This window comes from Talpa europaea (assembly GCF_964194135.1).
Source record: "Talpa europaea genome assembly, chromosome: 7".
NCBI lineage: Eukaryota > Metazoa > Chordata > Mammalia > Eulipotyphla > Talpidae > Talpa > Talpa europaea.
The window spans coordinates 98,988,661-99,060,749 of NC_140074.1; the positions used below are offsets into that span (position 1 = coordinate 98,988,661).

At 37.5% G+C, this 72,089-nt stretch overlaps 1 protein-coding gene across 2 annotated transcripts; it reads left to right on the top strand.

The window, feature by feature from the left end:
* Positions 1-714: 714 nt before the first annotated feature.
* AKAP10 (A-kinase anchoring protein 10) lies at positions 715-45,384 on the top strand (the record flags this gene model as incomplete). 2 transcript variants are annotated; one of them, XM_084239281.1, is made up of 14 exons in its annotated part: positions 715-802; positions 7,409-7,456; positions 11,734-11,920; positions 15,581-16,131; positions 26,181-26,279; positions 30,742-30,826; positions 31,623-31,746; positions 32,818-32,954; positions 35,042-35,186; positions 36,764-36,937; positions 41,623-41,732; positions 44,160-44,242; positions 44,553-44,605; positions 45,216-45,384. In XM_084239281.1, the coding sequence occupies 14 exons, from the start codon at positions 715-717 to the stop codon at positions 45,336-45,338; spliced, it is 2,007 nt and encodes a 668-aa protein (XP_084095407.1). In that variant the 3' UTR covers positions 45,339-45,384. The 2 variants fall into 2 exon arrangements, with proteins under 2 accessions (XP_084095407.1, XP_084095408.1); XM_084239282.1 differs by lacking the exon at positions 36,764-36,937.
* Between the last annotated feature and the right edge of the window lie 26,705 nt (positions 45,385-72,089).

Below are 72,089 nucleotides of genomic sequence, written 5' to 3' on the forward strand. Positions count from 1 at the left end.
TTCATTGCTGAGGTCACTATGACTGAGAGGAGCAAAAGAGCCGCATAAAGCAGGTTATGCGTTATTTCCCATCTGCAGAATTCTACCTCTCTCCCACAAGCCTGGGATCTGCTTCCCTGGGAAAACGCTGGTCACAAAGTAGGGTGAAGCTGCTTTTGCAAGGGAACACCTTTTAGTCAAACTCGAACGGAGAAACGGTGGGGCTACACCAGAGAGAGGTGGCAATGGCCCTGCCCGTGACACGGGCACGCTCTGGAGGTATCCCATGGCCCGGTGCCCAGCACCCGAGGCGCCAGCCCATGGCGGCTCCAGAGCACCTCCCGCCCCGGCAGAACTCGCTTTGCACGGACGTGGGCTGCACCGCTCCGCCGAAGGTCAGCGCCCCAAGTCAGAAACCCGCATCGGAAACGGAGTCTCGGGCAAGGGGCGCAGGCCGCACGCGCGCAGGGTCATGTGGGCGGCGCGGGCGCCGTGGGCGCGTGCCCCAGCACCCACGAGAGGAGGCGGGGAGGGGGCGGGGCCGGCGGCGCGACCTCCCGTGAAGCCTCGCGCGGGGAAGGACCGGAACTCCGGGCGGGCGGCTTGTTGATAATATGGCGGCAGGCGCTGCCTGGGCTTCTGGAGGAGGCGGTGTGGCCCACACCCGGAAGAAGGGTCTCTTTTCAGGCTAGTGCGGCAGTCGCTGCGGACCCGGAAGTCCGGGCCAGTTGCTGAATGAGGGGAGCCGGTCCCTCCCCGCGACAGTCCCCCCGCGCCCTCCGCCCCGACCCGGGCCCCGCCATGTCCTTCTTCCGGCGGAAAGGTAGCAGAGGGGGCGCCGGCGGGGAGCCAGGCCGGGCTCTGGGGCGGCGGTGGGGCTGGTGGGCCTCCTAGGGCTTCCTCCTGGCGGTGGCGAGGCCCATGGTCTCCGCGCAGTCGCCCCCTGCGTGCCTCGCTCTGCTCTGGGACTCTGCAGGGAGGGAACGGTGGCCTCGTGCGAGGTCAGAAGGGCATGGTCTCGCTGATCCCAAAGTGTTTGTTGAAACCCATACAGAGTAATGCCTGTTTGAGTAAAAACAGCATTTTGGGGGTGTGTGTGTGGGGGTGTGTGTACACGTTCGTTGTACAGTAGGTCAAGAAAAAGAATTCTTTTAGTGCCTTGTTACGGAAGTCTGGCTTTTCAGAATATTGAAGGCTTTATGTTTAAAAGCAACACGTGAAAAAATTGTTTTCTTCTATTAGGGCGCTTTTCCAAGCTCCACTGTTTGGGGGGTTGGATAGGTAGGAGGAAGGATTCTGTTCCTAAAATAACACTACTTGTTTTAAAGTTCCCTGATGAAGACTACTTCTTTTGATGACTTAGCAAGTTTACTATCTACTAGAATCTTAACTTTAAAAACAAACTACTTAAATTTCTGATTTTCACTTGTAATAACTGCCCACTTTTTAAGTAGAGGCAGCTTGATTTTGATTCTGGATAAAGTTATTAGCTTTCATTACCAGTACCTATCCAAAGTGATTAAGTATGTGTCTTTTTGGGTAATGGGTTGGATATTAGAGAAAGACCATAGTAGGTAGCTCTCAGATCTATACTTACTGCTTCAGAGAAAATATTCTGAACATAAACAGGTTTTGAATAAAGCACTAGTTTAAAACAGGGGCTTGGGTTCCCATGACAGTTCTGCTCCTGACTGTATTTAACTTGGGATAGAAAGTTGTTAACTTACTTTCCTCTCTCACTTGAAAATTAGATGATTTCTAAAGCCCCCATTCAACTCTATGAATTAAAAAATTCTTTTTAACTACATAGAAACTAATGCTATGTGGTGAATGAATGAAAACAGTACTGATGGTACCGGGTAAGATGGTACCGGGAAGCTTTATTGGTTAAGTGTTTTCATGGTGTTAATAACTGTTAAATGGTGTTAAAGTGTTAGGTTTTCAGGGGGAAAAAAGCATTCTGTGTATGAGGCACATTGCATGTTACAAAACATACTATTGTCTTTATTCAACCAATACTTTTGACTCTTTGCTGTTTGCCAAACACTGTAGTGAACCCCCACTACAGAGCACTGAACAAGACAGAGTCCCTGCACTGATGGAGCTTATTGCCTTTTGGATGAGACAACCAATGAATAAACAAATCTGTGTGTGTGTGTGTGTGTGTGTGTGTGTACACACTTGTAGAAATTAAGTAAAGTGTTACAAAAGACATTACCCAAGTGAAGAAACATTTAGGTTGAGTATAAGAGAAAGACCATAGTTGGTGACCTTAAAACTTAGAACTGAAGGATTAATAGAAGGTAACATAGAGGCCAGGAAAGATCATCCTAGAAAACAGGGAATAGAATGTTTGTAGCTTGTGAGGCAAGAGTTTAGTGACCTTCAAGAAAGGAAAGAAGACCTGTGATTTGTTTGTAAAGAGGTAGAAGGATTCATAGTTTAATAAGCCAAGATTAGGTTTTATTCTAAGTGTAGATAGTATTTAAATTTTTTAAAGAGTGATCTTATTTTATGTTTTAAAAAAATCATTTTAGATATTTTTTTGGAGGGACTCCCTGTTGGTGCAGCAGTTAGCCTCAGCGCTATCAAGCTATATCACCAGCCACTGCAGCACGAGTTCCATCCCCTGCCAGGGAGCTTACCCTCATGGCCCAGCAGACCTCTCCTGTCTCATCCCCATGCTCCCCTCAGCAGTCTATTTTAGTTGATCCGCCTATTCTGTTTCCCACTCTGTCTCTGGTGAATCCTCTCACCCCCCACACTTCTGGCCTGTACCCCAGTTCTTTTATGCATAAATAAATATAGGCCAGAGGTGGGGAGAGGGTGAGAGGATTCATCAGAGACAGAGTGGGAAACAGAACAGGCGGATCTACTGAAATACTCTGCTGAGGGGAGCAGCGGGCAAAACGAGAGGTCTGCTGCACCTTGTGTGTCAGTTCCCTCGAAGTGAATGGAACTTCTGCTGCAGTGGCATTGGATAGCTTCATAGTGCTGAGACTTAACCCCCTTGTGCCACCAGGGAGGCCTTAGATGTTTTTTGGAGACTGAATGTGACAAGTAGAAGCTGGAAATTGTCCTATTTAGGGATCCCATTCACTCTTTCAATACCACTTTAAAATGCCAACTGTATGCTCATCACTTCCATACTAATATCTCCCATTTGGAGTCCAGACTAGTATATCCAACTGTTGCTCTACTTTACTTTGTACCTCTATCTAATAGATATTTAATAGATAGACTACAAATTATTCTATTTGTAGATACAATAGACTAGCAGATAAATCTTTAACTTACTATATGTACAGCTCAGATTTAGTGCTCCTAAAACTGTTCCTACAGATTTTCTCAGTAAATTGCATTTCTGGCCTGTTAATTGCTCAAGCTAAAACTTTGGTACATTCTTGAGCCTCTCTCTCCTATTTTATGTTTTATCAATCAGCAAATCTGTTAGGTTTTTCCCAAAACATATCCCAATCCAACCAATTCTCATCATGCCTAGCCATTTTACATCCTGCTGTATTTACGCTGGATGGTTAAGAAAGTCTTCTGAGAAGTTGTCATTCACATCTCAGATTAAATGTCAAGAAGAAGCTGGTTTTTGAAGATTGAAGAAGCAGAATTATTTTGCTACAGCCTCAATTTGGCTTCCCTTCTTCCATCCTTGACCTCTATGGCATATTTACAAAATGCATTGTGCCACACCTCTGTTCAAATTCCTTCAGTGACTTCCAGCACTTGGCCCCCCATAATCTAGGTTCCATTTTCTTTCTGTTTGTCTCCTGTTGTCCTTCTCCATCATTTCAATTATTTTATCTTCCTTATTAAGTACATTCCCACCTCTGGACCTTTTATACTTCTTTCTACATGGAAACCTCTTCCCACAAATACCCGCCTCTTTGCTTCCTTACCTCTTTTAGGTTTTTGGTCAATTGGCATCTTAGTGAAACTTTCTCTGACCATCCTACTTCAGATTGCAGCCCCTGGTCCCAGTGGTCCCTTCCCCTTGTCCTACTTAATTTTTCTTTATGGCATTTATCACTATGTAGTTTATTGGGATAGATTCTGATTTTTGTTCATAACTGCATCCCATGACTAAGTGCCTGGAATATAATTAAGAATTTAGTAAATATTTCTTAAAAGAGTAAATAAAAATAAGGAAAAATTCAGCTAGCGATAAGTACTGTTCAGGGAATTTAAACGATGACATGGGAGTAGGTCACCTGATGACAGTTGGTGTCATTATAACAATTCATATAGTAAGGAAGGCTTGTCTGAGAAAATAGTGTTTAGACTTAGGTCTGACTGCGGGCAACCAGCCTTGTAAAGCCAGAGAGAATTGGGAGTACAAATGTCATGAGTCAAGGATGAGCTGGGTCTGAAATAATATAGCTTGAATAAATGATGGGAATAAAAAAATAAGTGGAAGACTTTGGGCTCAGAACTTGGGATAAGAGGAATCAAAATGACCTTTCCCCTAGGGTATGGTCTCATTTATAAAAGCCAGGTCATAGCCCCTTCTGTCTGTCCTCAGTCTTCTGACCTATGGTAAGGGTAAAGTATTGTGGAAAAAGAAGCATTGACCAGAAAGTCAGATGTTCCATTTCTATTCATTCTGTTGATGAGAATCTACTTATATGGTCATAACTAATTGCAAAGGAAGTGTAGAAAAGTTAACTGGTTATAAAACAGGCTATAACCCCTTCCCTGAGAAGGGGTGAATGAGTGACCATTCCCTGCCAAACCATAGGCAAGAACGCTTTCTTGCCTGAAAGAGAACTTGGATTAATCTAGGTTTTTGAAGTCAAGGAAAATGAGCCATTAGCAAAGGAGAATCGAAAATAAAATGCCATGCATATAGGAGTACAATCTCATGGAAACGAAGAGATGGTAACATTTGGAAAAGTAGGTAGTATTGTTTTGAATGTCACTTGCAAAGGTCACGATAAATGGAAGTAGCTTCCTAGTTAGATAATGTTGAAATAATTGATGAGTTGTATGAGTAGTGTGTGTAATGGGTTGAGGGGAGATGAAGTGAGGAAAACATAGTAACGAAAGACAGCGTTTCCAAGAAATTTTGCAGTGAAAAGGGACAATTGGGGGCTATTGGGTTAAAGGATTTTTTTTTTTTTTTTTTTTTGGAGACAACTGAAGCTAAGGCACATTGTATGCTGATAGGAATGATCAGTAGAGGGAGAAAGGTGTTTACCTGCAGGAAGTTCTTGAGAAAGCCTGAAGGGTAGGGATGACTGACTGTACCAAGATTTGGTTTGGTTAGGGTATTCTGCTGGGGATAATTGGTAGAGTGTTTTGTATAAAGTTTAAAAAACCTTCAGTCAGTGCTATATATTGTTTATGAATACATAGTTATAGTAAAGGGTAAAAAGGTGGAGACAATAAACATTCAGTTTATGAAGTTACTTGTGTAGGAAGAAGAGGAGTGAGATGAGAGGGAAATTGCAGTTGGACCTGCTGTTTTATTTTAAATTTTTTTGAGCATATGTGGCATAATGTTAAGATTTGCTAGCTCTAAGTGTTCCTCATGTTAAGGTGAACTCTTTGTTTTAAATGTTTCGTAATCGAAATAGGCAAACAAAAAGCGTGGCTAGTAGTACAAAATATGGTGGCAGAAATCTTAATAGATCAGTAATTATAATAAATACAAATAAATTAAAATCTGTATGGCTGAAAATCTAGCAGAAGCCAAAATTCAGCCATAGTTACTTTCCAGAGCAACTATGGAAAAAAATTCAGTCATAATTACTTTTTAGAGTATACAACCAAAGCATTAAGGACATAGAGAAATTGAAAATAAATGGGTGGAAAAGATATACCAGACAGTGTTAATCAGAAAAAGGCTTGTGTAGCAAATGAAATACTTTAAAGCACAAAACATTATTAGGGATAAAAAAGCCTCCACATTATGATGAAATGACCAGATGACTAGTCAGATAAAATTCTGATCTGGTTTGCACCTGATATTGGTCTCAAAATATATCAAGCAAAATAGATAGACTTTCGAAGAGAAATCAAGAAATTCATATTATATTTAGTTTTAAGAATGTTCTTTCTTAGAAATAAAGAGTGTTATTACAGTAAACAGAAATAGTTAGAAATAGGCTAATCCAGACAGTAGAAACACAGTAATCTTCAGATTGGATTCCTATTATGTACTGTTTATGAGGATCATGGGAAGGTTAAAAGTAAAAGCATGGAAAATATATTCAGGACCTACCAGCAACAAAAAGCTAATAGAGTCTTCATAATAGCACATACACAAAAAAAGAAAAGTTAAGCTTTGGGAGAGGAGGGGAACAAAAAGAGTCATTGTTTCCAGATAAGTATGACTGTGTACTAGAAAACTCAAGAAAATCTGCACTTGTACCATGAAAAGTCATTAAAGTTTGATTGGGTTCTTATAAAATGTACGTGTTCATATATGTGTTTAAATTTCAGTTGTATTTCTGTATGCCAATAAAAACGAGACTGAAATCTTTATGGAATTTATAAAACATAATTAAGGGATATAAAAGAAGACCCAAATAAATGGAGAGGTATACTGTGTTCCTCAATAGATTTAATACAAAAAAAGATAGGAGCTCTTCTCCCAAATTAAGTAATTAACAAGTCAGTGCTGTTTTTAAATTGTCTGTGAAGATTTTAGGATCAGGACAAGTTGATCTGTTGGGGAAAGAGGGTCTGTGTTGAGATTTTTCATGGTGAGGCTATAGAAAGTCTATAATGTTGGAAAAACACAGGAAAAGAGGATTAAAATAAGAGTTCACATTGGCTTAAACTGCCTTGCTCCTTCTTTTCTTGGATATTACATAGTTAGCATATCTATAATAATATTTCTACTGTTTTGTTTAATAGAGGAGAGATTGTATAATTATTCAGGGAAGTTGTTAAACTTTTGAGCATTAGAAGTTTAGAAAGTTTGCAGCTGATACTGTGGGTGGACTACACAGAAGGAGTAAGATGTGATATACAAAGAACTCTTTTTATTCAGGATGTGTTTTAGTATCCCCTTCAGTGGGTGACACATTATTTTTTCATGTGCAGCCCTCTAAAGTAGGTGCTAAAGTTATAAGTAATTTTATAAATCAAGGACTTGAAACTCAGAGAAAGTGGGATGTTGTCCAGTTCACATAGGTGGTAATAAGTAGCAGAGCCAGAACTCTGGTATTCTTACATTGTCTCTCCTTAAGCACTCTAAGTCTTTTTGACTGAATGTTGTTCAAAGGTCACTTCCCTAGAGAAACTTCCCCTAACAGCTGCCCTGCCCCCCCCTTTAAGGAAATTAGTCCATTATTATAGAACTTGAATACTCCTTTGTTAAAATAAGACTTGTCTAAGTTTTACAATGTATTGATATAAAATATATCTTTTTGACTGCAAAAGGTGGTTATGATAGTCTTTCATCTTACAGTGAAAGGCAAAGAACAAGAGAAAACTGCAGATGTGAAGTCAATTAAAGGTGAGTTCAGTAGCTTTCATTGTACTCAAAAGTGATGTGCTTTGCTTTTATGAATCCTTTAATTCTGTTATTGTCTCCCTTTTGGCATTAATCCTTGCTGCCCTGTTTTACAATTTTTGATTGTGACTTACTTTCCTTTTTTAGCTTATGTACTCTTTGGCACCTAACATATAATAGAATTTTACTATTCATTTGTTGACTGTACTAGTGATAACAATGAACTAATACTCTTTATTGTCCCCTAAAAGTAATTAGCTGACTTTATTTAAAAGAAATAAAAAGCAAAACATGTAGTCTGTAGTTGTCTTAACTGTAGTCTGACAACTGTGTGAAAGCATAGACACTTAAAAGGCTTGGTTTTCTGCTGCTTATCCAGAAGTGTGGTTGATTACAGTTTTTATTTCTTTATTACTTTGGATGAATGACCTTAATTTAAAATTTATTGGGTAGTTTATTGCAATCTATATATTGTCCTTAATTATAGGTCAGAGCATGCTATTTTTGGATTGTAATCTGGACTGTAGTTTTGACTATGTACAAAGATTGGAATGAGAAAATTATAATAGAAATTATTTCCATAGCCATTCCATATAGATTTCATCAGTGCAATTATTACATGAAATTTGTGGATTGCTACTTTTTTAGATTTTTCTTTCAAATGTTTGTGTTTTGTGACTAGCAGTGGGTATTAACTATATGTTCAATTTGCTTACTTATAATGTAGAGACTTACAGAATTAGTGAAGAAATAGGGTACCTTTCAGACTATTTTCTGTTTACTTCTGATAATGTTGAAGTCAAGTGGATTTCACATTAGTTCATACTCCTTTTTTTTTTTTTTTTTTGTATTTTTAATGACAAACAGAACAAACCTAAAATTGCAGCTTCTGGAAGAACCATTTGTTCTTGCCAGTCTTGTACCTCTCCTTGAACTTGACCTGGTCCTCTTGTTAGTCCTTGCATTTAAGAGCAGATCTCTAGAGACATCCTTATTGACAACAGTTTTGTCCAAGGGGATATCCACAGAGTACCTTGTTATAAATTTGCACAAAAGACTTAATCTTTGATCTTTGTGGTGATTTTCTTCCCGTCCATAGCAGCTGTCACTTTGCATTAAGGATAGCATCTGACCAAGAGCAGTACCACCTTCCTGAGTTTCATGAACTTGCCCATTAAGACAGCAACCACTTAGGCCTATAGCAAAAAGGAGGGACTGGCACTTTTGCTAACCTTTCATCCTAGGGAGAGTTCCATACTGCTTTCTTGAAGCAAAATTTGATTGGCATTGATAAGGACTAAAAGCCTGTAGCAAGCAGAGGCATGTGAAGATTAGATACGATTGTAATAGAGAAAAGGAATTTTGATGTGTCTCACACACAGCAGTCTTGTATTCTAAATTCTGCCATTTTAACTGTGAGCTTGGGAAGTCTAGTAACTTTCTTCAGATTCTTCATTTGTAAAATGAAAAGATTGGACTACCTAACTTCTGAATCTGTACTAGGCTAAAATACCCCATGCCTGTGCTTTACTTATGATTGTAATCTGTGCTTGACATTAACTGACTTAACCTTAGAATAATACAGAAGCAGTACAGGAAATAGACCCTCAAGAAGTTTGCTCTCTGGTTAGAAGGACAAACTTACTCATGGAATAGTTGCAGATAGACCAAATAGTAGCTATCATTTATTGAACATCTATTCTGTTCTAGACATTAGATAAAATTATGGCTGTAACAATGAGCAAAAAAGATTGGATCCTTTCATCACTAAACTTACAGATCAATAGGGGAGATGAACATTAAACAAATAATTCTAGGTGGCTTGTGCAATATTGGTGGTGATAGAGATCTAGACAGTTCAATTTAGCAGGTAAAATGGACAGAATTTTGTCATTGATTAAATATGAGGTATTGGAGCCTCCCTGGTGGCACAGGTGGTTGAACGCAGTGCTGTGGAGATGTCCGCAGCCTCTGCAGTGCTGTTTCAATCACCACCGGCAGCGGAGCAACCCACATGGTGTGGCAGACCTCTCCTGTCTCTCCCGTGGCTCCCCTCAGCAGTGTATTTCGGCCATTCTGCCTGTTCTGTTCCCCACTCTGTCTCTGGTGAATCCTCTCACCCCCCACACCTTTGGCCTGTGCCCCAGTTCTTGTATGCATAAATAAATAAATCTTAAAAAAAAAAAATGAGATATAAGGGAGAGAGAGGTTTAAGGTTGACACCTTTTTGACTTGCCTAAACACTGTTAACTAGTAGAAAAGGGAGTTTACAGCTAAAAAAGATTGTTCTAGTAACAATTGAAGGTTTGAGAATAAATGTGTCTTCTAGCAGAAAGAAAAAAAGAACAGAAAAAGAAAGAGGTTGTATCTAATTAATAAATGTGTACTGAAAGAATAGGAGGATGAACAGATAGAGTAAATTAAAAAGAGTGGAATACCATGGAAACCAAAAAAAGATAAGATTAAGAGGAAGGAACTTGCAAAATGAGTTGTGAGTTTCTGCTAGAGATGTTAAGAAAGTGGAAGAAAAAGTCCAATTAGTAGATTTTATAAAATGTAAACATCTAACTAGAAAACAATTGGAAAATCTCATTCTTACAGAATGTTATTTGTAACTTGTACATAAAAAAATTAGCTACTACTATTTATAAATTTGCTGAAATTATTTTCTATCTTCAATTTATCATGAAAAAATAAAAATGAAAGAGTTTCTTCTCAAGTTGAAAAAATTATTTGAAAAAAACTCCATTGCATGATTCTCCTAACTCTTGTTGAATGACAGATAAATAGATACCTGGAAAACAGGTATGGACATTCATGTTCTTATCTGTTTTATTCTATCAGTCATCTCAAAGAGTAAAAGATTAAATGAATTATGGTATTTATTTTTAAGAAATATTAGCAGTGGGGCCTCCCCGGTGGCGCAGCGGTTGAGCGCTGGTTTGCGAAGCTGCCCGCAGCCTCTGCAGCGCCAGTTCGATCCCCGGCTGCTCCCCGGCCACCGGAGGAGGGTCCCACATGGCACGCAGACCTCTCCTGCCTCCCGCTGCTCCCCTCAGCAGTGTACTTCGGTCCTTCAGCCTGCTCTGCTCCCCGCTCTGGCTCTGGTGAATTCTCTCACCCTCCCACGCCTCTGACTGTACCCAGTGCCTGTATAAATAAATAAATAAAATCTTTAAAAAAAAAATATTAGCAGTATTAGATTCTGTGTCTGCGAACTGTTAGCTAAGATTGAGAGCCCTTGTTGACTGCTCAGTAAAATCAGTGGTGCTAGTAGATACATGTTTAGTTATCTGAGAGTATTTGAGGGTATGGAATGCTAAGTGACCTGTATCGTTTCTGTCCTTGCTATGGCAGTGTACTAAACCAAAATGTTTTAAAAACCTTTGAGAAGAATCATTGATATTTGTATGAAATAAATAGGATACATACAATTTTAATTTAGCTGTAGCTACAAATTTATAGGATTGCTTTGACAATGTTTTAATACTGGAAACTAACCTTTTGAAGTCAAAGTTAATGATATTAGTATTTCTTCAGACTATTTTGTAAAGTTTTAAGTATGCTTTACCTTTAATCACAAATGCTTTTTATTAAATGGAAAAATTCTGTTAATTAAAAAGTAAAATAAGTATTCTGAAGAGCATTTTTCTGATTACCCCCCATCCCCAAGCTTTTATTCTGCAATTTTAGGTTTGTCCCTTAGGCAAGCAAGAATTAAGGAATTGAAAAGGTTCATATTTCAGAACGCTACCTGGCTTTGGCACTTTATATCCTCAATAGAAATTCTCGAAGATTTCTTTCAATTCACTTTTTTGGCATAATATTTTGAGTTATAAATACTAATAGGGCATTAGTAAATTTTGTCATGTGAGAACTTAAGAGTTATATTATAGGGCCTCCCCGGTGGCGCAGCAGATGAGTGCTGGGCAGCAAAGCTGCCCGCAGCCTCTGCAGCGCCGGTTAGATCCCTGGCCACCGGTTAGATCCCCGGCCGCTGGCGCGGGTCCTACATGGCGCGCAGGCCTCTCCTGCCGTGCCCGCTGCTCCCCTCAGCAGTGTACTTCATCATTCTGCCTGTTTTGTTCCCCACTCTGGCTCTGGTGAATCCTCTCACCCTCCGGTGCTTCTGACTGTACACAGTGCTTGTATAAATAAATAAATAAATCTTTAAAAAAAAGTTATAAAATTTTTAAAGTTATCCTAAAGCCCTCTTTTGAAACAGTGTTTAGATTATCAAATTGTGTGTAATTTTTTAACAATTTTTTGAAAAATTATAGCTTCAATATCCGTACATTCCCCACAAAAAAGCACTAAAAATCATGCCTTGCTGGAGGCTGCAGGACCAAGTCATGTTGCAATCAATGCCATTTCTGCCAACATGGACTCCTTTTCAAGTAGCAGGACAGCAACACTTAAAAAGCAGCCAAGCCACATGGAGGCCGCTCATTTTGGTGACCTGGGTAAGTAACTGTCACTTTTTGATAACTTCTAATGGGAAGAAGGGTTTGAGAATAACATGTGAAGCTTCTGGTAAAGGATATTAACCTTGTAATTGGAAGGGGCTTTAAAATAAGTATTTAAACTAGAATAACAGCTATAAGTGTAATTGATGGCATTATGTTGTTCTCTATATAAAATATGAAGTAGAAAAAGGAACCATTTCCTAAAGAAGAAACACATTTGACTACTAAATATATGAAAAAGATGTCTCACTTTACTAATGCATGGGGAAATGCAAGTTGAAACAAATAGTTATTCCTCCCTAACATATTAACAAACATTTAAAGATTGATACTTTTAATTTTAATGTACATGCAGGAAAGTAACCATTCCTATTAAGTTGAAGTGCAAATTGGTGAATAACTTTGAATGTCAATTTTGAAGTATTTATCAAAACATAAGCCCTCACATATGCTCACATAACACACACAAAAATGAACATACAAGTGTGTAAAAGACTATTCATTGCATTTTTTTTGTGATAATAAAAAATTAGGAACAGCATATAAATATCTTTATTAGATAAGTAGTCAAATTGTAGTATACCCATACTCTAGAATATCCATACTATGTAGCCTTTTTAAAGTCTGAAGAGGACCTGGAAAAATGTCTGAGAAATGTTATATGTATAGTAGGATCTCCATTATGTTAAAATAACTCGTCTTTACCCACCCCAAATAAAAGATATGCAAGAAAAGATCCTTGTTTTCTGAATAGTTATTACCCAAAGTTTTTTGCTTATAAAAAGTTGTATGTCCACCATGGAATATTACTCAGCATTCAAAAAAGATAAACAAAAAAGATAAACACATGCAATTTGCAGCAACATGGATGGAGCTGGATGGGATCATGCTCTGCGAAATAAGCCAGAAAGAAAAAGAAAAATACCAGATGGTCTCACTCATAGCAGGAATCTAGAAAACTTAAATAAGGGACCAGGAAAAAAAATAACTATAAGAAAGAAAATATCAAAATCAACAAACAACTATGAACCAGAGACACTCTGGGGGGGGGGGAGCGGGGAAAGGAGGGTTGGGGTCAAAATAAGGGTGTTGTAATTGTATGGGGAATATAAAAATAAATTTTAAATAAATAAAAATAAAATAAAAAGTTGTATGTCATGTTACCAAAAGCTAAAAAGAAAAAAAAATGAATAAATCAACTCCTAATAAAATTAATGTCTCTTTTGGTATCCCTCTCTGCTTATTAACATTTTGTATATTCAAAGCCAAGATGTTAAAGTCATCGTGGGTTATTCTCAGCAGTACACTGCCAACACTCATATGGATCATAAAGTTAAATGTACATTTTACTGGATTACTCATACATTGTGGATGGGGGTGTAAAATGGTAATCACTGTGAAAAACAGTTTTGTAGTTTCCTATGAAGCTAAACACGCAATTACCATGTGACCCAGCATTTGCACGCTGAGGCACTTATCCCGGAGAACTGGAAACTTACATTCACACACAAGTGTTTATACCAATCTTTATAGCAGCTTAAAAGCCAAAAACTTAATGTCCTTCAACAGGTAATTAAACAAACAGGTACAGTCGTACCATAGACTGTACCTCAACAATAAAAGGGAACAGACTGTGATATACATAACAGCTTAGATGAGTGTCAAGGAAATTTTGCTAAGACACAAAAGCCAACCCCAAGAGGTTATATACAGTATGGTTCCATTTCTATAATCTTGAAATGACACAATTATAGAAACGAAGAACACGTTAGTGTTAGGCAAAGATTACGGATGGTGGAGGTTAGAGAAGACCATGTGAGGGATCCTTTTGGTATTAGAACTGTATCTTGGGGGGCCTCCTTGGTGTTGCAGGGGGTTAAGGTGCAGCACTATGAAGCTGTCTGTAGCTGCTGCAGCATGAGTTGAATCCCCAACCTCGCCTGTCTCACCTGCTCCCCTCAGCAGTATATTTCAGTTAATCCACCTGTTCTGTTCCCCACTCTGTCTGGTGAATCCTCTCACACCCTGCACCTCTGGCCTATACCCCAGTTCTTAGATACATAAATAAATAAATATTTTAAAAAAAATATCTTGGAGGTGATTACATAAATCTACACAGGTGATAAAATGGAGTGGAACTAAATACAGGCACAAATGAGTACTAGTAAGCCTGGAGAAATCTGAATAGTATTGATAGAGTATATCAATGTCAATATCTTGATGTAACTGTAGGGGAAAACTGAGTAGCAGATGGGATCTCTTATTTCTTAGAACTGTTTGTGAATCTACCATTATGTCAAAATTAAATGTTTAATTAAAAAGAATTCTTAGTCTTAGCAAAGGATCAGGATTTCTTGAAGTTCATCAGAGTGATAATGACAAAGATGGACTAGTTAACATTGATAATAACAGTCAGCAAAGATAATGACCCCTGAAGTGCTTCAAAAGAAAATTATTTAAATCAAAGGAGTAAGAAGACCCTTTTAAAAAATTAGTGAAGCCCTCAGTTAATTTTATGAAAATGGGCCTCTTTATAGCATACTGTGAAAGTAAAAAATTTTTTCTTAAAAATTTTAATAATTTACTTGTGCTTATAATTATGACCTAAATTTAGTTAAATACAAAATAAACATATTTTTATTAAGCTTAGTTTTATTCTCCAAGATAAAATCCCAGAGTTACTCTTAATTCTGTTATAAATAATGCTGGGAGTTCATAATACTTTTCTAGCTATATCCACACATCTACAGTTTTTCAGAACAAGTTCTTAGAAGGGGAGTTAGTTATTAGATTGAAAATCATACAGATTGCTATGGCTTCGTTGTATTTTGTTAGGTACTTCTCCAAAGAGGTTTGGCCAATTTACAGTCTTATCAGTGACTAACAGAGTTGCCTATTTTGCTGTTCTCTTGTTAGTGTTTATTACTTAAAAAAAAATCTAACAGGCAAAAATGTTATCTTGTATTAATTTGCTTTGGTGAGATTTCTTAATGTGGTTGAATTTTTTATAGGCTTTTTTTTTTGATGCTTGATACTATGGGACTTCTATAATAAAAAATTTTTTTAAGAAAAATATCAGATGGTTTCACTCATAGGAGGAAGATAGTGGAACCAAACAAAAGATCGGGGAAAAAAACAACCCAAAAACAAATCTAGTAGGCAAAAGATAAATCAGAGTAAATCAGAGACATTCGCTGGGGGAAGTGGCAGGGGGGTTAGGGAGAGAGGGAGCAGAACAGAGGAGGGAAGAACATAAGAGACTATGGTGATGGTTCACGGGTGACTTTGTGGTGGGAATTCTATGGGGATTACACCTGAGAGGAGAAATCAAACATTGTACAAAAATGAGCACTGATGTAAAAAATACATATGTAAATTAAAAAAAGATTTTTAGAAATATAATTTAGCTGAATTCCATGAAAAGAGATTAAGGATTGAATGACAATGAATTTTTTAAAAATTTAAGTAATTATTGGACAGTTGTGTTTTTGCTTGGTTAGAAACCAAAACTATGGCATTTTAAGTTCTTTATTCATTTAAATTGCTAGGAAGTAAACTTTATTCAAGACATTTTGATACCACTGATGCTAAAAGTGGCTGACTAATCAATTGATCTTAAATTTGTTATTGAACTGTTAATTTTTTTGCTTATTTTAGGTAGATCTTGTCTCGACTACCAGACTCAAGAGACCAAATCAAGTCTTTCAAAGACTCTTGAACAAGTCTTACATGACACTATTGTCCTCCCGTATTTCATTCAATTCATGGAACTTCGGAGAATGGAGCATTTGGTTAAATTTTGGCTAGAGGCTGAAAGCTTTCACTCTACAACTTGGTCCCGAATAAGAGCACACAGTCTGAACACAGTAAAGCAAAGCTCTTTGGCTGAGCCTGTCTCTCCATCTAAAAAGCATGAAACTACATCTTTTGTAACCGAGTCTCTTGACAAGAGATTGGAGGATTCTAGTTCAGCCCAGTTGCTTATGACTCGGTCAGAAGGATTGGACCTGAATAACAGAACTAGCAACACTCAGAATCACTTGCTGCTTTCCCAGGAATGTGATAGTGCCCATCCTCTCCATCTTGAGATGGCTAGAACAGGAACTTACCAAGTTTCCATGGAAACCCAAGAATCTTCCTCCAGACTTATTGTAACTAGTAGAAATAGTCCCTCTTCTCCGCTAAAGGAATTATCAGGAAAACTAATGAAAAGTAAGTATGTGATTTTCTTTTCTCTTTATCCTGTTGGTTTTGTGTTTTTTTAATCACTTTACAAAGTGAAACTTGACATGGGGAATAACAGAATTGTGATAGTTTTCATGGACCTATTTGCAAATTTGGAAGGATTTGGAGAACACCCTGAAGTGAGTAGGATCAGTGTATGAAAAAGAAACAGGAGGAATACCTATAGTAATTGGATCCTCTGAGAAGTAAGATAGCAGAATTAGCAAATGAAGAATTGTATAGTTTACTTTTCCATAGATTTTGAAATCCTGATAGGCTGATTTCATCCTTGTCTCAGTCTTAATTTTACTTCACAAATAAGCCTTTTTTCATCGCCAATAGGTGACATTTATTGAGTTCTAAGTGCTAAGTGCTATATTTGGATTTTATTTATTAATAGTCACAGCAGCTCTGTGAGGTAGACATTATTATCCCATTTTACACGACAAAACAGTGGCTTAGAAAGGTCAAGTAACTTGCTCTAGATTACATAGTAAGTGGGGAGCCAGAATTAAAGCTCAGGCATTTCAACAACAGCATCTCTTTTTATTTTCTCTAATAGTTTGGAAATAGAACATTCTTATTTTTCAGTTATCCCCTTCTGAGACTCTGATTAAACAACCTTCATGCTTTTCCTCTCTTATCTGTATTTTATTTTTTAAGGGGCTAAGTGATATCTAGGTTTTTCCATGTCTGCTCTTTTCATTTTTCTACTGAGACAATTTTTTTTTTAGAGTAGTTTAAAATTCACAGCAGAATAGAGAGGAAGGTACAGAGATTTCCCATAACCTCCCCCATTATCCGCAACTCCCACCAAAGTGGGGTGTTTGTTATAACTGATGAATGTACCTGGACATACAATAACTGAAGTCTGTAGTTTACATTATGGTTCGTTCTTGGTGGTATACATTGTGTGGGTTTGGACAAATGTATACTGGTGTGTATCCATAATGGTACAGAGTATTTTTACTGCCCTAAAAATTCTCAGTGTTAGGCCTTTTCATCTCTTATTATCCCATAGTTTCTGGCAACCATTTATTTTTTTATTGTCTCCATAGCCTTGCCTTTTCCAGAATGTCAGATACTTGGAATGATATAATATTGTAGCTTTTCAAGATTTAAAGAAGTCAGTGGTGATTTCTTCTGATTTTTAGCTTGTTGAGTCTCTCTAAAAATGGGTCTCATTTCCTGTTCAATTGATTTTTTTTTCCTAAAAGTAATTGAAATTTTCATTTCTATAAAATTTTTTTCTTCAGATTTGCTGATCATGTAGTTACTTGTTCCTTTTTGCCTTTACTCCACTTTCAAATTTTTTTTCTTAAATTTATTTAACATTTTCACTATGTGATAATTCCAGTATCTTCAGTGTTTGTGAATTTGATTCAACATTTGTTTCTTCACATTCACACTCAGTAGCTTGAGCTCTTAGTGGTTTTTGAGCATTGTTTATTTTTCTTTTCTGTGGGAATTCTTTGCAAAATATGTTTAAATTAGTTTATATTTGCATTTGTTTTTGCCACAAGTCTGGGGTCAGCTTCATTACTACTCTGATACCACTTAAAACTAAACTTGGTCTTGGGCTTTATAGGCCCTAAACTCTTGGCCTTCTGCGTGGTTTTGGTTTAATCTACACTGTTTGGGCCCTGGCAACTGCCCTTGAAAGTGCAAGCTTTATTCTTGGAGTTGGTGGTATTTTCACAGTTGACATTCTCCTGTTTGCACTTTCACTTACTCATCTTGATTTGCACTGACTCCTACAAGTCCACAGTTCCTTATCTGCAATTCAGAAATCCAGAGAGCTTTGATTATCACAGGTTATTTTAAATGAGCAGAACTTGGTCTTAACTGGTAAGAACTTACTGCAGAAACATGAATGTGTTTGATTATGGGGTATTGTCCCACATGCTGCTGGGATATCAATATGAAAGTTACACACATAGTGTTTTATCTGTTAAAACAACAAAATGCCAAATTCTGAATCTAAAATATTGGTGACCTCAGAGGTTTCAGATAAGGGAATTGCCCTATCTGATTCTGCCTCTCACAGTTACCACATCTTCTGACTTACTTTTTAAAAGGCATTTTTGGAGAATTCAATATTGGGAAGAGTTTCTTTGAACATCTAGTATAACCAGTTTTTGGAATGGAAATTCACAGTCTTTTTTTTTTTTTTTTTTTAAGATTTTATTTTATTTATTTATACAAGCACTGGGTACAGTCAGAAGCACGGGAGGGTAAGAGAATTCACCAGAGTGAGAGCAGGGAGCGTAACAGACAGACAGACGAAGTACACTGCTGAGGGGAGCAGCGGGCGACAGGAGAGGTCTGCGCGCCATGTGGGACCCTCGCCCGGTGGCCGGGGATTGAACTGGTGCTTCAGAGGCTGCGGGCAGCTTCGCAACCCAGTGCTCAACCGCTGCACCACCAGGGAGGCCCCACAAAGTCTTTTTAATTGGGAATATATTATTTTTGGAAGCCATCTTTGTTTTGTTGCTAATTTATTTCTATAAAAAAAAATAGCGTGATAAAATATTAATGTTTTCCTTTTTTATTTCAAAAATTTTATGTGGTAAGTTTAGCCTTTTTTTTGATGTATACTTGTTTGAAAATCAATACATTCATAGATTCCTGTAAACTGTTATTACAATCAGAGGGCCTCCCCGGTGGCTCAGTGGTTGAGCGCTGGGTTGCAAAGCTGCCTGCAGCCTCTGAAGCGCCAGTTTGATCCCCGGCCACCGGGTGAGGGTCCCACATGGCGCAGACCTCTCCTGCCGCCCGCTGCTCCCCTCAGCAGTGTACTTCAGTCCTTCTGCCTGCTCTGCTCTCTGCTCTGTCTCTGGTGAATTCTCTCACCCTCCCGCGCTTCTGACTGTACCCAGTGCTTGTATAAATAAATAATTAAAAAAAAAACCAAAAATGTTACTACAATCAGGATAAAGAACAGTTTTGTCACCTTTGTAGTTAAGCCTATGGCTATTGTTAAACCTTTAGTTAACTGTGATTTATCCCAGTTTGCTGGGCAAACTGCGCTACTCTCTGTCTCTAGAATTTTGCCTTTCAGTGTACAGTGTAAGTGAATTAATAGCTAAGTAGCCTTGACGCTGTCTTGTTTGACTTTGTATAAAGTATTCTGAGACTCTGTTGTTAGGTATACATACTTAGAGTCATTGTATATTCTTGGCAAATTGATTTCTATCATTATGTAACATTTCTCATTTTGTGTAGCAGAAATCTGAAACTAGAAATACCTGTTGTCTGATTTATTTAGTCATTCTAACTTTCACTTGATTAATGTTTACATGGTATATCTTTTTCCATCCCTTTACTTTTGACTTACCTTTACATTGTTTTTAAGGTGAATTTCTTGTAGGCAGTATGAGTTGGGTTGTGTTTTTTTTATCTATTCCAATAATAAGTTTCTTTGTTAATTTAGTTCAACATAAATTTTAGTCAAATTTACATTAAATGCAATTATTCAGTGTGATTAAAACATGTTACTGATGTTAGTTAATATAATTTAAATGTAGTTATTAATATGTTTGGATTTAGCTCTATTTTTTGGTTTCCTTTGTTTCCTATTCCTTGATTTTTCCATTTTCTGCTTGCTTTTGGCTTGTTTGGAATTTTTTTTTAAGAATTTATCAATTGAGTTATTTTTCTTTGTATAGGTTTTTTAATGTTTTCTCTGGAGATTACAATGTACATACACTGCAGTCTACCTAAAATTATTATTCTGTCTTTTCAAGGGTAATGTGGAAAAACGCACCAACATGGAGGTCCCTTTTCCTTCCCACTTCCATGGTGTCGTTGTCATCTACATACATTGAAAAATGTGGCAGACAAGGCTGTAATTTTTGTTTTTAATTGTGGTACATAATTTAAAGATCTAAAGAGAAGGGAAATTGTCTATTATATTTAAACCAGATATTGTGTTTCTTCATTCCTGAAATTCAGTTTATCGTCTTTGATATTTCACTGTTTCAAGAATTTCCTTCAGCATTTCTTTTAAAACAGATCTGCTGTCAAGAATTCTCTCATATAGGGCCTCCCCGGCGGCGCAGCAGTTGAGTGCTGGGTTGCGAAGCTGCCCGCGGCCTCTGCAGCGCGGGTTGTATCCCCGGCTGCTCCCGGCTGCTCCCCGGCTGCTCCCCGGCCACTGGGCGAGGGTCCCACATGGCGCGCAGACCTCTCCTGCCGCCCGCTGCTCCCCTCAGCAGTGTACTTCGGTCCTTCTGCCTGCTCTGCTCCCCGCTCTGGCTCTGGTGAATTCTCTCACCCTCCCGCGCTTCTGACTGTACCCAGTGCTTGTGTAAACAAACAAATAAATAAATAAAAATCTTTAAAAAAAAAAAAAAAAGAATTCTCTCATATATGCTCCATGTTAGAATCTCAGCTTTGTTTTTGCTTCTTGAAGTAGTTTTCACTTGATAGAGAACGCTAGGATTTCTCCTGCCTCTTTTCACCGTCTCTGGCCTCCATGGTTTCTGGTGAGAAATCATTGTTATCCTATATTTAACATGTTTTTTCTCTAGCTGTTTTTAAGATATTTTTCCTGTCTTTAGTGTCCAGGAGTTTAGTTATAGCAGCTTAGTCGTGGACATGAATTTCTTTGCATTTCTTCCTATTTGAGGTTCACAGCGCGGCTTTTCTCTCCTTTCCTTCTTGATCCAAAGGTAACACGAAGGTCTCTGAGGCTCTGTTTACTTTTTTTTTTTAATTTTTTAAAATTTATTTATACAAGCACTGGGTACAGTCAGAAGCGCGGGAGTGTGAGAGAATTCACCAGAGCGGGGAACAGAACAGGCAGACCAGCGAAATACACTGCTGAGGGGAGCAGCAGGCACAGTAGGAGAGGTCTGTCTAGCCATGTGGGACCCTCGCAGGTGCCCGAGGATCCAACCCACGCTGCAGAAGCTGTGGGCAGCTTCGCAGCCCAGCGCTCAACTGCTGCGCCACCAGGGGAGGCCCTCTGTTTACTTTTTTCTAGTCTCTCCCCGCTGGTTTTCAGCTTGGAAGTTTTCTATATATCTATCTCCAATTTCCCTGATTCTTTCCTCTGTTGCTCCTAGTTGGTTTTTAGTCTTTCCAGGGATTTTTAAATTTTGGTTATTATGTGTTTTAGTACTAAATTTTTCATTTGTTTCTTTCTCTATCTTATATTTATCTGTCTTTCCATTTGATTCAAGAGTGTTTGACTCTTCCACAATACTGAAGTTGAACTCAAAAAAAGTGGTTTCTTGGGCATGTTTTTTTGTTTTGTTCTTTTTTTTTTTAATTGAGGTAACTTTGGTTTACATTGTTGTATTTGGGATGTATAGCATCTCCCAGTATTGTGGGATCCATTTGTCACATGTTTTTAGTTGCATTTTGTGTTCTAGTGGTCTAATTGTCTATGCCAGTGTCATACTGGCATATTGCTTAGAAACAATGACTTTTAAATACATTTTGAAATCAGGCAGTATGATACCTCCAACATTGGTCTTTTTCTCAAGATTGTTTTAGCTATTCAGGTTCTTTGTGGTTCCATGTGCATTTTGGTTTTGTTGTTGTTTGGTTTGTGTTGTTTATTTGGTTTCTTTTGGTTTGTTTTTTTTTTTTTTTTAATTTTTCAATTTCTCTTTAAAATAATGCCAGTGACATTTTGATAGGGATTGCATTGAATCTGTAGATCACTATGGTTGGTACTCATATCTTAACAATATGAAGTCTACAATTCATGAACACTGATGTTTTGCTTTATTTGAGTCTTCTTTAGTTTCTTTCAGGAGTGTTGTATTTTTCAGTGTACAAGTCTTTCACTTCCTTGGTTAAATTATTCCAACATATTTTTTTTTTTCCGTGTTGTTATAAATGGGTTTTTCTTGATTTCTTTCTTTTTTTTTTTTTTTTGGATAGGGTAGTTTGTTGCTAGTGTATAAAAATTGAACTGATTTTTGTATCATTCAACTTTACTGAATTCATTTATTCTCTAACAGGTTTCTCTCTCTCTCTCTCTCTCTCTCTCTCTCTCTCTCTCTCTCTGTCTCTGTGTGCGTGTGTGTGTGTGTGTGTGTGTGAACAGAGATAGTTTTACTCCATCCTTTCTAATTTGGATGCCTTTTTTCCCCCCCTCTTTAATTCCTTGGCTAAGACTTCTAGTAGTATGTAGAATGAAAGTGACAAAAGTAGATATCTTTGCCTTGTTCCTAATCTTAGAGGAAAAGCTTTCATTTTTTTCCCATTGAGTATGATGTTAGCTGAGAGTATTTTATATATGGATTTTACTTGTAATATATATTGTGTAATTTTCTTCTATTTCTAGTGTGTTCAGAGTTTTTACTCATGAAAGGGTATTAGATTTTGTCAAATGCTTTTCCTGAATGTATGGAGATGATCATACAATTTGTATTACTCATTTTGTTGATGTGGTATTTAATATTAATTGATTTTTGTATGTTGAACCATCCTTGCATCCCAAGGGATGACTCCAACTTGGTCATGATGTACAATTCTTGTATTGTGCTGTTGAATTCAGTTTGCTAGTGTTTTTATGAGGATATTTTCATTTATGCTCACCAAGGATATTCTTCTGTTGTTTTCTTAATAGTGTCTCTCTCTGGCTCTGATATTAGGGAAATGCTTGCTTTATAAAATGAGTATGGAAGTATTGGCTTCTCTTCATTTGGGGGAAGAATTTGCTAATTTTTCTTTAAATATTTGGTAGAATTCATCAGTCAAGCCATCTGCTTCTGCCATTTTCTTCTTGTAGGTTTTTATTTACTGATTCAACTTCCTCACAAATTATAAATGTGTTCATATTTTTCAATTTTTAGTGATTAGATCTTAATCATACATTTCAAGGAAATTTTCCATTTTTTTAGGTTGCTGGCATACAATTTTTTGGTGTGTAATTGTTTATAATATAGTCTCTTGTGATCCTTTTATATTGGTAACTCTTGTAATATCTCCTTTTTCACCTGGTTTTGAGCCTTCTCTTTATCTTAATCAGCTAAAGGTTTGTCAATTCTCTTTTCAGAAAATTAGATCTTTTGTTGATGTTTCTAATCTGTATTATTTCCTTCCTTTTAACTTTGGGCATAGTTTATTTTTCTAGTTTATTTTGGTGTAAAATTATTTTAAGATCTTTTTGTTTTCTTAATGTGTTTACAGCTATAAATGTTGCTCTTAGTATTATTTTTGATGTCTCCTATAGTTTTGATTTTTTTTTTTTTTTTTTGGGGCAAAGGTTTATTCCTAAATGTACATTAGGATCCAAGATATTTCATTCTAGCTATTAGTGGCAACAGGTGTTTGGGCAAGGAATCCAGATGTTTAAACAGGAATGGAACAAAGGGCAGCTTTTTGTCAGATTTTTTTAATTCCACCTATGGCTAGGGGTCATCCTCTCTCAGTCTTCACTTTCAGCTTCTCAAGTTTCTTCTGCCCCTCTTTCTGTTTCTGTTTGAATGCCTTATCTCATCCATCTCCTTGTCCTGCTTCTTGGGCTGCTGCAGGGGCTTCTTCTGCCAATTTTGCACCTAGACTTGGCGCCTTCCACCCCTTCCCCCAGACTTTATCACAGAAAGCCCCTGTCATAAATTTTAGTTTATTATGTTTTTGTTTTCAGTTGTCTTTAGATATTTTAAAATTTCCTTTTCAATTTCTTCAGTAATCCATTGATTGTTTGGGAGTGTGTTAATTTCCACATATTTGTGAATTTTCCAGTTATCCTTCTGGTCTTGATTTTTTGCCTTCATTCTATTATGGTTGCACAAAATACATGGTATGATTTCTGTCTTACTAAATTTGTTAAGAATTGCTTTGTGGCTCAACATATTATTTGTCCTGAAAATGTGTTGAGAAGAATGTACATTCTGCTGCTGTTTGGTAGAATGCTCTGTGTCTGTCTGCTAGGTCCATTTGGCCTGTAGTAGTGTTCAAGTTCTCTTTCCTTTTGTGTAAATATTTTATCCATTATTGAAAGTGGTATTTGTTAAAATCTTGTGCTATTATTATGCTGCTGTATATTTCTTCCTTCACTTACAATGTTTGCTTTATATATTTAGCTGCTCTGATGTTATACTTAAAATTTTAATGTCACTGGGCCTCCCCGGTGGCGCAGCAGTTGAGCGCTGGGTTGCGAAGCTGCCCACAGCCTCTGCGGTGCCGGTTCGATCCCCAGCTGCTCCCCGGCCACCGGAGGAGGATCCCTCATGGTGTGCAGACCTCTCCTGCTGCCCGCTGCTCCCCTCAGCAGTGTATTTTGTCAGTCTGCCTGCTCTGCTCTCCCCTCTGGCTCTGGTGAATTCTCTCACCCTCCCGTGCTTCTGACTGTGCTCAGTGCTTGTATAAATAAATAAAAAATAAATCTTTAAAAAAAAAATTTAATGTCACCCTGTGAATGCACCCTTTTGTCAAAATAGAATGGCCTTTTGTGACAGTTTTTGACATAGTCTGTTTTGTCTGGGGTAAGTATACCCCTCCCAGTTCTCTTCTTGTTATCATTTGCATGTAATATCTTTTTCCATCCCTGAAATCTATTAACTCTGCCTTTGGAGAACTTATTTCATTTACATTTAAAGTAATGGGATTGGGGTCAGAATGGGGGGTTTGCAATTGTGTGGGGGAATATAAAAATAAAATTTATTATTTAAATAAAAAAAAGAAATAAAATTAAATTATATGGCAAAAAAAATAAAAAAATAAAGTAATTATTAACATAGGCATTTTCTGAGTGTCTTTTGTCCGTCTTTTCCTGTCTTGCTCTCTTCCTCTGTGTTCTGTTATTTTTCTCTAATGATGTTCTTTAGTTCCCTCTTTAAGTATTTTCTTTGTAGTTACCATGAGGCTTACATAAAGGATTTTATAATTACAATGCTCTGTTTTAAGGTGATTAACATCTTCAATTGCATATAAAAACTATGCATTTACTTCTCCCTGGTCTTCCCTTTTCTACCTGGACACAAATCATTTTAATTTTTGTATAAAACGGGTAATAATCTAGTCTGCTGATCGAGGTGTTCTCAAAATACAGTTTGCACTCCTTTGGGGAGAGGAGGAAGTACCTGGGACTTTTCTAAGGACTCCATGTACCCAAAACCATTTTCATGATAATTCTATGATTTGTCTTTTTACTGTGTTGACATTTATAATGATGATACAAGGCAATGTGGGAAAATCTGCTGGCATTGAACCCAGTTATTCTTGTATTCATTACATTCTTTATTGCCAAATACGCCCAGTAAAACTAAATGCCACTTTTACTTAAGGATGTCTATGGAGCAATAGATAATTAATTTTATTAAATCTAAACTCAGTGTAACACAATCTCTGTTTAGTGTGTGATGAAATGGGAGGTGTTTTCTGTTTGAAAAATAGTAACTTTTCACTAAAAATGTTGTTTATGTTAACTTCTAGTAGTCTAATAGTGTTAGTTTTTACTGAGTCGGTACTCTTCTCATTTTTAATTATCTCTACATGTAACTCATGTAAACAGAAACTCTTTAGCATACTCATTAAAAAGTTCTGAGATTAAAAAATTTGAGATTCATTGTTTTAACCTTATTAAAGGTTTTTGAAAATTAAATGAATATACTCGTGAATATGAAATCATTTAATATATTTAAAATGTAGATACATAGACAATTTTTGAGTTCTACCTTTTATACTGCTATGTAGTTCCTTCAAGGTAAGACTTTGGAGAAGAGACTTAGAAAGAGAATATTCATCCCTGCACTATATTTGCACTTTAATTGCTGTTAAATAGCATGTTCACTTAAGGATGTGGAGGGGGTGATTGACATATAACTTCTCTGATCCAGAAGATAAACAATGAAAAAGCAACATCATGATGGAGACTTGTTTTGTAATGAATGAATGAATAAGTTATATATTTTTTATATGTAGCATCTATTTTTATACATAATATGTTTTATATATACATAAACATGCATTTGATGTGTATTTGGGTGCACAGCAAACAAAACCCTGCTCTTCATGATTATAATCTATTATTTATACAAATTGATTTTTGAAGTTGCTCCCTACTTTCTTTGCAGGTATAGAACAAGATGCAGTGAATACCTTTACCAAATATATATCTCCAGATGCTGCTAAACCAATACCAATTACAGAAGCCATGAGAAATGACATCATAGGTAGGCAATGCTTAAAGCTATAATTTTAAAAATGCCTACTTTTGGTTATTGAGAGGTTTTTTTTTTTTTTTTAAGATTTATTTATTTATGCATACAGGAACTGGGGTTCAGGCCAGAGGTGCAGGGTGGGAGGGTGAGAGGATTCACCAGAGACAGAGTGGGGAACAGAACAGGCAGACTGACTGAAATACACTGCTTAGGGGAGCAGCGGGCAAGTCAGGAGAGGTCTGCTGCACCATGTGGGTCAACTCCCCGGCTGGGGATCGAACTCGTGCTGTGGTGGCTGTGGACTGCTTCATAGTGCTGTGTCAACCTCTTGTGTCACCAGGGAGGCCCCATGAAGTTTTTTTTTTTTTTTAATGAAAATGAAATTCAGTATATCCCTTCCTAGTTTTTTTTTCAGAGTTCTTTATTATACTGATTGTAACTCACTTAAAGGCTTTGTTTTATTGGACTCAAATTCTTAGATTTTGACCAAGAACAAAATAGCACACATTTATTGAGCACTTACTGTGCTGCAATCAAAATTCTAAGTACTTTCCATGTATAATTTCATCTTTTCTGAAGAACCTTGCAACATAAATGAGGAAACTAAAACACAGAGAAGGTAAGTAGTGTGCCCAAGGTAACACAGTTCAGACATGACAGTATAAAGATTTGAAACAAGTCCCCACACCTTAACTAATGTGCTATTTGGTGGGTTTTTCAAGCTGTGTTTTGGGATCAGCCTCATGTCCACCCCCCTACCAAAAACAAAATTAGAATGGAAAAATCAATAGTGCTTCACAGTGGTCAGGGAAAACAAACTTCATTTCTAGAAGTTGTTTACCTCGTGTGTGTATGTGTGTGTGTGTGTTTTGAGTGTAATGTAAATGCATTCCTCAAGAGGTCATGGTGAAAAAGAACTTGACAACTTTCGCTGTGTTGCATCAGAAAGACCTTAGGTGCACCTCTAGTCAGATAAAAGTGATTCATTTATTCACTGAACAAATGCTTGCTATATTCTTATCAAGTCCCAGTAGTAGGTTTTTTCATTACAAAAATTTAGTTAATTTTGATTTATGAAATAAAGCATGTTATCCTACTTTTAGAAGATTCTTTTCAGTGTAAGACTGTTTTCTTCCTTACCATAGGTACTTTGTACTCATTCTTAAATTTGCCTACCATACTTTTCAGTTAAACAGCTGTCGTTTATTTTGGGTCTGTCAGATGTTGCCTGCATTGTTTTCCATTTCTGTCTCATGGATTTGTCTAACATTTCTGTATCTAATGGCTATTGATGGTTTATACTAGTGCTTGTGTTTGGACATTTTCATCTAGTTTTGTTGTAAATATTTTCATGAGATTTTTATTTTCCTATGTGGCATCTTTATTTTTATGTGGAAAATTTGTTACTACAAATTGTTGGTACCAACTTTCAGTCTTCCCTAGACCATCTTTTCCTAATAATACAATGCAATATTACATACAGTGTCCTAACTGATTAGAATTTTGCTATTTGATAAATTGGTTGACTAGTCAGTCCTTTATTTATACTTTAATAACCAAATTTTCTAGGCCAGGGGAGAAAAGGAGGGAGTTTTGAGTCAAACATTATAAAATGAAGCACCACGCAATTCTAATTTCCCTTTTCCTAAACTTTATTGAATTAACGATGTAAGCCCATGAGGAGAAAAATCTTCTGAGGGATCATATTCATGTTTATCGATAGTAATCAGTGTGATTTGAGAAAAGTTGTGTCCAGTGTCCATTATTATGCATTTTAAAATGTAGATTACCTGTATGTTTTTAGGTAAGTCACTTTTCCTTTTTGAGCATCATTCTTTTGAGCCCTCCCCTCTTGCCTCTTCTTTCAGTTAGCATACTTTAATATAGCTGTATTTCAAGTTATAGTTTGAAGAAGCCTCTACTTTCAATATTATTGTATATACCATCTGCCTAGTTTGATTCTGAATGCTGTCCTTGGATTTTGGTATTGCTAGGTAATTACTCTGCTATGATGTGGAGATTCAGAATGTTCAAAAATTTTGTTTCCTCTGCTTTCACAAATCCTTGAAGTGGTAGAATTAAAAAAAATATTTTGAAGGTATAGTTGACAGAATTAACTGATGGTTTGGAAATGAATGCTAGGAGAAGGAAAGGGGAATCAAACATGGGTTCACTTTTTAAAAAACTGAATACCTGGGAGAGTAGAGTTACCATTTATAAGAAAAAGAATAATATTTTCCAGGGAAAATCTGGAGTTTTGTTTTAGACATCCAAATGTTGAATGTCAGGTAGGTAGGTAGTTGGTCTATTTACATTAATAGTTCAGGTTGGAGAGATACATTTGCCATCAGTATAGATGGGCTTAGAGCCATAAGATTGTATAACATTACAAGGAAGTGAGTGTAATGATGGACGATAAGGTCTAAAAGATTGACTTCTGGAGCAGGCCTAACATTTAGAAGTCCAACAGATTAAGAACTAGCAAAGAAGACAGAGAACTAACAGCTAGTAATGTAGGCCCTCCTACATCAGTTGCATCACTGAACACCTTTGAGGACTCCCTTCCTCCCAGAAATATTTTTTCGCACTTGATTGGGGGTGGGATGGGGGAACTTTTGTTGATATGCAATGGATGAATACTAGTAATGAAATGAATGAAATAAAACCCACTGGTCATCTTAATTATAGTAGACCTTTAGGGACAAACTTAAGTGGGGTAGTCTTAGGAGAGAATAGTAGTGGAGACAGCAAATATGAACAACTCTTACAAGGTGTTTTGCTCTAAAAATGAGCTCAGAGGGCTTGTTAAGTCAAGGGGACATTTTGTTTTTCTTGTAAGCATATAAGATGTAACATGCAAGTAATTATACATATATAGTATGCAGAGTTGAAACAGCTGGTGAGAATAAGACAGTGAGTAGTGAAAGAAAAGTTGATGAAAGAAAGGAAAATTGTTATAGAAAGAATCTTTCTTTCTATAAGGGGATCTAGTGCTCAAATGAGAGGGTTGCTCTTATGAGAGTGAAGACAATTCATCTGTAGGATGAGAATGCAAAATATGTGAGTAGAGAATAGGTGACTTTGTAGATTTGGTGGGAGACAATGGAAAAAATTTTCTGATTGCATTTATTTTCTTTTTTTTTTTCTTTTTTAAATAGAAGCATGTTTTATTTATTTATTTAATTTGTTTGTTTGTTTTGTTTATACATGCACTGGGTACAGTCAGAAGCGCGGGAGGGTGAGAGAATTCACCAGAGCCAGAGCGGGGAGGAGAGCAGGCAGAAGGACCGAAGTACACTGCTGAGGGGAGCAGCGGGCAGTAGGAGAGGTCTGCGCGCCATGCAGGACCCTCCTCCGGTGGCTGGGGAGCAGCCGGGGATCGAACCGATGTCTCAGAGGCCGCAGGCAGCTTCGTAACCCAGCGCTCAACCACTGCGCCACCGGGGAGGCCCTGCATTTATTTTCTTAATGAAATAGGAAGCAAAGTCATCAGCAAAGAGAATAGGAGATGTTATAGATATTTAAGGAGAAAGGAAATGCGCCATGTATTGTCTAGGAGAGTGAGACAATAAGTGGACCAGGAAACTGTAGTATCATCCTTGGGTTTCATTAAGGTCCTACTAAGGTCATGAACTTAAAGTGAGACAGGCAATCATTATATAGTTTATTCCAGCCACTTTTAATAGCTAGCTAAACACCTTATTGACTTGATGCAGTTTCAGTAATTTGTAATTTAGCACATTTTCAGTGTCTACCAGATAACATTTTGATATACTTTTTTACAGACAAATCTTTTCACAAATCCATAATTTTTTTAGGTTATAGCCCTAGAGTTGCTGATTGAAAGGGTATGTTCTTTTTTAGAGCTTATTCTAGAATTCTGCCAAATTGCCCTATGGAGAAAAGATACACCAACTTTTATTCCCACTTAATGCTAGTATCAGTTTTCCCAAGCCCTTGCTCAAGCATCCATCATATGTATTAAGCAATTAAACATGGATTGTTAAAACATTTTTGCATCAGTTTACTAGACAAAGGTAGGGGTGTCTCCTTATTATCTATACTGTGTATATTTGGTTACTAATAAGCATGTGTATCTTCTCATAATGCCTATTTTATATCGTTGTTCTTTGACTTGTCATTTCATGTCCTTTTGGGGCATTCTTACTAATTTGTAGGTGATTTGACATACAAAAAACAATAATCTGTCATACCTAAATTGTCATACATGCTGTAGATCCCTCCTACCGCCCCCCACCTGTTTGTCTTTGTATTATGTTTTGGGGTTGTTTTAATGTATAGAAATCAATTTGATACTGTTAAATCTTTTGATTTCTGCTTTTGCATATATGCTTAGAAAGACCTTCCCTACCTGTCTTGTAATGTACATACCCTTAAAGTATTTTCTACTTAGATTCACAAATGTATACAGTTTGGAATTTAGTTATTTAATAATTTGCCTTTTCTTTTCCAGCAAAGATTTGTGGAGAGGATGGACAGGTGGATCCCAACTGTTTTGTTTTGGCGCAGTCTATAGTCTTTAGTGCAATGGAACAAGAGTAAGTTATTTCCATGCTTTCACATTTTGTATTCTTGGGTGTTTGGTTCAGTATGAGGAATGGGCTTCGCTAAAAAAAAAATTTCTTTGGATATTTAATTATTTTGAATGTTACAGGGTCATGTCATAACAGACTTTAGGACTATTTTAATTAGTGGTTCCTTGTAAATGTAAGTTATATAAACTCTTAAAAGTAAAACAAGTTTTCATTTTAATGTTAACGTCTCCTTAGTTAAAAGAAATTGTTTTTAATTCTGAAGTTTGAGGGTGATATGTGACTATAATGTGACTATTAGAATTGGTTTATTTATTTAAATAATGCATGTCTTCAAATGGATTTTGTAATTTGTTAGCGCATGCTTTAGACTGAATGGATGGTATTTTACTAAATCATGGTGATTTAATTTTTTAGATTAATTGCTGCATGCCCTTAAAAAGAAATCTCATGTTTTCTTTCATTTAACATTTATGTAAAGGGTACTCTGTGCAAGGCACAATTAGATATAGTACCTGCTTGAAGGAAGTTGCAGCCTGAAAGAAAAATAGAGCATGTTCTTTGGTTACTGTAATATGAGGTAGCATGTGTTAAATATCAGAAGAGAGCCTCAGAGTCATTAAGAGGTGGGAGAGATTACTTACAGGTGGAGGAATCAGGACCAACACTATGGAAAGGATGTCCTAGCTTTGAACTAGGCTTTTAAGATACTGTAAGCTCCATACGGAAAGAGTGTATTTTTCCCAGTTAAGCTCTTTCCTTGGTCATTCCTTCAAATTTTTGCTTTTTTGTCCATGTGCAGGCACTTTAGTGAGTTTCTGCGAAGTCACCATTTCTGTAAATACCAGATTGAAGTGCTGACCAGTGGAACTGTTTACCTGGCTGACATTCTCTTCTGTGAGTCAGCCCTCTTTTATTTCTCTGAGGTAAAGTCTGCATTTCCTTTCACACTCTAGAGCATTCCAGCCTCTAAAGTATCAATGCTGGGGCATATCTATAGAAAATAACAGAAGAGAGATGTTACTTCCAAAAAGATCAATTGAGTTTAAATAATTTTATAATTGTTTTAACAACTGTATCTAACAACAGGAGTACTTTAATGGCAGTTTGGTCAGATTAAAAAAAAATATGAAAATTCATTGTAAAATAACAGTAACTTTGAAAAATCTAATTAAATTTCTACTTACAAGAGAACACATTTTTTAAAATTATATCTCTACTTGTAAGAGAAGGCATGTTTTTAATTATTTGAAAATTTTAAAACACAGATTTTGCTGCTTGTGTATTAATATTTATAGATAAGACTTCAGAAGAAAGAAAAGTAGTGTATTTTTTTTCTATTATTTCACTTTAGCAACTTGATAGAATTGCATGTTGAAGCATTTGCAACTAGCAAGGAGAATATTGATCTCTGAGGCAAATAATTTAATTTAATCTTATTAGGCTTCAGCAAATGAAATTCTTTCCTTACAAAGCAAATCACTATTAAGTAGAGATAAAGAGAAGTCTCAACCTCACAACGCAGTGATTTAGATATATGCTTGCATTCTATTTCTTCATAAACATACAGTTGTTCAGTTGATTTGTTTTTCATTCCCACTCTTTGCCATAAGCTTGTTGATATTAGTTTAGATTAATATCACTGCATGGAATGATGGAAATGATCAGATATTAGAGAATTGTTCTGATTGGTTTATTCTTTGTATGTTTACCAGCAAGGAATCCCTGATTTGTCTTTACTTCAGTCTTTACTCCAGTCTTTACTCCAGTTTACTAAAGTTTGTATCAGCTGTGGTGTGGTTGTTTTTATTTGTTTGTTTGTTTGTTTTCCCTAAAGGAATATTTTTAAATATTTCAATCTTAAAATGACTGAATTGCTGACTGGCACTAACTGAACAAGTAGACCTTTTTTCTTGTATTTTAGTAGTGGGGACTTAGAGATATCAAGAGCAATCTGTTTATAGTCTTATTTTCCTCTTTTGTATTTTCCTTTGTAGTACATGGAAAAAGAAGATGCAGTAAATATCTTACAGTTCTGGTTGGCAGCGGATAACTTCCAGTCTCAGCTTGCTGCCAAAAAGGGCCAATATGACGGACAGGAAGCACAGAACGATGCCATGATTTTATATGACAAGTGAGTTTTATCACTAATTGTCTTCAGCATTCAGCAAATATTTACTGAGCATTTGATAGGTACTTCAGAAATAAAGGTAATAAAGTCAGTCTCAGCTGTCAAGGAGATGTCAGGGAGCAGCATAAAAACTGCCTTTTGTATGGCAAGTAGAATGACAGTCGTGGAGTTCTGGGAAGGTTTCATAGAAAATCTGAATTGGATCCTAAAGAAGAATTGAATTTTGCAGGAAAGAACATTCTAGGCAGGGGCATTGGCACAGCAAAGTCATAGAAATAAGGAGCAATGTGGCACTTTGGAGAAACTTGAGTTTGGGTAGTTGAGAGGGTGGGGGACATGATAAGAAGATGAAACTAGTTGAAGTACATTGAAAAGGAGTTTTGAATATGTTTGCATGTATCAAAAATATTTTCTGGTGCACATCTGCTAAGCCAGATTAATACTCAATGAATAGTAAGTTTTCATTAGTCTTCACTGTGGTCAGTTAAGTGATAAGGCTGTTGCCAGTTCTCTAACATCTGGCATGTCCTTTAATTTAATCTTCTGTAAAGAAAATGTTATTTGTATCCATAGCAAGTGCTAAGGGATGGGTAACTTGAGGATAGAGAAAAACCCATGTGATACTGGGGTTGAAAAAAGCTAAGGCATCTAGGTAAGAGATGCTAAATATTAGTCTTCTGGCTCTACTAGGCTGGCTGCCTGAGAATCACCTGGAAACTTGTTAAAAATAAGTTTACAGTCCTCCTCTCTAAGAGATTCTGATTCAGCAGGGTTGAGGTGTGACCCAGGAAATATTTTTTAGAAGATACTCCAAATGACTGATGAATAGCCAGATGAGGGATTTAGTCTGATTTTTACTTTTGGAGATAAGAACACTAAGACCTGGATAGATAGTGACTTTCTCAGTCCCAGGGCAAGGTAGTGGCAGGCAGAACTTGGACTGGAATGCAATTCTTAATGTTTGTCCACTATTTTAGTATAGTAATTGTGAAAAATAATATTTAAGAAATAATGTTATATGGATATTGACATAGGATGAGTTTACCTTGGAAATTTGATTTGGGGTATCCAAAAATTCAAGTCATGAAGGCATATTTACCAACTTATTCATTACAAGATAGTAGACTCACTTTTTGTTTAGAAGACACTGATCACAAAACAAATAAGAGTTTTCTTTTTCTAGAATAATTACTAATAATATCCTAGCTGGAACTCAGTAACAGCACAAGACAGAGATCTGCTTTCCCACTGGATCCCACTTTCACATTGGGAACTATTTTTAAATGAAACATTATTGTATGGTGTCCCACTGGCACTGTCATTTTGCAGAGTTCATGGTGCCAAATTTGACTTCACCAGTCCCTATTTGTTTTTGTTTTGTATATGCATTATCATAATGGGTTATCAACCTTTCTGTGTTTGTGTCATAGGTGGGAGTTAAAAGCTACTAGAATGCTAGAAAGAGAATATAAATTTTTTTCTTCCTTTTTTGTATCCACTTTATAATCAACTTACCAAAATACTAGTTGCATAATGTCCTATGAAATCAGAAATTTTGGGGGTTATCAGTGATTATTCCTTTTTCTTTCTACACTCAATTATTGGCAAGTTCTGTTCTATTTAAATGCTTTGAGTTTCTACCTGTATATTATGTGTATCTCATAATTGTATGTTCTCATTGTGTCCTATGGAAAGGTCTCTTTTGCTTTCTTTGCAGGGGAATTTACCACATTTTGCCCTGTTAAAAATCCGCTTCTGTCTATTAAAATCCTGAATAAAGAATGGGTGTCTGTTAAACATGTGTGATCGATTGGTTTATTTGCCTCAGTGGTAGCTTGATCCTCAAAAATCTTAACCAAGAACTAAGGATAGTAGTAGAAGGCAGATAGAAAAGTAGCAATATGATTCAGATATCCTTGGGGCAGTGGGTAGAAAGAAAGGTACAGCATGATTGTTGTCACCAAGCCCTGTAGTTTTAAATTTACAGGCTCAATCAGCTTACCTCATAGAAAATTCTCTGGTATAGGTGCCAGGAATTGCTTATGTTTGCTGTGGAATTTGGTTTTACTTCGACTATCTTTATGTGATAGGTACTTCTCCCTCCAAGCCACACATCCTCTTGGATTTGATGATGTTGTCCGTTTAGAAATTGAATCCAATATCTGCAGGGAAGGTGGACCACTCCCTAACTGTTTCACAACTCCATTACGTCAGGCCTGGACGACCATGGAGAAGGTAACCAAGAACTTCAAAAGTATTAACCTACAAGAAATTTTTACTGTTGGAATCCAGGAATTAAAACATGGGAAAAGCCAAATGTAACAAAACAGTGGAAAATTGAAGCCAGTGCAGCATAGTGATTAAGAGCAGAGGCTTTGAATCTGGCTTGGTATGTATCCTTAACCTTTTTAGGCTGAGTGATCTCAGGTAGTTAAGTGAAATTTTTTAATACCATTTCCTCATCTTTGAAGTGGGGAAAATATGGATACTTAACCTCAAAATTATTTTGAGGATAAAATTGAGGTAAGAGTATGAAGTGCTTATTAACATAGTCCCCAGCATGTATTAAGCATTTAAAAATATTAACTGCTGTTATTACTTCTTTTTAATAATTAAATAGCCTGTACTGACCAGAGTTACATTAGGAATGAGCCCGGTATTGTTCACCAATATCTTTCAACTGGGTTGGAGCACTAGTTTTGTGTATGGTGATCATTTGCAGATAACTTATACAGTACTGGAACTTGTGCATGACTTGTTCTTTTAATGAACTGGAGCAGATTTTACTAGGAATTGCACAATGCCCAATCAGCCCATATCCATATTACTTAGATATGTCATGTGTATTCAGTAGAAAAGGATTAAGAAATGTTATATACAACACAAGGATTTGTAGAGGAATAAAGAAAAGGAAGGAAAAAAAGAAGAAATGTTACATAGTACCATACATAAAACAATTCCAAGAATACAGAAGAGTTACATACAAAAATCAAATCATTTAAAAGCAGTAGCAGGGTGACTAGTGTGTCAGCTTTTACCTAGGGATAATCTTTTTTTCATGATTAAAATCTTTCAATCATAAAGGAAAAGTTCCAGATCTCTATCATATAAATAGTCTGGCAATAAAGAAAATTAAAATGCAGAGAAAAATGAAATGACAATTATTTCTAACTAAATGTAGTATGTAAAGAACTTTAATTTTAAGAATACTATCAAGTAGATAATGAGGAAATGATTTGTTTTGTTTTAGGGACAGGTATTGGTGTTTCATTGGCAGAGAGAAGAAACCATGTTCTTTTCTTGAAAATTATTTATTTTTTGGGGGGGGTTACATTTTTGCTCTTCTATGTGTACACATGTTCAAAGAAACATTATTTCTGCCTTCCTGTCTATAAAGATGACAAGTATTAAACATAGACATAAATATTTACAATTGTGCTAAGTATTGTAATGGAAAAGTTGGCAATGGGAAATCATAAACATGGAAGCTTTGTTCAGCATTGTTAATAATTTTTAATTGTAAATAAAATCATCTACTTACCAGTAGGCATTTATTTAACTATGATTTGAAAAAAACAAAATCCATAGTTGGAAAGTCTGTGTCAAAACATACCTTGCTATATTGCTGATGACACAAATTAACAACATCCTTCTGAAGGGTAAATTAGCCATATATGTCAAAGCTAAAACTTGCATAGTGTTTACCTCAGTAATCACACTCTTGATAATTTCAGGAAGTTGGTTTAAAAGTAAAAATATTAACACGAAGTATTTGATTTCAGTTTTAAAATAATCCTTGTCCTCTCTTTCAGGTCTTTTTACCTGGCTTTTTGTCCAGCAATCTTTATTATAAATATTTAAATGATCTTATTCATTCTGTTCGAGGAGATGACTTTCTGGGGGGGAATGTTCCACTGACTGCTCATGGCTCCGTTGGCCCTTCTGATGACTCTCACCCAGGCGGTTCTGAGAGCTCAGCTTCTCAGGTATTGAATGGTTTGCCTCTACATTAGGAAGGAAGGTGTACAGATCCTTTCCTTCAAATTCTAGTAACAGACCTCATTTATAAGTCTAATGTTTTAGAAATGGTAGAGCCAAGCAAAATAAGTCAGAAGGAAAAGACAAACATCAAATGGTTTCACTTACATAAGGAATATAGAGAAACCAAACAGAGTCAGAAAAAAGAACTGGCAAGCTGACCATAGATCTGAGGCATTCAGCAGGGGAGGGATAGGAAGAGAAGTAAAAACAGGGAAGTGAAGAGCGCAAGGGACTATGGTGATAGATCATGGGTGCTATGGTAATGGGAGAACTGCGGGGTCTATACCTGAAGAGAGAAATCAGATACTGTCTAAAAATTAATGATACAAGAAAATGAATAGATTTAATAAAACAAAATGGTAGAATCAGAACTATATTCTCTAGCTCATGTTCTTCACTGTAAGCTTAATAATATAGCATAATAATTTTCTTACCACTTTTGACAAATAACATCAGTTTTTGAGACTGAGACTTAGATAAATTTTATTGCCGTCAGCATGGCTCACCACAGTACCTTTTCTTCCTATTTGGTTTACATAGGAGATGACCTGATGAATGTGTTTCCATTTTGTATTTTGATACAGGCTTGAATGTATTAAAAGGTTTAGGTATTAATCTTAAAATATATTTTTACATTTTTAGTCGTAGTGTAACATATATATATATACACACAGAAAATTCTACATATCTTAACTACATACAACTTGAAGAGTTTTCATAAACAGACCTAATCCAGTTAACCAGCATCAGATCAAGAAACAGAACATTTACCAGTATGTCAAAGAGTCTTTGTTTCCCCTTTTAGTCACTGTCCTCCTTCCCACAAGGGCAGTCACTATCTTGACTTTGGTTGCATAGATTAGCTTTAGCTGTTCTTATTTTATAACTAAAGTCATACTATGTAAGATTGTTTTTCTTTTTTTTTTTTTGCAGTGAGATACAGTTTACATACCATATAATTCACTCATTTACATTTCACAATTCACTCTCTTTTAGTATGTTTACAGAGTTGCTTAATTGTACCAAATTGCATCAATTTTAGAATATTTTTTCACCCAAAAAAGAAACCCTATATCCTTCAACTATCACATTTCAAATCCTCTATTTCTCCAGTCCTCATACTGCTAATATATTTTCTGTCTCTTTAGATTTGACTATTCTGGACATTTCATGTAAATGGAACCTTATCATTTGTGGTCTTTTGTGACTAGCTGCTTTTACTTAGCATAATGTTTTCAGGTTTATCCATTTTAAGCATGTATCAGAACTTTATTTCTTTTTAGGCCAAACATTCTGTACAGACATATAACATTGATGGAAATTTGGGTTGTTTTCACCTTTTCATTATTACAAATTATAATTCATACCATTATAATGCTGCTGTACAACTTTTTGTATGGATGTGTTTTTGTTTCTCTTGTGTTTTTACTCAGGAGTAGAATAGCTGTGTCAAACGATAACTGTATTGATTGTTGTTGCTTTGTAGTAAAGTTTTGAAATGAGGAAGTGGAAGCCCTCCCAACTTAGTTGTTTTCAAACTGGTTTTGACTTTTTGAGATTCCTTGAATTTACATATGAGTTTTAAAATAAAGTTGTCAATTTATATGAAGAAGCCAACTAAGATTTTGATGGGGATTGTATTGATTCTGTAGATCAGTTGCCATCTTAACAGGGTTAAATCTCTGATCCATAAACAGGGTTATCTTTCCATTTATTCAAATCTTTCATTTCCTTTACCAGTATTTTGTAATTTTCAAATATGTATTACATTAATATATTTCTGAATATTTTATTTTTTGATACTATTATAAATGAAATTGTTTTCTTAATTTCATATTCATATTGTTCATTGTAAATGTATGAAAGTACAATTAATTTTTTTATCAAAGTAAATAAAATTGATTTTACATGAACTTAACCACTTTAAATAAAGTGCACAGTTCAGTAACATTTAGTGTTTTGCAACCATTGCCATTCTCTGGTTTTAGATTTTTTCTTACCGTAGACAGTCACACTTCCCCACTAAGCAGTTATTTCCCATGCTCACCTGTTTGCTTCTAAGAGTTTTAAGCCTTTGATCCTTTTTTTTTAAAGATTTATTTATTTATTTATTTATTTATTTATTTATTTATTTATTTATTTATTTATATAAGCACTGGGTACAGTCAGAAGCGCGGGAGTGTGAGAGAGTTCACCAGAGCCAGAGCGGGGGAGCAGAGCAGGCAGACTGACGAAATACACTGCTGAAGGGAGCAGGGGACATGGCAGGAGAGGTCTGCAAGCCGTGTGGGACCCTCTCCAGCGGCCGGGGATCAAACTGGCGCTGCAGAGGCTGCGGGCAGCTTCGCAGCCCAGCACTCAACTGCTGCACCACCAGGGGGTGGCCCCTGGTGGGAGGCCCCCTTTGATCCATTTTGAATTAGTGTTAAATATTATGTGAGATGGGGTCCAACTTTACTCTTTTGCATGTAGTTATCTAGTATTTCCAACACCTTTTTTTGAAAAAACTATTCTTTCATCATTAAATGGTCTTGGCATCCTTGTTGAAATCATCTGGCCATAGCTATATGGGGCTCTTAGTTCTACTCCACCAGTGTATATATAATCTTTTCTTATGCTAGTACTATATTGTTTTGTACTATAGCTGTATAATAAGTTTTGAAATTAGGAAGTGTGTATCTTCTGACTGTCCTTTTCATTTGCAAGATCATTTGGCTATTCTAGGCTTCTTGCAATTCCATATGAATTTTAAGATCACCTCTTGCATTTTCATCAGAATTGCATTTAATTTATAGATTGCTCTCAGGAGTGTTGCCTTTTTTTTTTTTTTTTTTTTTTTGTATTGCCATCTTAACAATAGTATTGATAAGTCTTCCAGCTCATGAACATGGGATATTCATATATACATTCCATTTGGCATACACATGCACATTACACATTTAAATACTATGTTTTCCATTTCTTTAGGCTGCCTTTAATATCTTCCAGCGGCCTTTTTTACTTTTACAAAGTTTATACTTCATTCAGTTAGTGCATTCCTAAGTATTTTATTCTTGACACTGTTGTAAATAGAATTGTTTCATTAATTTTATTTTCCAGTTCTTCACTGATAATGCATAAAATGTAACTGTTGTTTGTATATTGATCTTGTGTCTTCATCTTTACTAAATTTGTTAGCTCTTGTAGATACTTTAGGACTTTCTATATGTAAAATTGTCATTGTAAATAGAAATAGTTTTTGTTCTTGTCTACTTTGAATATCATTTATTTCCTTTTTTCCTCACTTTGTTGCTTTGAGAACTTCTAACACAGAGTTGAATAGAAATGATGAAAGTGTCTTATGCCCAGTCTCATAGGGAAAGCTTTTGTTTTTTCATTATTTAGTATGACTTTAAATGTGGGTTTTTCATAAATATGCTTTATCAAGTTGAGGAAGTTCCTTACTGTTCCTTTTATATATTTTTTTTTAATCACGAAAGGTTGTTTGATTTTTGCCAAATGCTCTTTCTGTATCAATTGAGATTACTATGTGGATTTTGGATTTTAATCAATGGATAAGGGGAACTACAAATGATCAGATGTTAAACCATCTTTGCATTCCTGGGATAAATGTTGCTAGATTTGCCTTTCTAGTATCATCTTTATATTCTGGTGCTATTTTCTTCTGAATTATGTTCACTTCTCAGTGCATGAAGAGACCCCTTTTTTCCCTCCCACAAGTGAGTGTTCTGTAAGTGTCTTTTAAGTTTCTTTATATTTTAAATTTAATCCATGCCTTAGTCATGGACATTAAGCTTGCTCATGACTTTTTATATTTTAAACAATGATGCAGTGAGTATTTTTGTAGTTAAGTCATTTTGCTTAACTGAGATGGGGGTAAGAAGTGGAAGATAGAGGGCCTCCCCGGTGGTGCAGCGGTTGATCACTGGGCTGCGAAGCTGCCTGCAGCCTCTGCAGCGCCGGTTTGATCCCCGGCCGCCGGGTTGGGACCCCACGTGGCACGCGGGCCTCTTCTGCTGCCCGCTGCTCCCCTCAGCAGTGTACTTTGTCAGTCTGCCTGCTCTGCTCTCCGCTCTGACTCTGTTGAACTCTCTCACCCTCCTGCGCCTCTGACTGTACCCAGTGCTTGTATAAATAAATCTTAAAAAAAAAAAAAGGAAGAAAAGAAGTGGAAGATAGAACACTGGAGGGGAACTTACCATCCTTATCTCGCTGCTTGTTTTAGAAAGTTTCCTTTAGCTATGCTTTTGTCACATGGCCTCACTGAGAATCAAAAACATTCAAGGTATCCTATAAAAGTTAGGCTTTATATTTATTAGCTAAATTACATATGCCTGGGTAGATGGGAGTTTTGTACACTGAAGTCATTGAGAAAACAAAAAGATTTGGCATGCAGATGCACCCATTATACATTTTTATATTATGCTTTCCTTCTCTATGTATATATTGATGTGACATTTTGCATTTGTATTTTGAGATTGTATCTCAGAATTGCTGTTAAGCATCTCATTAATAATGGATCAGTGAAAATTACATGTATTTCAAACACTGAAGACTTTACAGATCTGTCATTCCCAACTGATTTGATTTCTGAACAATATAACTACTAACTTTATAATTTCTTTTGTAGTCCAGTGTGAAAAAAGCCAGTGTTAAAATTCTGAAAAATTTTGATGAAGCGATAATTGTGGATGCTGCTAGTCTGGATCCAGAATCTTTGTATCAGCGGACATATGCAGGGTAAGCTTGGTTCATGTCTGGAATTTTTATAGCTGCATTAAATTTTGTATCTTTTTAATGTAAAGCTATTTCTAATTTATTAATAAACACCCAGCACTTTTACATAGAGTATGCTGTACCGCATGGAAGCTTGGGAGTGACTTCCTGAGTGTTAATCCTGACTCAGCCACTTACTGACAAGCTACTCAACTTCTTTGTGTCTCAGTTTTTTTCATCTATAAAATGAGCATAATATTACTACTTCATTGGATTTTTGAATAGATTAAATAAGATAAAACAAATAGTGTTTAAAACATGCTTAAGATCTAATAAACACTCATTACTCTTCCACCACCATATTTGAGATTGAGGAATGTCATGTTGTACTGTGTGTTTTAGGCTATCTTTTACATGTTTCATTTGATTCATGTTTGCTATTTTTAAATGTCTGGTTTGTTTGTTTTTTTCTTTTCAAAATGTCTGTCTCAAAAGCAAAAGTAAAAAGGCACCAGCATCATTTATTACAGACTGTATACTTGTACTTGGAAAATGAAATAAAATTATTCCTCTGTATTTAAGAATTAACCTAGTTTATTTTAGCCTGTAACAAAGACAGTAATGTATAAGATATGCCAGTTACTGTACTTCACCACAGATCACATAATAAAAATCACTTCCTCTTCCTTCAGTATGACTTGATTAGCACATAAGTCTGCACAGGGACTTGATTATTCCATCCTGCCCCGACCACAGTCACACAGTACCATAAAAAGGGGGATTTCAACATAATTAATTGCTTTTATCAGAAAGTAGCAGTGATATTTGAGAAACAAGGAGTCTGGAAAGTACTCCTTGTAAATAAAGACCACATTGTTTTTGGAAGGTACAGTTTAGCTATGTCAGCATTATAGTAATCTTTACTTCTTCTTTTAGGAAATGATGGACAATAACCTATATGAGTTAATTCCCAAAGATGATATTTATTTATTTATTTATTTATTTATTAAGATTTTATTTATTTATTTATACAAGCACTGGGTACAGTCAGAAGCGTGGGAGGGCGAGAGAATTCACCAGAGCCAGAGCTGGGAGCAGAGCAGGCAGAAGGACCGAAGTACACTGCTGAGGGGAGCAGCGGGCAGCAGGAGAGGTCTGCGCGCCATGTGGGACCCTTCTCCGGTGGCCGGGGAGCAGCCGGGGAACGAACCGGCGCTGCAGAGCTAAGGGCAGCTTCGCAATCCAGCGCTCAACCGCTGTGCCACCGGGGAGGCCCTCAAAGATGATATTTATTAAGGAATGATTGGGTCATTTACTTAAAACCTTACTTAAGAAAATCTTAACAATTACAAGGTGTTTTTCTTCTGTAGTTTTTGTGTCTATGTAAGATATATTTTAAAAAATATAAAAGGTTAAGAGCTACTACAGCTTTATAGGATGTTTTGATCTTTCCATCTTTAAAGATAATTTTTAGAGTTTCTTTTAGTTTAATGTTTCTTCCTGAAATTTTTCTCAAGGCAACAAATTTATATATTTTGGTTATTCGTACCCACATATGAAACAATTACTTGGTAGCAAGGATAGCTCTAAAATAAGATTCATTTTGCCTGCAAAGATATAATATATAGACATTATATTTACAGATAGGCCTATGTTCCCTCTGGCCACTCACAATCCTTATTTTCTTCCCTTCCTGTTCATTATTATGGTATATATTTTTGCTTATTTTTATGTAACTGATATTACACTCTATTCTGTATCTTGTGCTTTCGTTCATTGTAAGTTTGGGAGATTTTTCTGTTGGTTTATACAGATTTACCTTATTTTAACTATGCTATATAATTTTCCAAGTATAATATTTATAATTGTGGAAAATATTCTATAGTATATTGTCCTACTGTTTAGCCTATTTTGGTATTTGTAAGTATTTAAATTATTTGCAGTTTTCCTCTATCATACAGTATAGCAAAGGCTTTCTTGTACCAAGAAGCTAATTTAAAATTTTAATAGACCTGGGCCTCCCTTGGTGGCGCAGCGTTGAGCGCTGGGCTGCGAGGCTGCCTGCAGCCTCTGCAGCGCTGGTTCATTCCCCGGCCGCCAGCAAGGCTCCCACAAAAAAAAAAAAAAAAAATTAATAGATCTAACCAATTTACCTACTATCTTTTTGAAATAAGATCTTTCACTGTTTTTCTTTGTTATTTTATATTACTACAACTTTACAGTACGTTTTGATAATTGTTCCAACAAGAGCTTTATGTCTTTTAGAAAACGGAGCTTTTGTGTCTTTTTGCTATGAATTTTACTCACAATATTTCTTAGGCTTTTTTTTTATTTTGAATGGAATTGCATTCAACTAAGGATTATTTTGCTTTCTGTGGAGGAAGGTTCTATTTAAAATAAGCCCAATTTAAAATTATCAGAAATTATGTTGTTCTTTTCATACTTATTTAGGAAGATGACATTTGGAAGAGTCAGTGATTTGGGGCAATTCATCCGAGAATCTGAGCCTGAACCTGATGTAAAGAAATCAAAAGGTTTGTGGTGGTGTTTTTATACTTTGTGTTAAGCCATTACTCATGTTAGTCATTGACTATAAGTGAAGCATCTTTTAAGATTTGAAATGTTTATTTTGTGAAACAACCACCATATCTTACTACTTATTTGCAAGTTAAATACTTTGTTGCAGAGATAGTTTTTATTAATGGAAATATTCCTTAATGTTTTTGATGCGATTATACTAAAAAAATTAAGAATATCCATGTCTGGAAGTAACTGCTAAATAAGAATACTTAAAAATGCAATGCTATACATGACACTTGTAACATTTTTCATTTTGTTTGCTAGGATCCATGTTCTCACAAGCTATGAAGAAATGGGTACAAGGAAATACTGATGAGGTAAATTTTGCTTTTAGTGTAAAGAAACTTCTGCTTATGAGTAATAAAGTCAGATTACCATTCATCCCCATGTTTAAGCAACAAGGCACATCATTACTCTCTTATCCAGAATGTAACAAGGAAGGGCAGACTCTTCTTAGCATCTAATGTTTGCCTGGTGGAGGAAGTGGACCTGTCTTCAGTTTAGAGACTTTGGCCACTAAAAAAACAACCATTCATTCAAATTTGCATCAACCTGCAGGCATCACTTTTAGTATAGAAACAAAAATTCATATTTTTTCCTTCCTTACTGTCAGTTTTACTTTCAGAAGTGGAGGCTTGCTTTTTGAATAGTTGAGTACATTGAGAGGGAGGAGTGGAAAAAGAAAAATGTTTTGTTTTGACCATCTAACATGAAAATAGTTTTGATGTTGGGTACCCCGTTGCTGACTCTGAAAGATAGCAAATAGCATAATAACCAGAGGGTGGCCAAGGTTCTTTCATACACAAAAATGTGCTTCTTAGACAAATAGATAGAAACAATATGCATAATCCAATTGTGTTTAGAGCACTGATAAGGAATGCCTTGCTTTTTCTATGAGTAACTAACAGTTTTTATTACTATTTTTAGGCTCAAGAAGAGCTAGCTTGGAAGATTGCTAAAATGATAGTCAGTGATGTTATGCAACAGGCACAATATGATCAACCATTAGAGAAGTCTACAAAGGTAAGGATGGCTTGCATTTTGATGTAGTCGTGTAAGACAGAAAAGAATGAGATTCCAGATTAAAAAAAAAAAAAATTAAAAGGGCATAGGGTACCTTCTGTTTTTGAAGGATTAATTGCTTTGGGAATTCCTTATCATAAACAGCTAGGAAACTGACAGACTAAATAAGACAACTATTTCTAGACAGTAACATTTAGAGAGGTCCCCTTCAAGTCTTTGGCTGAGTATTGCTTTATATATGTGTGGGGTGAAAATTTTCATGGCCAGGGAAAGAACTACTAGAATTAGTACAGTTTCTAGAACATAGAGCTAGGAATAGTGTACATTCCTACTGATCAGTGACAACAAATCTGGTAATACACAAGGCATTGGGTAGTGTCCTTAAACCTTATGCCTTATTACTGGAACTAAATTAACCCTAGAGTAAAGCCCCTTAACGAAGCTTAAAAGGCAAGTTTGGAAAGGATCAAACTGCTTTGCATATACTGCATACCAGACAAAGACCAACCCTCTTCAAATAAATACAACAAAATTCATTACTCAGCAGTGTGAAAGTACAATGTTTGATATCCAATCAAAAATTGCCAGGCATGCAAGGAAGCAGGAAAAACTTGACCCAAAGTCAGGAGAAAACATAATCTATAAAAACCAAACTCTAAAAAATACTGAATTCAGGGCCTCCTCTGGTGGTGCAGGTGGTTGAGCGCCGCGTTATGGAGCTGTTTGTAGCCTTTGCAGTATTGGTTCAATCCCAGCTGGCAGGCGAGGGTCCCACATGGTGCAGCAGATCTCTTTTGTCTTACCCACTGCTCCTCTCAGCAGTGTATTTCGTCAGTCTATCTGTTCTGCTCTCTGCTCTGTCGCTGGTGAATCCTCTCACCCTCCTGCGTATCTTGTATAGATAAAATAAAAAAATACTGAATTCACAAGAACACAAGAAAAGGAGGAGGGGAAGAAAGAATTAATGAGACAAATAGAAAACACATAGCAGAATGGCAAATTTAAACCCAGTTATATTAATAATTACATTAAATGTAAATGATCTAAATAGTTTAAACAGATTGTCAGATTGGATAATGTGGTCTATTGATAATGTGGTCTATTAATGTGGTCTGTTTGTAAAAAACCAATTATAAATATAAAGACACAGGTTGAGAGCCTCCTAGGTGGCGCAAGGGGTTAAGACACAACCTGTAAGGCTGTCTGCAACCATTGCAGCATAAGTTTGATCCTCGGCCAGGGAGCTGCCCACATGGCACAGCAGACCTCTCCTGACTCGCCCGCTGCTCCCCTCAGGAGTGTGTTTCAATCAGACAGCTTGTTCTGTTCCCCACTCTGTCTCTGGTGAATCCTCTCACCCCCTACACCTCTGGCCCCAGTTCTTGTATGCATAAAAATTTATGTCTTTTTTTTTTTTTTTAAGTATTTTTTTTAAAGATTTATTTACACAAGAACTGGGGTACAGGCCAGATTCGCGGGAGGGTGAGCAGATTCACCAGAGAGAGCGGGGAACAGAACAGGCAGACTGACGAAATACACTGCTGAGGGGAGTAGTGGGTGCAACAGGAGAGGTCTGCTGCGCCATGCGGGACCCTCGCCAGCCGGCTGGGATCGAACCAGCACTGCGGAGGCTGTGGACAGCTTCACAGTGCTGCGCTCAACTGCCTGCGCCACCAGGGGAAGCCCTAAATTTATAAATCTTAAAAAAAAAAAAAAAAAAGACACAGGTTGAAATAAAAAGGATAAAAAAGATAAGCTAAGCAGACACTCAAAAATAAGCCACAGTGACTGTATTGCTACAGTGTAATTTCAAAACAAGGGATATTACCAAGTACAAAGAAGGACATTTCTGTGATAAAAAGGTTACTTCATCAGGAAGACATTAAGAATCCTATATGTGTATGCATCTAATAACAGAGCTTAAAAATAAATAAATCAGACACCTTACCAAATGGGAAAGAATATTTGTACATCTTTCATCTGATAGCAAACTAACGCAAGATCTACAGAGCACTCTTACAATGCAAAAAGTAAACAACGTAATCAAAAATGAACAGAAGAGCTAAATAGACATTTGTTCAAAGAAGACACCGTGGGCCAACAGGCATATGAAATAATGTTCATCATCACTTATTAGGAAAATGTAAATCAAAATCCCAGTGAGCTACTACCTCATACCAGTGAGAATGACCCACATCAAAAAGATTAGAAACAACTGGTATCTGTGGCAAGTGTGTGGAGGAAAAGGAACCATCATACACTATTTGTGGGAAAGTAGACTGGTTTAGCCCCTATGGAAAATAGTGTGGAGATTTCTCAAAATATTAAAAATTGATCTACCATATGATCCAGCAATTCCACTCCTGGGTATCTACCCAAAGAATGCAAAAACACTAATTGGAAGGGATGTATGCATCTCTCTGTTCATTGCAGCAGATGAGTCTCAGCGCTCAACAACAGATGAGTGGATTAAGAAATGGTCTGTATATATATACACAGTGGGACACTACAAACTGCTATCCCTTATGAATATGCATGCAAAATTCTTAACAAAATACATTGAAACTGATCGGCAGTTTATAAAAAGGATGCTACATCATGATTAGTACATGTTATCTCAGGAAAACAAGGTTGCTCTAAGTACTTGAAAATCAATTGCTGTAATTCACCAAAAAAAGGGAAAAAGCATATGATTATCTCAATAGATGCAGAAAAAAATTTTCATAGCATTCACAGTTATTGATGACAAATCTCAGAAAGCTAGAAACAGGGAACTCCCTGAACTTAATAAAACCAACAGCTGAAGTCATATTTAATGGGGAAAGACTGAATGCTTCCTCTAAATATGAAGAAGACAAGGATATCTATATCTAAAACACTGGTGCTGGTAGTCCTAGCCAGTAAAAAAAAGACGTGGAGGACAAAGGAAGGATTAAGGTTGCTTGTCTTTGCAGAAGACACATTGGTTATGTAGTTATGTAGCAAGATGTCAGATATGAACAATACAAAACATGTCCATCACGAAAGATTCTTAACATCATTAGTCATTAGGGAAATACAAATTAAAGTCATAGTTATATACTACTGCATTCAATAGAATGGCCAAAATTAGAAAGACTTGACAGCACCATGTGTTAGCAAAAATGTATAGTAATTGAAACTCTTAATATATTGCTGATGGCAAAGCAAAAATGCTGCGGACACTTTGATAAACAATTGCCAGTTTCTCATAAAATTAAACATATGCTAGCCAGTTATTTCCTTGAGGAACTCTGCTGGCAGATTTTATTTTTCAGTTCTTCCTTCTTGCACTGATCAGATTTCCCCAGAGAAAAGTCTACCGGTCTCCTGCATGGAGGATAAAGGACAGGCTCCCAGTGTTCTAAGAGACAAGTTGGAAAAACTAGTCTCAGTATTCATTATATTTATCTCTTAATCCCCCTATTTTCAGCACATCGTCCTTGATGTTGGTCATGCCTATTGTATCTTAGCCCAGAGATTCTTTGTCTTTCTCTGCCCAGTGAAGAAATCTCAAATTGTGCTGATGTGGGGTTGGTTTTAAGGCAGGGGCAGTCACTTAATTGATCAGAATTGCAGAAAAAATAACTATAGATTTAACTGCTCCTAAAATAGGTTTCTCAAAGAGATCCTCATGTTTACACCTATTCTCTTTACCAGAGTTAGTGGTGCCACCAATATCCAGCCTTTGAGGATTTCTGCATTGTATATGAGTATTCTTGGGTATGCTAAATCATTTACCACTCATCCATTTGCTTCCAACTTAGGAATTTTTTTTCACATTTTTCCCATTCTTTTGATATTCTTGAGTGAGCGAATGTTTAGTTCACTCCTTTAGGAAGGATTGAATTGAATGGTTGTGATCAATCTCCATTTTTACCTGGATGTCAAACAGTTGTAGTTGTTAGGAAATTCTGACTTGCCACAAGCTAATACTGTTTCTCTGTTGCTTCACCAGCTTCTTGTTTTTCCTACAAGAGCCACACAAATAATTTTTAGAAAATTTAAGACAGCCATTTAGTCACAGCTGCCCCTACTCCATCTTTTCATCAAGGCAAACATTCCCTTTTCCTTCAACGGTTTTACCATCTCCAACTTGAATTGATTCACAAGACTTAATGTGTTGGGAGAATTTCTGCTTATATTCTTTGTGAAGGCATTAAACTGCTCTCTATCATTAACATTAAGCAAAAATTAGGAATCAAAATATGTTCAGGTGACATTCCTTACTACTTAGTAGTCTGGAGGGCTTAGATTTAGATTAGGTCTAGCATCACCCTTTCCTTGCTAATTTCTAGCCAGTTTCTTACTCTTAAGAACTGTCATTACCAGAGCTTGGTTTAATTTTGAAATTTTCAGTGAGCTGATTCATACCAAAGCTCTGTTCACATTTGCAGACACTATCCTCTTTTCTATGGGAAGGGTGATAATTTTCATCTATATTTATCCTCACTGGCTCAGTCAAACCTAAAATAGCAAGGAACAAAATAAAGGTGTATAAAGAAGTGCAAGGTAGTTATTTTTGTGATTCCCCATTATCATGTTGATGATCAAATGTTTAACAATATGAAAATGTTTTTAGAAACTATTTTGGAAAGCAGATGCTTAAAATTACAGATAGTCATATGAGTTTTATGTTCAGGTTTTGTTACCAAGTATTTTTCATTTTCATTATGATTTCATTATATCAATAGAAATATTTGTTTTTATGCTTAGTAGGCTTTCTCTTTGGCCAGAATGTCTACCTTATTGTTAAGGGAAAAGCACTAGGCTAGCAGAACTAGTTCCATCCATTTTTAGTGAATATATGTGGCCTTGGCAAGTTACTTACCGTCTCTAGTCCCTTATTTTCTCATCACTAGAGAAATCGGACAAGAAGAGCTCATGATCTCCCTCTAATTGTCGATCCATGATTTTATGAATGTTGAAAGTCTTACATCCATAAAGGAATTCCTTTAGCTTGTATTGCTATCTTTATGCACCGAATCTCCTACTCTACATTTTCCTATAAAATATACAATACCCATTTAGTCTGAATTACCTGACAGCATTACTGAATCGTTTCAGGTACACATGTCTACCTCAAAAATAGCAAGCATTAAATGGCCAACAGGCATATGAAAAAATGTTCAACATCACTTGTCATCAGGGAAATGCAAATCAAAACTACCATGAGATACCATCTTACACCAGTGAGAATGGCACATATTAAAAAAACTAGCAACAACAAATGTTGGCGAGGGTGTGGAGAAAAAGGAACTCTTCTGCACTGTTGGTGGGAGTGCAAACTGGTCCAACCACTGTGGAAAGCTGTGTGGAGATTTCTGGACCTACTAAACATAGAGCTTCCATATGATCCAGCAATTCCACTCCTAGGTATTTACCCAAAGGACACAGAAACATCAATTCCAAAGAACACCTGCACCCCTATGTTTATAGGAGCACTGTTTACAATAGCTAAGCTTTGGAAACAACCCAAATGCCCAAAAATAGATGACTGGATCAAGAAGATGTGGTACATATATACCATGGAATATTACTCAGCATTCAAAAAAGATAAACACATGCAATTTGCAGCAACATGGATGGCGCTGGAAGGGATCATGCTCAGCGAAATAAGCCAAAAAGAAAAAGAAAAATACCGGATGGTCTCACTCATAGCAGGAATCTAGAAAACTTAAATAAGGGACCAGGAAAATGAATATAAGAAAGTGAAAATCAAAATCAACAAAAAACTATGAACCAGAGACACTTTTAGGGGGGCGGGGGCGGGAGGGGAGGGACTGGGGTCAGAATGGGGGGGCTGCAATTGTATGGGGAATATAACAATAAAATTTATAAAAAAAAAAAAACATCAGAGGAAAAAAAAAATAGCAAGCATTATTTCTTCTGTGATGTTTATTTCCTCCTAGCACTATGAGTAAAGGGGACTCAACCTCATGAGCTTGATCTTGGGAAGCTAAAATATCAGAGCTCCTTTTTTATTTCTTGCCTAAGGCATTGGGGTACTCCATATTGTGACTGTCTTCATTTAATCAATCTCCTGTGGATGGTCATTTAGATTGTTTGGGGTTTTCCCTGTTAGAAATATTTTAATGAATGTCTGGCAAATCTCTGCTTTTTTTTATGAGTATGCTATAGGGTAAACTCCTAGAAGTGGAATTATGCTGTCAAAAAGGTCGATTTTTTTTTTCCTAATAGGTCACCCCAAACAGAAAGATAAAAATGGGTCTAGGCACCAGTCTTCTTATACAGATTTAGAGTAAGTTAGTTGTACTCTTGAAGCCTCCTATCACTCATACTAATTTCAGTATTTTACCTCACACAATTATAGTCAGATTTCTGGCTGTCATGAGTGCTGGTAGGTAGTGTATACTAAGTGTTAATTCCTTTCTTCCTTAATTTGTAATAGTAATGTCCCTGATTGTAAAAATGTACCTTATCTCTTTCTTTCTTTCTTTTTTTCAGCTATGACTCAAGATCTGAGATAAAGGAAATCTGCTTTTGAAAAATAAGAGAACTTTTTTCGTTTGGTTGGATTCTTCAGCACAGCCAATGAAAACAAAGCACTGTAATTCTTTTCACTGATATATCACTGTTGTTCCCAAGAAAGAATAGCAGACAATCCTAGACTTCCACCACAAGCAGAGTGACATATAGACACAATTTCTGCACATTATGTCCACACAGTGAAAGTCATAAAGAGACAAAGTGGTATTGTTTACATTACTAGAATATTAATAGTTTTCCAATGGCAATAACCCATTTATGAGAGAGTTTAGTCCACTGGAAAAGATGGGGACCACATACTGTGGGAGGCAGATAAGTGTCCAGCTGATACTTGATGCACATTCTGTAGTGGTACCCATCCTTAACAGCATCATAAAGCAGGTGTCAGAAATGCTTTGCTTTGGCCTCCTAAAACAAACAGGTGAGTCCGCCCCTCTGAGAGCCCAGCAGCTCCTGTGTCAGTGCGGTGCTAGCAGGTGCTAGTGTTTTTTTTCCAGTGAAACAGGGTGAAGGCTCATTGGGGCAGTCTGCCTTCACAGTGGCATTAATTTTGAAAGAAGCTGACAGGTCACACTTAAGTCTCATGACACTGTCCTTCCCTTTTGGTGATAGTATACAATTTTCATATTTTAATGGCTCCTGAAATGAAGTATACCTAAAACCAGTCTTTCTCCTGCTAACAAAAAGATGAATCTACTTTACTTTGAGCATTAGGATTTGCTCCTGTGGAATTCTGCTCTCCAAATGACTTAACTTTCCCTTCAGAAGACGTGTGGAAAGGAATAAATAATAATGATCACTCCAGTTTTTCCCTGTGATACCTTGAACAATATGTTTATTACCAGATTGTACAATTTTTTTTTTTTTTTAAGATGTCGGGCAGGCAGGAGTTGGGGGCAAGGAAAGTACTCAAATTTGCCTTCCATTTCTTTGCTGTGAGCTAGAAAGCGTGCAGTTGGTGGCTTTTTTTTTTTTTTTTTTCTTTTTGTCTTTTTTCCTGTCTTCAGGACAGTAAAGAGACTCCCTCACTGCACGTCTGCTCAATTGGCTTGGTCTGAATCTCACAGCCCATCAGCAGGCTGCCTTGTTGGCGAGCACACTCCTAGGTGGTACCAATGCTTCCTCCCTGCACATGACTGTTTGAGGGAAAAGAACGTTCTCTTGGACGTTACTGCTTTTGCTCAGACTTTGCAAAAAAAAAAAAATATATATATATATACACACACACACACACACATATATATATAATTAATCACCTCTGTCCTTGAGAAAGTCTTGAATGAATAGAGAATTTATTCCATTGCAATATCTGATTGTATAGAGGCACACTGTTTCATCAACAGAAGCAAAAGGCTGTGTATAAGTTTTTGGTACTATGTACCATACGTTATTCTTCTAAAGCAAAGTATTCATGTACTTAAACCATATTCTATTTAATTGTGTTTGATTTTAAAATATATATATATGAATTATATTTAAAATTGTGTCAACTTTCTGCTTTCAGGGCATTTATGGCTCTTCTAATGAAGTGTGTTGGTTTTTCATATATTTCCATTGCTTTATAAAAACCCAGAACATGCTCCTTGTGCTTGGAGCATATGGCATAGACCTGAAGTTTTATTAGGTGTATATGCTATGATTAACTCATTTTGGGTTTTTTTTTTTTTTTGACAAAATACTTCTATCCACTTTATTTTAATCTTTAACAGACAAGCAATATTAAGGTTATAGAATAAAATGTGGTTTTGGGTGACTCACTGCCTCTGCATGTTTTGGAGTAACAATTTCGACTCTAGGCTATTTAAACTAGTGCTTTCAGTTAAGATAACATCTAGTTATTTCTTTGTATACATTTCATACTTCTGCGCTGGAGCTGTCAGTCTTGTGAGGTTCTTAAAAGAGTATAGCAAGCTCGAGACTTGGTTACTTTTTTCTGCCCCTCCTGCCTTGGGACACAGAAATAGAGTGTGACCTGAAATTATTAGCCAGATTTAATATTTAATCTAAAGTAGATCCTTGTACTCATTTTAAAATTGGAGTTGGATTCATATGACATTGAATATCTACTGTATTCCCAAGCTCTATACAGTGTGCCCAGAAAATGTGATTCACTTATGGGGTTTTTATAGACTCAAGGAATTATTGAATCTCCATCTTTTTTCACGTTGCTGACATCGGTGCAGATTGTTAAGAAAAGATGTTAGTGAGAAATTGGTGCCTTTTGTGATTTGATGTGTCTTCATCATTCCTGTAAGATTTGATGAAGGTACAAAGCAAGAGTCAGGCAAGTCCAGTGAAGAGCAGTGAAATGGAGCAACTTTTCATAGCTTTTTCATCTTGGGTTTCAATATTCAGTCGATCTTTATGAAATGTAATAATTTTCAATCCTGGAGCTTTGACTAATTCAGTAGGAATTTGGAGGGGAAAGTCACTCTTAATTGTGAAAAATTCTAACTTCCTTGCTGTTTAAGTGTTGATAGCAAAGCACCTGATGAAATGGGTGACATCTCTGATAACACTGGGGTACCTACCTGACTCACAGTGACCCTGCTATCATTGTGCTCCTGAGATTTGTACACTGTGACCTTTTCCCTCTCCTCCTCCCATCTTACACATACCAGTTAAATGGACAAGGATTGAACTCTTGATCTCAACAGGCCCAAAAAGATTCTCTAAGAATTTTGCAGGGGAAAGGAACAGTACCTATCACTATCTGGGATGGTGATTTGAATGGGACACTTCAAATGTCAGGACCATGAGCATTGCATGGATAAGCAGAGAGGCTTTAGAAATACAGGGACATGAGTGCAAGTTGGCCTAAGAGTAACTACTTTGGTAGCCCTCAGGACTTGACTAGTTTCTGGATCTAGTCCTGTGTCCTTGTCATGAACTCCATTAATCCCTCAGGTGACCTTAGAATATATTTTGGCTTTTTAAAAATCAGTGCAAAAGCATTTATTGCCTACAACCAAAAGAACCTTGGCTGAAATACTATTACATTGCTCTTATTACTAATTATGTGTGCTCAGCATGTTTGCCAAGTATCACTTAAATTGTGGAGAATTCTTCTTTAGTAAACTTTGTTGATTATGTTTTATATTCTCTTAAAATGGAATCCTGAACAAATAGAACTAAAACACACTTCCTCCTTTTTATAATGAGGAGTTACTCAGGTCCAGAAAAAGGATGTCTTTGACCTGTTGTGGGATGGTCACCAAAAATGAGAACTCAGGCCTTCCGGATGAGACCCTTTCCAAGCTTCCCGATGTCCTTCTGAAGGATAAACACCATCCCCACTTAAAGCAACTCTAATAAATCCAGAAATAGAGGGCATTTCTATTAAAAGAGTAGCTGATATAAGCTCAAGGTAGTGGAGGACAATAATTACTACAGAATTTGTAAATACCGATCATTTCTATGTACTGGGAAAGGTCTCCGACCCTTGGCTGGAGCCATAAGTGGGAGTAAATCCCAGCAAACCCTTCAAGGATAAGGATACAACTTAGGAGACCCATACTAGTAGTTACCTTACAAAACACTTTACATATTAATACTATGGCTTCTCATGCTTGGGCAGGATTGGGAATGGCTACAGGTAGGACATGTGGTACTGTATGGATTTGGACTTATGAGACTTGCCGTAAAGGACATTGCAGGGACCAGTGTGTGCAAAGACCTGGAAGGCATTCACGTTGAGGGAGGAAAAATCCCATCTGCTTACCTATCTATCACATAGTGTCCCTTTGTAATTTTATGCAAACATTTCCTCAATGCATTCCCTTCAAAACACCTACTCTGGCACAGTCAAGGTGTCAGAACTTATCTGGAACAGTTAAGCCCCTTGTCTCCCAGCAGGCACCACCAAGATCCCTGTAAAACTGCTTCTTAGTTGTACCTTGAGTAGCACTCACAGACAGAGGCTGGGGTGACTGAGCCCTCTGGACCCACTCTGGTTAGTAGGCAAGGTGCCTAGAGAGGGAGCATAAGTTCAGTTGGAAGGGAGCTACAATTTGCCAAGGAACAAGTGAGAGAATTGTGACGCTGACATTTTCCCCATCTTCAGATATCTGAACTTCAGACACCTTTAAATGGTCCCAGCATGGCCTCTACCTATATCACAGTAAGAGTCCCATATGCGATACAAAAAGGACTCTAGCTGAAAAGCACTTGGGCCACCAGGTGAAGTGTATCTCTGAATGGGGTGCCCCAACCTTAAGTGATCACCAAAATCCAAAATCCAAGGACTCCATCTGGACCTTAAGTTTTCTCATCTCAGTGAAGAACGAATTGTTGCTTCTAATGACAGAAATACTGATTTAGAAAATATTCACCCATTCATAACTATTTCAATGCCTACTAAGTGCCAGGCACTGTTTAAGGTGCAGGAACACAGGAATGAATAAAACACTTTCAGACCCCTTGAAGCTTCCATTCTACTGGGGAGGCTAAGTTGAAGTTCCATTTAAAATGTGTGCTGGTTTTTGAGACTCCAGATAGCCTTTGAACCCATGATTTAACACCCTTTCCTTCCAAGTTCTGTTGGAAATCATCAGGCTTGGTGATCCAAAAGAAACCCCATAGGGAGAGCTCGAGGTTTGGGAGGGAGAGCCATGAGAAAGGAATTGCCCTTCTGTGCCCTCTCACACTCACCTTCCTTGAGCTGCTGACTTCCACAGCCCCTTTAGGACCCATTGCTGTGTCATTCCATTTTCTCATTGCAAGGGTAGGCACACTTCAGTGTTGAGCACCTGGTTGACCAGGAATGGATACCTTAATTTCTGAGGTCATTAAGGCATGTCTGAATAAGGCAAGGCTTATAAATGACACAGGTCAGTCTTAGCCTTGGTGTTCTCTGTAGAGTTTTGGGATATATGGGTTTTAGAAACTAGAAACAATACTGGTGTACTGCTATTACATTTATGTGATACAAGGTCAAGATCTTGGAGAAACCTAACTAGCTATTGAGCAATTCCATGAAGTGATCAGCTCCTTCTGAGATCAACTTTAATGATAATAAGCAGCATAATTCAGTACTTACTTTATGCCAGGCACTATTTTGTTTGATCCTTATGATAATCTCATATAATAAATTTTGCTTGTTATAAATGAGAAGGCTAAGGCTTAAGAGGTAAAGGAATCTCTCCAGGGTCTCACAGCCAGGGGTCAAATCCAAGCAGCAAGATGTCCTCTTCCCCATAATGCTATGCTGCATTAGTGGGTGTTTTTGTTTTGTTTTGTTTTTTGCTGCTTAGTGGTACTCACTAAAGACTAGTATAGCTGATGCTGAAAGTTTAAGAAAAATGTTAGGGGATTGTGACTTTGCAATATAAGACATTCCATCCATTACTTTAAAGCATTTTTTCTTAAACTGTCGTGTGCATCAGGATCCCCTGAAAATGTGTTAAAACATAGGATTGTTGAGCTTAACTCCTGTTTCTGATTTAGTAGATCTATGATGGGAGCTAAAAATTTGCATTTTTAACAGATTCCCAGATGTTCCTGCTGCTGCGGAGACCAGGCTTTTGGGAATGACTGCCTTGAAATCTTTCCTGTTAACTGGGGAATAAAACATTTTTATTCCCTTTATGGAAACTACCCATGCTTCATAGAAATGTAACTTGAGACCTATTACTCATGGTTCACTCAGACAAGCACATAAACCCTTTATTAGTATTCAAATGTTTATCAAAGCCAAGAACACCCAAACGTCACCCCACTTTTTCAGTCACTGAAAGCCTTTGTAGGTCCAAGACCATTGATCTCGACCCCTGGCATAAGGCTTAGAGAGGCCGCTGGCCAGTGTCAGCTCCGTAGTCTTCAGCTTCCCAGCCCTCAAGCCCTTGCTGGGGACCGTGCACCTGACTTTCCTCCAGGACTGACCAAATCCTATTTGGTCCATTTTCTTCCAAATAGAAAGCACTATGGATCTGTCCTCCATATCCTTGGTGCCAACTCCCCCTCGGAGGTCCTGATCATGCCTTTCAAGTCCCTCTTTTGGAATACTGGTACTTCCTTCTCTTCATCTTCTCTCTCGCCTCTTCATTTCTTTCTCCAGCGTTTATTTCCTGAGGCTCTGTTACTTGCCTGTTCTAGTTGTTTGGGACATAGCAGTTCCCGGGACAAGCACACTGCCTGCACTCCTTGTAATCTAGAAAAGGACAATTTATGTGATGAGTATCATGGCAGATCTAAAAACCTGTTAGGGGGGTCATCTAAGTGGACCCCCCCTTAAGTGATTCTCAGAACTGACCATCTTGGTCTTTCTCCAGGATATGTCCATTATATATATATATATGTTTCCTTTCTCTTAAGATACAATAATTTCTTCATGTGCATACAACCCTCTGCATCTCCCTTACAATTGGACCAGGACTACATGTCAGCACTGTCCATGATGGCCCACTCCTGGCCAGTGTGCTTCCTTATCCTTGCTCCATGTCCTCCATTGCCACCTGGTTGGCTGGCTCCCAAGTCTTTGCTGCACCACTCCCAACTTCCTTCATTCCTTCATTCCTATCCCGCAAAACTTGATGACAGTCCCCAGCAACCCAGCTTAGAGCTCTCTGGCCTTTTCCCAAGAACAGTATTTTACTCTTCAGTTGCACCTATAACCTATAACCTAACTGCTCTACCTCTGGTTTCTCCTCATATTTTAGATTCCAGGAACCTCAAACAATGCAAGTTTTGTATGGTGATAGATTCCTCCTATTGGAATGGAGAGAGGGAAGAAACATCATAATTCCAGGAGATATTCCCTCACTATTGCAAGAGTTAGATTTTGTAAACCAGCCTTTCAAAGAGCCATTTCAAAAGCAATAAGTGAGTAGTTTTGTTGTCAGGATTAGAGACATGCACCTGCGCACACATTAACTTGGGGTTGGAGAGTCTATCTTACTGTGGTTACTGGTGTCAAACTTCCCACTGACAGTGTCAGACAGGTATTTGAAAATGATGCATCTCAAACAACTTAGATGCAAGTGAAGGAGATACCTTCAAGAAACGCTGGCTCTGATATGATGAAGAATTGATTTTCAAGATGCATGTAGAAAGATTGATAAAATTGTTACTTGAAATGTGAGAATGGGGGAAAAGCAATATTTTGTATTAATGTATTATTGTATATAATGTTATTTTAAATATGCACGTGTAACTAAATAAATTAGATACTACAACTAGTCATCTGACTCTTTCATCAATATCCTGAAAGATTAGTACCTTAATTTTTTTTCATTAGAAAAATAGATGTTCCTAGGAAGGGCCTAGGTTTGTTGCTCTAAAGAAGGATGGCCCAGCAGATGCTGAGAAGAGTTTGTTTTAAATTAACCAGGTCCAGCTAATGGCTTTCCTGGACCCCTGCCCAGGTCAGAACTAAGCTTTTCTTTGCTTTAGGGTCTGAAGGGTCCCTCCTCACAAGAGGTGGAGTTGAGATGTTCCACTCTTGCACTAGGCCAGCAGTTGACAAGGTGTGATTCCCAAGACACTGAGTGTCTCTGAGGTCCTTTCAAGAGGTCTTTAAGATTAGAGTTATTTTCATAATAACACTAAGACGGTAACTGCCTTTTCCACCATGGGCATATTTGCAATGATAATGAAAAAGCAGTGGGTGAAACGTCTGGCACTTCAGCAGGAATCTGGACAGTGACACTAAACTACCAATTTGTATTCACCACCATGTATCTGCCTTTTAAAAAGAGATCTATATCCCTTTGAATTAGTGATTTGCAGCACTATTTATAATAACCAAGTTATGGGAACAACCTAAGTTTCCCAACAACAGAGCAGTGGATTAAGATGATGTCGTGTATATATATACACAATGAAATACTGCTCAACTATAAAAAAAGATAAACTGTCATTTGCAACAACATGGAGGAACTGGAGGAGATTCTAGAAATGTGATTGCAGAATTGAGCTACTAGAGGGAGTGAGAACAAAGGTTGTAGGGGACTCAGTGGTCTATAGTAAAGGACTATGGATTCTTCAGTGGTAGGTGTGGTGTGACATACACTTGAAGAGATACAAACACATTCCCCTAAATCTTGTTCAGTATTTTAAGCCTATGTTACTGCAATAAAAGGAGAAACTCCATCTAGATAGACAGAATAATATCCTTAGTGAAACAATAGCAAGTTACTAATTTTATTTTATTTATTTATTTTTTTTTATAGAGGCATGTTTTCTTTCTTTCTTTATTTGTTTGTTTTTTGTTTATACATGCACTGGGTACAGTCAGAAGCGCGGGAGGGTGAGAGAATTCACCAGAGCCAGAGCGGGGAGCAGAACAGGCAGAAGGACCGAAGTACACTGCTGAGGGGAGCAGCGGGTGGCAGGAGAGGTCTGCGCGCCATGTGGGACCCTCCTCCGGTGGCCAGGGAGCAGCCCGGGATCGAACCGGCGCCGCAGAGGCCGCGGGCAGCTTCGCAACCCAGCGCTCAACCGCTGAGCCACCGGGGAGGCCCAGCAAGTTACTAATTTTATTAAATCTTGACTCTCAATCACATCTTGTAATGAGATGTAAGCATAAAGCATTTCCGTACACTGAAATATGAGGGCTATCTCCAGGAAAAGCACTTATGCACTGGTTTGAATTGTGAGCAGAACTGACCACAGTTGTCACGGGTTACCATGAAAGAACAACTGACAAACTGGTGGTGCAGATGGCTATCTAAAAGACATTTTCAGGGCCTCCCCGGTGGCGCAGCTGTTGAACGCTGGGCTGCGAAGCTGCCCGAAGCCTCCGCAGCGCCAGTTCAATCCCCAGCTGCCGGCGAGGGTCCCACATGGCATGCAGACCTGCCACTCCTGCTGCTTCCCTCAGCAGTGTACTTCATCAGTCTGCCTGTTCTGCTCCCCGCTCTGGCTGGCTTCGGTGAATTCTCTCACCCTCCTGCGCTTCTGACTGTACCCAGTGCTTATATAAATAAACAAACAAACAAACAAATAAATAAATAAAATAAAAGACATTCTCATGAAGATAAATGAAGTGAGCCAGTCCTTTCAAAAAAAAAAATGCTGGGCCTCCCCGGTGGCGCAGCGGTTGAGCGCTGGGTTGCGAAGCTGCCCGCAGTCTCTGCAGCGCCGGTTCGATCCCCGGCTGCTCCCTGGCCACCAGAGGAGGGTCCCACATGGCGCGCAGACCTCTCCTGCCGCCCGCTGTGCCCCTCAGCAGTGTACTTCGGTCCTTCTGCCTGCTCTGCTCCCTGCTCTGGCTCTGGTGAATTCTCTCACCCTCCCGCGCTTCTGACTGTACCCAATGCTTGTATAAATGGATAAAAAATAAATCTTTCAAATAAATAAATAAAAAGTAAATAAAAAATTAAAAAAAAAAATGCTGACATTTAATTATTGCCATGAATAAAATTTAAATTTTCAAGCAAAAATTAGAATTTTGGAACACTGGTATTCAATATTGTGATCTTGATAGCTTTCCAAGAGTTAAGATAATTCTCATGAGATCTGATTAACAAATGTGATTTTAAAATATTGTATAGGGCCTCCCTGGTGGCGCAGGCGGTTGAGCGCCGTGCTGTGAAGCTGTACGCAGCCTCTGCAGCGCCAGTTCGATCTCTGCTCTCCAGTGAGGGTCCCACATGGTGCGGCAGACCTCTCCTGTCGCACCGGCTGCTCCCCTCAGCAGTGTATTTTATCAGTCTGCCTGTTCTGTTCCTCGCTCTGTCTCTGGTGAGTCCTCTCACCCTCCCACATATCTGGCCTGTACACCGGTTCTTGTGTAAAATAAATAAATCTTTTAAAAAATAAAATAAAATATTGTATAATGAAATGTGTCAACATTTGGAAGATCTGCATAATCCTATGAGCTAATATTTTCCAAATGGCCCATGTGTGTTGTACAAAACCATGTGTAGGTAAAAGATTCATTCAAAGTGCAAAATCCACCATAGATTTTGATGTAACAGTATTTAAAAAACCTCATTGACATGGTCTCAGATTGCAACTAATTTTTTTTTTAAAGATTTATTTTTATTTATTTATTTTATTTATTTATACAAGCACTGGGTACAGTCAGAAGCGCGGGAGGGTGAGAGAATTCACCAGAGCCAGAGCGGGGAACAAAAGAGGCAGACTGACGAAATACACTGCTGTGCCACTGGGAAAGCCCTGCAACTAATCTTTTAAGAAGCACTTGTCAAGTTTTGGTGCAGTATCAAAGAAGAATATTAAAACACTCCTTCCTCTACTGACCACATTCTGAGGGGACAGGATTTCTTCAGTCAAAACAACATCCTGCAGCAAATTGAATGCAAAGACAGATCATGAGAATCCAGCTGTCTTCTATTTAGGCAAACAGAGGAGAGCTTTACAAAAATGCCAAAAGACACTACATTTTTTTTGTTTTGAAAATTATTTTTCAAAGTATGTAATATATGTTAATATTAATGAGTGTATTACTCTTTCAATGAATTATAAAATAAATATTTTAAATTGTTCTGTTTTAATTTCTGATAAAGTATGTGGAGAGATATTAATCCCCAGAAACCAAAGTTCTTTGAAATCCTCAAAACATATTAAGAGTGTGAAAATTTCTGAAGTGAAAAAGCCTGACCACCATCTTAGGCAAGTGTTAGACCTTATCTACACTGTGCAGTTGGCATGAAAGTAGATTTAATTCCATGTTATGTTATTGATACATCCTTTTGGGAGGGATCTTCAGACTTTCCCTTGCTTCTCTGGGACTCTGTGTCATCTGTAGAAGTGGAGGTGATGTTTCACCAGCTGGTGGTGACAGAAGTTCTCTGATTTCAAAAACATTGGCAGTGCAGTCAAAAGGTCTTGATCTCTTATGAAGAGTGTGAAGAGTTGACTTTCTTTGGGTTTATTTTAAGAAAGACCCTCTCTAATAATCTTATTTCCAAAATTGCCATCATACTGCAGATTCAGTACTTAGGGCAGGCTCTTGGTTCCCCACTAGAGGAGTCAGGAATCATGAGGATTTATTTATAGTTGTGTAATTGCCAACACCAGGAAAAGATTTCCTTCTTTGCTCCCCACTGTGGTAAGAATTGCTGATCTGTTGTCTTCACCCAACTCAAGAGGAAGTGCACATTCTGTCCCGACAGCAGGGCCCAGTGCTATCTCCTCTGCCTCTTGGGACCTGACCTGGATCCCTGCCTGAAGACAGTCACAGTACACAGCTGACAGGCCAGGCCTCTCGGGAAGGAAATTCACAGCAGCTGTGGGTCTTCTTCAAACAAAGGAAAAAGCAAAACCCACAAGCAGTAAGAATTAAAATTTTGTGTGTACGTGTTTGCCTATATGTGATCTCTTTGCTGATAAAGCTGAGAGATCAGTGGGTGCTAGAAAGCTCTGAAACACACTGTGAAGTCAATCCTCAGAACTGCGCTGACTTGTGGGAGGCGGGTCAGAGGGAGAAGCAGGCCATTTCCACCAAAGCATCAAGATGGTGTCTCCTCTAGAGAAGTCACATGATCCTGATTTTATGAGCACCTGGAGGTAAGGGTGAGAGATTGTCTCAAGAACAGTGCTGCATTTAATGGAGTTAGGAAATGAGGGAGCCTTAGGGTTTGGGGGGCTTACTCTTTACTGGTGAATTTCAAACATAAGAGTGGGAATTAAAGTATAGGAAGAGAAGCAACAAGAAAGAAGGACGGGGTTGAAGGAGACTGGAGTTTTATCTAAGTCATATGACTGCCAATGTGTTTATTGAGGTAACTCTCTTTGATGTGGATGCCTTGGCAATCAAAGCTTAAGTCAGGCACTCATATGACCACAAAAAGAAAACCTATCAGGGCTTACACTATATTATCACTAACATCCTAGCTATTTTTATTTATTTATTTATTTGGATTTATTTATTTTAATACAAGAGCTGGGGTACAGGCCAGAGGCACGGGAGGGTGAGAGGATTCACCAAAGACAGAGCAGGGAGCAGAACAGGCAGATGACATAAATACACTGCTGAGGGGAGCAGTGGGCGCACAGGAGAGGTCTGTTGCACCATGTGGGATTCTCGCTGGCCGGCCAGGATCGAACCCTCACTGCAGAGGCTGTGGATAGCTTCACAGCGTGGTGTTCAACCCACTGCGCCACCGGGGAGGCCCCTAGCTATTTTATTTATCCTACTTATGGTCTGTTTCCCCTACCAGAGAAGAAGTTCCTTGAGGACAGACTTTTTTATCAGTTTTGTTTGCTAATAAATACTTGGTAAATGAAAGAATAAAGGAATTGTCTTGTGGGCTAGAATGCTGCATCAGTAGATTATCACAGGCCTCAGCAAGGGGAAACTATCTGCACTCCACTCCGGGGTATTAGTGAGGTAGAATCAGAGCCAAGGTACCTGCAGATCTTGGGTAATGGTGTTGAAAACACAGCATACACATACACCATGGCAACTAAAATCTACTTGCTCTTACTCACTATCTCTTTAACTCAGCCTTTTCATTCTCCCAGCAGTCCCATCCCTTTTCCAGTTGGCACAGGTTTTCATAAGCTATGCTCAACTTTCAGGTCTTACTGATTTGTGAATCATTTTTTCCAATAAGACATCTTGCATAAACTCTGCTGGGAGCCATTTGTGCTGATTTTGAAGTTTGATTTTCAGAGTCAATCATCTATATACTTAGCTCCTCCCCTCTGGAAAATGTCTGTTATGCATATCTCTATCATGGTCATCATAAAGGCTGACCAGCGCAACTGGGGGAGTTGGAGGAAAGACTGAGGCATTCAAAATGGAGGGAAGTCATTTAAGACATACCCTGGGAAAACTAAAGTACAACATTTTTTTTTTTTAAAGATTTATTTATTTATTTATTTATATAAGCACTGGGTATAGTCAGAAGCACAGGAGGGTGGGAGAATTCACCAGAGCCAGAGCAAGGAACAGAAGAGGCAGACTGCCGAAATGCACTGATGAGGGGAGCAGCGGGCATGGCAGGAGAGGTCTGCTGTGCCATGTGGGACCCTCGCCAGTGGCCAGGGATTGAACCGGCGCTGAAGAGGCTGCAGGCAGATTCGCAGCCTGGTGCTCAACCACTGCGCCACTAGGGGAGGCCCTAAAGTACAATTTTAAACAGTGGAGTTTTATATTTATACCTCAAGCAAAATTGAATTTCAGATTGATTAAAAAATTAAATATAAAAAAAATTTAACTAAGACAGGAAAGCAGAAGGTGTAAAGAAAAAACCAAAAACCAGAAAGACATGTTTAAAAATTTAAAATGTTATCATGAAGAATACCACTAACTTAAGCCAATAGGTTAATTATGAATTTGGAAAAAACAGCATTTTTAAGGTGAATGACAAACCATGTTAGTGTATATATGTGTGTGTGTGTGTGTGTTATAGTTCTATGAGGAGCTCTGGTATATTGCCAAATATTAAAATAGACAAATCACAAAAGTACAAATTCTGGGGCCTCCCCTGGTGGCGCAGTGGTTGAGCGCTGGGCTGCAAAGCTGCTCGCAGCCTCTGTAGCACTGGTTCGATTCTCGATCCCCGGCGAGGGTCCCGCATGGCACTATAGACCTCTCCTACCGCCCACTGCTCCCCTCAGCAGTGTACTTCGTCAGTCTGTTCTGTTACCCATTCTGGCTCTGGTGAATTCACTCACCCTCCTGTGCTTCTGACTGTACCCAGTGCTTGTATAAATAAATAAATATTTATTTTTTTAAAAAAGTACAAATTCTCCTAACGGCCTACAAATATATGAAAAAGATCTGCATTTCCCTTAGTTTCTAGGAAGAAGTACATTAAAAAATACATTATTTTATTGCCATTAGACTGCCAAAAAATTAAAGATGTAGAGATGAGAACTGTAGCAGCATTTTAGGAATGCAATCTGAAAAAATCTATTACATTAAAAAATCCATATACGCTTAGACAATCCTAGCAGTCCCACTCCTGGGAATCTATCCCAAGAGGTGAAAGCACCAATACATAAAGGATACATTTAAAACAGCATAGTTATAATGGCAGACACACACATACACACACACACATACACAGTGGGAACAGTGAATGTTCCACAACAGGGAAGAATGACATACATTCTGGTGCAACCATATCATGGTTTATATGCAACCATTTTAAAAAGTTAACTAGATTTGCTTCTACTAACTTGAAGGGATTCCATTAGGTAAACTGAGAATAGCAAAATGATGAAAAGTGGGTATTATTTGATCCTGTGTTTATCAACCTTTGACATTTATGGGTAGGATATTTTCTGCATACATGTTTATAAGCACATATTTATATATTTTTCTTTATGATTTTATGTACATGGGGAAAATCCATGGTGGGTTGTTGACATGTTTTGTGGGGAAAGAAGGAAAGGAGAAAATAAACAACAAAAATAAAAAAGAAGGAAGGAAAAACCCAGCATGTATAATACCATATCTGTTATCTTTTTGGAATATCTACTTAAGTGAATACACAAATAATTTTTTTTAAAGATTTATTTATTTATACAAGCAATGGATATAGTCAGAAGAGCGGGAGGGTGAGAGAATTTTCCAGAGCGGGGAACAGAGCAGGCAGACCGACAAAACACACTGCTGAGGGGAGCAGCGGGCGGCAGGAGAGGTCTGCGCGCCATGTGGGACCCTTGCCCGGCGGCTGGGAATTGAATCAGCACTGCAGAGGCTGCGGGCAGCTTCACAGCCCAGCGCTCAACCGCTGCGCCACCTGGGGAGGCCCCACAAATAAATTTTAAAATGGTAAAACATACCAAAAAACAGTGGCATTCAGACACACGTCTAATATCTCCCCTTGTTTACTAAAATTGTAAATAGATCAGGCAAGAAACTGAGTGTCTATGCCAAGACTGATCGTCCACTGGTATTTTCAAAAATTTCTACACTGACTTGCTATTACTTTTATTATAAACAAAGATAATATTATAAACAAAAAAAGCAAGGGCTATTTCTTAATTTCCTCTCACTGGGAGAGGGGGATCATGGGTGACATGGGAATAGGAATCAAAAATACAAACTTCCAGTTATAAAACAAATGGGTCATGGGGATATAATGTACAGCACAGTGACTATAGTTAGTAATACTGCATATTTGAAAGTTAGATCTACTACTTAGATCTATTAAGAGAGTAGATTTCAATAGCTCTCACCACAACTGTGATGATGGATATTATCTAGATTTATTGTGGTGACCATTTTGTAATACACAAATGTCAAATCATTATGCTGTATTCTTAAAACTAATGTTATATGCAGCTGGGACTACATCAAACAACTAAAAAGCTTCTTACAGCAAAAGGGACAATAACCAAGACATAGAGACACCCCACAGATTGGAAGAAAATATTTGCATTCCCCAAAACTGAAAAGGGTCTGATATCAAAGATCTACAAAGAGCTTACATAACTCAACAAAAACAAAATAAAGGATCCAGTCTAAAAGTGGGCAGAAGAGCTAGAAAGACACTTCTCCAAAGAGGAAATGCAGATAGCCAACAGGCACATGAAAAAATGTTCAACATCACTTATAATCAGGGAAATACAAATCAAAACCACACTGAGATATCACTCACACCAGTAAGAATGGCCCACATTAAGAAAACTAACAACAGATGCCAGCGAGGATATGGAGAAAAAGGAACTCTTTTTTACAAAGCTGTTGAGAATGCAAACTGGTCCAGTCACTATGGAAAGCTGTTTCAAGGACCCTCAAATTACTCCAAATGGCTCTACCGTATGACCCAGCAATTCCACTCCTAGGAATCTACCCAAAACACAAAAACATTAATTCTAAAGGAAACTTGCACTCCTATGTTCATTGCAGTTCTATTTACAATAGCTAAGATAAGAAAACAACCTAAATGCCCAAAAACAGATGAGTGGAACAAGAAAATGTGGTACATATACAGAATGGAATATGACTCAGCAATCAAAAAAGATAAACTTATGCGATTTGCAGCAACATGGATGGAGATGGAAGGGATTATGCTCAGTGAAAAGTCAGAAAAAGAAAAATATGGGATGGTTTCATTTATAGGAGGAACATAGGGAAACCATACAAGAGATGGGGGTGGGGGGAGAGAATACTAGCAAAATGTAAATGACAGACATTCATCAGGGGAGGGGGAGGGAGAGGGATCAAAATGGGAGGGAACACCACAAAAATCTATGGTGATGGTGCACGGGTATCTTGGTGGTGTAATATTATGGAGACAACACCTGAGAGGAGAAATCAAACACTGTGCAAAAATGAACAATGATGTAAACATTTTTAAATAAAAAGGAAAAAAAATGAAGCAAACTCTTGAAAGCAGACCACAGATCTGAGGTACCCATGAATGAAAGGAGAGGACCACAGGGGAGGAGATGGAGAGGGCACCATGGAGTATGGTGGAGGACTATGAGTGCTCTGGTGGAGGGAGAGTTACTGTGACCACAGCTGAAGGGAGAAATCCTATACTGTGAAAATATTCCACAGATGTAAACAATGGTACTTCATTAAAAAATGAAAAAAAATATTTTTAGGAGAGGAAAAAAAGACGGTAATAAGTCAATTATACTACAAAAAAAAAAAAGAGAGAGAGAAAAAGAAAGCATAGAACTCTTAAAAAAATACCCTCCCACCAAATGCCTCAATGTTTCTCACTTCCTTTCAAGATCGGCTATGGTGCTCCCAAGATCCTTACTCTTCTCTCTTCTTGTTTCTATAGTCTCAACAGTTTTCACAACCTTATCTCCTACACATCCCTGATGACTCCCAAACCTCTCTCTTGCCTAGATATTAAACAAATTGTTTGTTGAATGAAAAATGCTGTGTCCCCTCATCACCTTCCTATCTTGGTTTACTTAATCACTGCTCAAGCCCTATACTCCAGCCCCCAATGGGTTAGTCACAGACGCTGATGATGGCATAAGCTGTTAACGTGACCTAATTCCATCCAGGTATGGCTGGTTGCTTCTAGTCCTAGTTCTGCTCTCAACAGATTGCCATGGCTTTGATGAAGCCCCATCACTGCGTGACAAGTAAATGAAAACACAAGATTTACTCATTCAACAAATTGAACCTTACCAGTGTGTCAGGTACTTTTCTAGGTAAAGAATAGTCACACCAGGCAGAAGGATTACAACAGCAGTCAAAGCTCAGCGGTGTGAAGGGGTTGGTGTGCTTGGGAAATAAATGGAGCTGAATTAGGGATGAGTGGTAATGAGGATGGGGAGAAACAATGCAGCAATTGGGACATGGATTCAAGTCTCCTGGTTCATGGTTTGGGGAACCAAACCATGAGACTTAGAGGAAATCAAGAGAACAAAACCATCAACCAAACCATCATCCCCAAATTATTATTATTTTTTAAAACATTTTTTAAAGATTTATTTTTATTTTTTAATTTAATTTAATTTTTTAAGATTTATTTATTTATGCATACAAGAACTGGGGTAGAGGGCAGAGGTGCAGGGGGTTGAGAGGATTCACCATAGACAAAGTGGGGAGCAGAACATGCAAATCTACTGAAATACAACTGATGAGGGCAGCAGCAGGCAAGACTGGAGCGGTCTGCAGTGCCATGTGGGTTAGCTGCCTGATTGTAGGGGTGATAGTAATGAGACTTAAGCCCTGAGCCACCAGGGAGGGCCTATGAAACTAGTTTTGACCACATGAAACCTCTTAATGTGAACTTTTGGGAACCCACACACTTTGAGGACCATTGAATTGATCTATCAGTTTCAACAGTATTCTTGTAAAGTATAATAAAGTTATAAAGAAAATATCATTTATTAAATCCAGACATTTAAATTTTTTAATTTATTATTTATTTAGTCACTCTTATTTTGATTGTTTTTATTAAACTCTATAGAGAAGGATTGATAAAAACTTTTATTGCTTTGTTATTCTAGGATAACAATTTGAAACTGGGCCTCCCTGGTGGCGCAAGGGATTAAGACGCCACCTATGAAGCTATCTGCAGCCACTGCAGCACAAGTTCAATCCCTGGCCAGGGAGATACCCACATGGCACAGCAGACCTCTTCTGACTCACCGACTGCTCCCCTCAGCAGTTTATTTCAGTCAATCTGCCTGTTTAGTTCCCCGCTCTGTCTCTGGTGAATCTTCTCACCACCACTCCCCCTCTACACACACACCTCTGGCCTGTACTCCAGTGCTTGTATGCATAAATAAATAAATCTTAAAAAAAAATGCTGATTAACAGGAGAAAAAATCTTAATTATGTTTGCATGGGGACCTCGTAGATATTGGACCTAAGAAATTACTAAAGCAGGTTGTTTTTATACCTTTTAGACAAAATATAATAAACTTGTGAAGAACTGACAAGACAAAGCAACTTAAAGCCTGGGAACTAATTAGTAAGGAACTAAGCAGAATTTGTTTACACAGTCATCTTGACCCTGAATTTCCTTTCTCTGTCACTTGGAAGATTTATCTGCTGCTTTCAGGGTGATGGACTGGGTCAAAATGTCCTTCTTGCACTGGCCATTTCCCAAATAACTTTAATTCAAAATAATCAATATGCTAATGTGGCATCTTTTGGGGCAGCCTGCCCTGAGCCCCTTAAAAATCATTTTTCTTTAGCACTGACAATCAAATTTAACGTATGGTTTTAGATGTTGTTCCTGCTACCTCCACATAATCCATAAGACCCATCAAATGAACTTCCAAGAATTAAATTTTGCATGTTAAGTACTGTGCTAAAATATCTTTATGGCAACAACACACATATCATTAGAAATGACTTATAGCCTGAGTATCCTGGGAGACATGCTGACCAGACTGCCCTGGAGGAAAGAACAGTGCTGCCCACTTGAGAGGAAAAGTTACTTTCTAAATCTTTACTCCTTCAGGATCGAGTTAACAGAGGGCAGTCTAGCTCTCCTGAGTCATGTCTTCTTGGACAACCCCATCAAGGGACTATATGAGTTGGAACACTTTGGCTCAATGCAGATCAACTCTGATGTTTTTACTCCAGATTTTTCTGCTGGGGTTCCCCAAATTTGGTAAAGCCTTCCTCACAGTTATCTCTCAGCCAAATTTGGTTGCACTTCTGTCACTGGTGTTAATCCCCATATTTGCTACTGAGCCAAGAGTGCATTACCTGGTGTGCATAAAGCCAATATCACAGCACTGTCTTAATTTAATTTTATTTTATATTTTACATTGTTCTTCCTTTTTGTACAACACATGCTTTCTCCTTTCAGGTGTAGTCCCCACAAATTTCCTATCACCAATTCCCCTGTGCACTGTCACCACAGTCCCTTGTGTAAGAACACATTCCCTCCCGTATTTTGATCCCACTCCCTCCCCCTCCCCTGCAGTGTCTCTGATTAATAGTTGCCTGTTAATTTTGTTTTTTGATTTATTATAATTGTTTTTTTCTGGTCCCTTATTTGGTTCCCCTACATTTCTCCTATGAGTGAAACCATCCGATATTTTTCTATTTCCTTCTGGCTTATTTCACTGAGCATAATCCCTTCCAGCTCCATCCATGTTGCTGCAAATGGCATTAGCTTACCTTTTTGACTGCTGAGTAATATTCCATTATGTATATGTATGACATCATCTTGATCCAGTCATCCATTTTTGAATATTTGTGTTGTTTCCATATCTTATCTATTGTAAATAGTACAGCACTGACATTTTGAAAGAAGATACGGTTTATTTGCAAGTTGACTGGCAAGAAGACAGAAGTTAAAACTCAAATCTGTCTTCCCACCTAGAAAAGGGAAGGTATTTGTGTCAATTTAGTGGAAGCAGGACTGAGAACAGAGAAATTAAATTTTGTTGACTAAGGAACAGACTAAGGGCATAGACATACAGGGACTTGACTGAGTCCACTGTATAGGTACGATTTGGCTTGTATGGTGAGAGGGCTTCCTGAATGCGATCTGGGTGGCTCCTCTTAAACTGACAGACCCCTTGCTTCTAAATGTGGTCCAGGTGGTTTCTTTTCCTGTCTTTTTGCTTCTGCATTAGTGGCCTTTTGGTTTTGGCTATATGACTCATAGAAGACAAGCTCAAGAGATAATTAACCATGTCCAGATGTTTCTGCTGAATATGGATCTGCCATGGTTTCACAATCATCTCCAGGATAGAGAACCCACCCAGGACAGTTGTCTTCTTAATTCAGATGGCATGTGTTTTATAAGAGGGAGCATAAATCTATTACAATGACATATTTATACTGATTTCTGTTTTTTAGGTTCTAATAAATCCATCATGGCTGAAAATGTTCTATTCATTTAAAACTATGCAATAGTTTCTTTAACTTTCTGATTGAAATTTTTAAAA